General features: G+C 36.1%; 5 protein-coding genes across 6 annotated transcripts in view; 1 reads left to right on the top strand and 4 right to left on the bottom strand.

The window, feature by feature from the left end:
- LOC135945836 (organic cation transporter protein-like) overlaps window positions 1-480 on the top strand; it is a 2,776-nt gene extending 2,296 nt beyond the window's left edge. Inside the window, exons 9-10 of one of the 2 annotated variants that reach the window (XM_065493746.1) lie at window positions 1-53; window positions 119-480. The exon at window positions 1-53 is cut by the window's left edge and continues 102 nt beyond it. In XM_065493746.1, the coding sequence (XP_065349818.1) occupies window positions 1-53; window positions 119-197 (132 nt within the window). In that variant the 3' untranslated portion in view covers window positions 198-480. Of the gene's footprint in view, window positions 54-115 lie in introns of both variants that reach the window. The other variant, XM_065493745.1, reaches the window with a different exon arrangement.
- Window positions 481-42,443: 41,963 nt separating this feature from the next.
- On the bottom strand, window positions 42,444-46,228 carry LOC135946359 (macrophage mannose receptor 1-like). The gene is made up of 19 exons (XM_065494568.1): window positions 46,139-46,228; window positions 46,043-46,084; window positions 45,953-45,986; window positions 45,836-45,900; window positions 45,684-45,780; window positions 45,397-45,626; window positions 45,157-45,222; window positions 45,042-45,096; window positions 44,902-44,978; window positions 44,746-44,842; window positions 44,248-44,480; window positions 44,118-44,196; window positions 44,016-44,065; window positions 43,903-43,938; window positions 43,731-43,851; window positions 43,553-43,677; window positions 43,334-43,492; window positions 42,819-43,073; window positions 42,444-42,764 (listed from the first exon to the last, which is right to left on the bottom strand). Exons 1-17 carry the CDS (start codon window positions 46,226-46,228, stop codon window positions 43,391-43,393), a joined length of 1,599 nt encoding a protein of 532 aa, XP_065350640.1. The 3' UTR covers window positions 42,444-42,764; window positions 42,819-43,073; window positions 43,334-43,390.
- Window positions 46,229-53,825: 7,597 nt separating this feature from the next.
- LOC135946358 (uncharacterized) lies at window positions 53,826-60,894 on the bottom strand. The gene is made up of 21 exons (XM_065494567.1): window positions 60,565-60,894; window positions 57,621-57,855; window positions 57,440-57,571; window positions 57,323-57,387; window positions 57,171-57,267; window positions 56,867-57,111; window positions 56,677-56,742; window positions 56,565-56,619; window positions 56,428-56,504; window positions 56,272-56,368; window positions 55,781-56,013; window positions 55,685-55,723; window positions 55,543-55,605; window positions 55,432-55,467; window positions 55,256-55,376; window positions 55,082-55,206; window positions 54,959-55,021; window positions 54,856-54,892; window positions 54,526-54,617; window positions 54,368-54,467; window positions 53,826-54,313 (listed from the first exon to the last, which is right to left on the bottom strand). Exons 1-21 carry the CDS (start codon window positions 60,892-60,894, stop codon window positions 54,087-54,089), a joined length of 2,535 nt encoding a protein of 844 aa, XP_065350639.1. The 3' UTR covers window positions 53,826-54,086.
- Window positions 60,094-63,184, bottom strand: LOC135946649 (thiol S-methyltransferase TMT1B-like). The gene is made up of 5 exons (XM_065494951.1): window positions 62,926-63,184; window positions 62,740-62,873; window positions 62,433-62,683; window positions 62,293-62,375; window positions 60,094-61,066 (listed from the first exon to the last, which is right to left on the bottom strand). Exons 1-5 carry the CDS (start codon window positions 63,054-63,056, stop codon window positions 60,904-60,906), a joined length of 762 nt encoding a protein of 253 aa, XP_065351023.1. The 5' UTR covers window positions 63,057-63,184; the 3' UTR covers window positions 60,094-60,903.
- Window positions 63,185-66,984: 3,800 nt separating this feature from the next.
- LOC135946964 (integumentary mucin C.1-like) lies at window positions 66,985-68,376 on the bottom strand. The gene has a single exon (XM_065495468.1). It carries the CDS (start codon window positions 68,158-68,160, stop codon window positions 67,066-67,068), a length of 1,095 nt encoding a protein of 364 aa, XP_065351540.1. The 5' UTR covers window positions 68,161-68,376; the 3' UTR covers window positions 66,985-67,065.
- Window positions 68,377-72,089: the final 3,713 nt, after the last annotated feature.

The following is a 72,089-nucleotide window of genomic DNA, read 5'->3' as shown; positions in this document are numbered from 1 at the left end:
CTGCAAGAGCTCTTTAATAAAAAAGTATTCAACCCTCAGGAGGAGCCAAAAAGGTACGTCCTGAAAAATAAATAAATTTATATTTTTGATCTTATCTATGTCGGATTTATTTTAGCAGGGCTAGTGAAGAAGATATCGTGGTTTGCACGTATTTTAATTACCAATGCGAAGAATTCATCACAAGTATCTCTGCGTGATTTTTTCCCATAAAAATGCACAAAATACACACTTAATATTGATATTTAATTTTAAAATATCCATTCATAAAATTGCAATAATAATTGCAGAAAATTTAAATAGAGAAAACATTGCTGCCCAAGTTAATTTTGTTTTTCTAATATCTCAAACTATAGGAAATTAATTCTGTAGTTTTAAGAATTTGTTCATAATGAACCAGAAGGATCTGTATGGAGATGTTGATACATTCTCTGTTACCAAAAGGTGCTAATTGTGTGATATTAAATTTAATCTAAATGATGATTGATGCATTTTTAATTAAATCCCTTATGAAATCGTAAAAATATATTAAATATAAGGTTACCAATTGATTCGACGCGTTTTACAACGTTTGTTTTGAAGGAATTAAAAAAACTAATTAGTTTTTAGTTTCTTTTGCTACCGCATGGTTTTTACGAGAATATTTTAGTCAATAAAATGCGCGTGTTTCACAACAATTTTGTGAAAATTTCTTGAAAAAACGCAATTTCACCGAAAGACATACAAGCGTGCAATAAGCATCCTTATCGGAAAAAGTTTGGTTGTTGTTTGCAGTTTATACAGTTTATTTTTTTTTAAAAAAACAGCTAATTTTCTAATTTATATTATTTGTTTGGTTGACTTGAAAAAATCACATGAATCCTCATGGCCCTCGTGCCATGAACGTAATCAAAATAAGTGTTTTTGAAAGCAGTGCAAACACCCGACAATCAAGCTGATTGAAGCGGATTGTGTAAACTTCCCATAAAAGAAAAAAAACCTAAATAAGTTTTATGAGAGCTAACAAAAGGATCTCTTTGGATGACGATTTAGTTTTCGGCACCTTTCACAAGGTTTGCCAATTTTGCAATGCGCAAAAATGCACCACTGGTATTTGTGCGCAAAACCCAGCAGAAAAAGCAGCAGTTTTGGGGTTTTCTGCATTTTTCTGAATTTTTCTGAATTTAGCCCCAAATTAAACGGTCCTATTTTGCGCCAAATAATATGAAATTTTGATTTTCAACAAATACCTTTATTAATTTTCGGGTCATTTTAGCTCATGGCATTGAGTCGATTGTCCTCATAGCCAGGTGAAACTGTATAATCGTTGCCAAATAGGTAACAACCGAGGCAAACACCTGAAAATTAAAAAAAAAATTATTTTAAAATACTAGTTAAATGTTACGTACCAAAAGCAATGATCGATCTAGTCTGAAAGTAGCAAATATATTGAATCCAGTTTTCTGGTAGTGCAGGCTCTCGAAGTAAAATGCGGTTAGCTGTGAATTTCCACATCAAGACCGAAAAGCGAACATTTCTAATAGAAATTATACAGAATCTTTCAGCTCTTCACAATTCTCAGCGTCCATCTCCAAGTGGTAGAGTAAGTTTTTAGTTTGATCAACCTAGAAAAAAATTATTAATTGCGCAATACAAAAATGTGGACTTTTATTTAAACCTCATTCCTAACTTTTTGGCATTGCAGGCTGACGTACAACACATTGACGACCAAAACAGTTATCAAAGTAAAACAAATGCACGTCATGACAGCTTCTGATTCTTTGTAGAATGGATCCAAGTTGAAGATTACCATTAAAAAATAATAAAGGTCAACCAAGAGGTTGAAAACCAAGTACGGCACTAAAATTGCGGTTAAAGGCTGGAAAACGACGCTGGCTGTCTCCACTACGCCGCACACATCAGTGAATGAGTCTCTCAGCATATTGATTTCGTTGCCAACACCGCATTTTCGACTTTCTGATAACTTTTAAACTGGTTTGAGGCAGGTGAAAATTTAAATTAAATAATTACCTTATATATTTTAGAATTAAGACATCTTAGAATTGATGCTGAAATATGTGCGAACGCAACAATCAGCAGGTTGACTTGTACCAGCAACAAAATATTAAAATAGCTTAAAAATATGTCCACAACGTCCATGGGGTTTTCTCTAAGAAGTGCTGAATATATCCGAGTTTCCGCAATACTACTCGGAATTATTATTAAAAAGTTAAACAACGCCATCAGACGGTGGTTTCTCTCCAAACGTCTATTTTCCTCCTTGCAAGTGTCAAGGCGGACCATTAAATCGTCTAGTTTATTCACGATTGCTGAAAAATCCGGCCCTTTGGTTAGCACAAACTGCAGGTTTCCTACACTCCTTAAAATTCCTAAGAGAACGGATAGAACCATCACCACTTCCATTACTACGTTATAATAAAAAGTGAAATCATCGGTGAGATGCGTTCGAAGGCTGCAAACACTAAAAACCAAGTTAAACGTTTGCAAAATCACACAATACGCTAAATAAACTTTCGAGCCCAGTGGATAAACTCCAAATATTTTACACAGAAACGAATCGGTGCGCAAAATATTTGGGGAGGCCATGGCTATGAATTTGGGAGTCGTCATTAAGGAAGTGAACAAACGCAGCATTCCATTTCATCACCACAAAAATCGATCACAAAAACACTGCGTTACCTTAACCTTAATCAAATTGGTTCACTACTTCCGTGCACAAGCTGTGTTGGAAATGCAAATCAATAAATTGGGCAACAAGGAAATCGATTTTATGATTATTGAACTTTAAATTGGATTGATGTAGGGGCTTGAAATGGTAATAAATTAAAATTAGTTGATTGTTTGATGAGCTGTACTCAAAGCAATGCGAAAAAAACAGTACAAGCCAAATTTTGCCATTTGAAAAGGGATTTTTTCGGGGTTTCGCTTTATCGTTCGTAGGGCAAATATAAATTAATTGTAATTAATAGAAGAAAAATAATCAAATTCTTCCGTTTTTAAACGAGAAATGCATCTGATAAACGCATACTGCGATGGTTTAAATAATAGGTAGAACATAATTTTTTACCGAATACAAATTAATGAATGTGTCGTGAAAGAGTGAAGTGATATCCTACCCGCGCTGCAAGACTGTTTGGCGGCACAGTTTCCGTCTGTATGCAAGGCGTACGTCACTGAATTTCAATATGACAAATAGTGAGTAAAATATCGATTAAAGCCATTCCACGCATTCTCGCTTAATAAAAGGAATTATACAGACTTTTTTATTTTATTGATGTGTTTATTGAGGAAGTAAACAAAAATGAAAATACATTATTTAATATTTTAGGGTCTTCCTTATTGCTTGGCGTTGTTTTCGTGGCTACCGGAAGATCAAAATAAATAAACAGACTAAAGTCATCGAGATTTAGAAAGACTGCATAGCTTGGTAAAAAAGTGGAATTTATAAATAACAAAGGGGAGCATAACACACCGATGTTTTATAGCATATTTATTTAATCTAAAGATACAGATTACGTCAGTTTTTAACCAATTTGTTAGGTAAAAGGCACAGGATGTATGTGATTTAACTCGGAATGCATATTTCACCTCAGTTCCGAGTTGAAAAACACGTTAAAGAAACTTAACCGCATGAACATAAATAAGTAGATCGAGGCTTCACATTTTTACCTAATCATTACAGTGTTTTGCATTAGAGGTGTGATTTGTGACGCATCCACCTTGAACCCATTCGTTAATACCTCGGTCAATGCCATAATTACTGCATCGATCGACCATGGAGCACCATACACACTGCAGCAAAAAGATTTATTTAATTTAAATTGTTATCTATTTTTATAACAACCAAGCAAATTTTTGGCTTACATTAAAGTTGTCAGTCCTCATTTGAGCACATAACTCGCAGCTAGTGAACCAGTTGCAGGTAGGCTGCGGTGACATTACGATGACAGTTCCGGTTTTTATGTCAAAATCCTTGTTGATGCGATTACGCAGTGAAATCCAGCCGTATGGAAAAGTATGCCAGCCATCATCTACGTTTCTCACAATGAAAATATTATATCTCACTTTTTTTTATCAAACTTACAATCTACGGAGTCGCTTGTGCCGATAGTTACATCCTTGAAAAAAGCATATTGCAACAGGGTGAACAGGGACGTTGATATCTGTTTGTAGACGAACACGATCGTACTATTTTCATACAAAGTCACTTGCATGGATATATTTTGTTCTTCATTTCGATATAGGGGGTGAAGGTCCACGTTTCCCCATTGCACGACGAATGATTTTCCTGGGAAAATAAATTGCCATTCCATAATTATACTGAGTTTTTAATATTTAAATAGAATTTACTGGTGTCGTCGATATACTTGATGTAGCTTCCTTCTCTATGAAAAGACAACTTTGTTCCTAGTGGAGCTACGAAAGATTTGCATTCTTCGTCATGATTTAGTATTTTCTTCATTAAAATCCTTCCATCGACATCCACTGTTACATAGTCGGTGAAATACCCATAAAACGGAAAGTAAAAAGAAAGCTTCAAACTCTATAACAAAATATGAAAAGCAGAGGATCTAACAGTACAACATGAACTCAAATAAACTCATTCTTACTTTTAAATATCGACGTTTGGGTGCAAGCTGTTCATCGTATGAAGATTTGTTTTCTGTTTCGAAACTGGGTTTTTCAATAGAGTCCATGTTAACCCACAACGAATTTGCCAAGTTTACGTCACGTACTGCTCGAATGCGGAAATAGTTTTCATTTGATTCATACAAAATCTTTGGCGCTTCATCTTCGATATCTGCAAATGTAATTAATTAAGTCGAAAATCTTTTAAAGGAATCGTTGCAAAAGAGTACATAATATTTAAGGTATCTAATATACTCAACTATATAAAGAAGAGACCCTTTCACATAAACTGCACATCAACAAGAAGCTAATCACATTTAGAATATGCGCCATTGTCTTTGCTCGTCTGATCACTTCAAAGGCTGAATTCACACAGACGATTTGACGGCTTAAATTTTCGAAATTTTCCTTCTGAACCATCTCCCACCATGTAAGCATTGGACTTTGAAACCCGTAAGAAAAATCAACATTTGAGTAACTAGCAATAAGTGGATTAATATTTACTCTCACAACGCTCCAAGTGTAGACAAAGAAAATATTTTAAATATTACTGATTGGGAGCTCATGTTATTAAGAACTATGTTGTATTGTTGGTTTAGTACTTGCATTTTGTAAATCTCTCTTCCAATTTAATAAATGCATGCCTAAAAGGACCTTTGCTAAATGGTCTACACTCTTTAGTTTTTGGCCTGTAAAGTAACGTAAACCCACTGACATAATAAGCTTAATATATATTTATGGTTTTAATTGAAGAATTCCGCAATAATGTCTCCCGCTGGCTTCTCAACGCAACGAGAAAAAATGTACTGGGCACGTTTGGACTCTAATGCAACTTTCAAAGGGTTTATTTTTGCAGTTGAAAAAATGATTTTTTGGGGATTTTCTAGATCTCGTTTCTATTGTAAATAAAAAGCATAGAGAGTTATTAAAATTAGAAGAAAAATTATTCTATTAATTTATTTGTAAATGAATAATCCATCTGATAATCGTATAGTCTGATAATTTAATAGTTTATTGAGATGTAGAAGACAGCTAGATTGCACTGTATGCTAAAAGAGGGAATTTGTAAATTGCCAAGGAGAGCATAAACAAACAACGACGGTTTCAATTATCCAAAACATATAGCATATTTATTTAATCTAAAAGTACAGATTTCTACAGTTTTTTTGTTTTTTTTTTAAGTAGAAGGCTCTGCTTTTGTTATATTAATTCCTCATAAACTCATTAAAGATGCGATCTATCTCGGAATACGGATTTTAATAAAAAAAGTATTCAACCCTCAGGAGGAGCCAAAAAAGTACGTTCTGAAAAAAAATAATATTTTTGATCTTATCTGTCGGATTTATTTTAGCAGGGCTAGTGAAGAAGATATCGTGGTTTGCACGTATTTTAATTCCCACTGCGAAGAATTCATCACAAGTATCTCTGCTTGATTTTTCCCATAAAAATGCACAAAATACACACTTATTATCGACAATACCCATTCATAAAATTGCAATTTAATAATTGCAAAAAATTTAAATAGAGAAAACAGTGCTGCCCAAGTTAATTTTGTTTTTCTAATATCTCAAACTATAGGAAATTTATTCTGTAGTTTTAAGAATTTGTTCATAATGAACCAGAAGGAGATGTTGGTACATTCTCTGTTACCAAAAGGTGCTAATTGTGTGATATTAAATTTAATCTAAATGATGATTGATGCATTTTTGCTTAAATCCCCTATAAAAATCGTAAAAATATATTAAATATAAAGTTACCAATTGATTTGGCGCGTTTTACAACGTTTGCTTGAAGGAATTAAGAAAAACTGATTAGTTTTTAGTTTCTTTTGCTACCGCATGGTTTTTACGAGAATATTTTAGTAAAATATTCGCATTTTTCACAACAATTTTGTGAAAACTTCTTGTGAAAAAACGAAATTTGACCGAAAGACATACAAGCGCGCAGTGAACATCCTTATCGGAAAAAGTTTGGTTGTTGTTTGTAGTTTATACTTTAATTTTAAAATAACTGCCAATTTTCTGATTTATATTATTTATTTTGTTGCCTTGATAAAAATTCATACGAAGCATCATGGCCCTCATGCCATGAACTTAATCAAAATAAGTGTATTTGAATGCAGAGCAACACTCAACAATCAAGCTTATTGAAGCGGTTTGTGTAAAACTTCCCATAAAAGGAAAAAATCCTAAATAAGTTTTATGAGAGCTAACAAAAGGATCTCTTTGGATGACGTTTTAGTTTTCGACACCTTTCACAAGGTTCGCCAATTTTGCAATGCGCAAAAATGCACCACTGGTATTTGTGCGCAAAACCCAGCTGGAAAAGCAGCAGTTTTGGGGTTTTCTGCATTTAACTCCAAAACGGTCACATTTTGCACCAAATAATATGAAATTTTGATTTTCATTTCACCTCAGTTCCGAGTTGAAAAACACGTTAAATAAACTTAAATGCATGAACATAAATAAGTAGATCGAGGCTTCACATTTTTACCTAATCATTACAGTGTTTTGCATTAGATGTGTGATTTGTGACGCATCCACCTTGAACCCATTCGTTAATACCTCGGTCAATGCCATAATTACTGCATCGATCGAGCGGGGGGCACCATACACACTGCAGCAAAAAGAATTATTCAATTTAAATTGTTAACTATTTTTATAACAACCAAGCAAATTTTTGGCTTACATAAAAGTCGTCAGTCCTGATTTGAGCACATGACTCGCAGCTAATGAACCAGTTGCAGGTAGGCTGCGATGACATCACGATGACAGTTCCGGTTTTTATGTCAAAATTCTTGTTGATGCGCTTACGCAGTGAAATCACGCCGTATGGAAAAGTATGCAAGCCATCAACTACGTTTCTCACGATGAAAATATTGTTTCTCACTATTTTATCAAACTTACAATCTACGGAGTCGCTTGTGCCGATAGTTACATCCATGAAACGACTATCTTGCAACAGGGCGAACAGGGACGTTGACATCTGTTTGTAGACGAACACGATCGTACCATTATCGTACAAAGTCACTTGCATGTTCAAATTTTGTTCTTCATTACGATATAGGGGGTGAAGGTCCACGTTCCCCCATTGCACGACGAATGATTTTCCTTGGAAAATAAATTGCCATTCCATAATTATACTGAGTTTTTAACATTTAAACAGAATTTACCGGTGTCGGTGTATTTGATGTAGCTTCCCTCTCTATGAAAGGACAACTTTGTCATGAACGGAGCTACGAAAGATTCGCATTCTTCGTAATAACGTAGTATTTTCTTCATTAAAATCCTTCCATCGACATCCAATGTTACATAGTCGGTGAAATACCCATAAAATGGAAAGTAAAAAGAAAGCTGCACACTCTATAACAAAATTATGAAAAGCAGAGGATCTAACAGTACAACATAACTCAAATAAACTCATTCTTACTTCTAAATATCGACGTTTGGGTGCAAGCTGTTCATCGTATGCAGATTCGGTTTTTTCAAATGAGTCCATGTCAACCCACAACGAATTTGCCAAGTTTACGTCACGTACTGCACGGATGTGGAAATAGTTTTCGTTTGATTCATACAAAATCTTTGGCGGTTCATTTTTGGTATCTGCAAATGTAATTAATTAAGTCGAAAATCTTTTAAAGGATTCGTTGCAAAGAAGTACAAAATAATTAAGGTATCAAATGTACTCAACTGTAAAACGAAGAGACCCTTCCACATAAACTGCATATCACCAAGAAGCTAATCACATTTAGAATATGCGCCATTGTCTTTGCTCGTCTGATCACTTCAAAGGCTGAATTCTCACAGACGATTTGACGGCTTAAATTTTCCTTCTGAACTATCTCCCACCATATAAGCATTGGAATTTGAAACCTGTAAGAAAAATCAACATTTGAGTAACTAAAAATAAGTGGATTATTATTTACTCTCACAACGCTCCAAGTTTACACAAAGAAAATGTTTTAAATATTACTGATTGGGAGCTCATGGTGTTAAGAATTATGTTGTATTGTTGGTTTAGTACTTGCATTTTGTAAATCTCTCCTCCAATTTAATAAATTTATGCATAAGGACCGATAATGCTAAATGGTCTACTCTCTTTGGCCTGTAAAATACGTAACCCCACTGATATAATAAGCTAAACATTTATGATTTTAATTGAAGAATGCCGCAACAATGCCTCCCGCTGGCTTCTCAACGCAACGAGAAAAAATGTACTTGGCACATTTGGACTGTAATGCAACTTTCTAGGGTTTATTTTTGCGGTTGAAAAAAATGATTTTTATTGGGGATTTTCTTTATCTTAGTTCTATTGTAAATAAAAAGCATTAAGAGTTGTTAAAATTAGAAGAAAAATTATTCTATTCATATATTTATAAATAATTACATAATCTACACTCCTTAGTTTTTTGCTTTTAATTGTATTGAATGATTTTAATTGAAGAATTTCGCAATAATATCTCCTGCTGGCTTCTCTCCAAAATGAGAAAAAAATGCCCTAGTCAAATTTTTACCGAAATGCGAATCCCTAAGGTTTATTTTTGCATCTAAAAAATGGGTTTATCCTTATCACGTTCCTAGGGAAAATGGCAGTTTAGAATTGCTTCCTGGAGACCGCAGACCTACCGTTGGCTTGGCGATGGTCACCGTGGCACGGTTGCTTCTGATGACTGCTCCCTTTTTAAGCACTCTTGTATGACAAAATCGATCTCCATTCATTAATCTGCCACTTGAAAAATTATTTCAAGGCGTTCTACGGAGAGAGCATCATGCACTTTGACATTCCACGGATGTTTGGCTTCGATCGCTGCGTTTGGCGCTTTTGGCATTTTCATAACTACTGAATGGAGAGAGCTGCAAGAGCTCTTTAATAAAAAAGTATTCAACCCTCAGGAGGAGCCAAAAAAGTACGTTCTGAAAAAAAATAATATTTTTGATCTTATCTGTCGGATTTATTTTAGCAGGGCTAGTGAAGAAGATATCGTGGTTTGCACTATTTTAATTCCCACTGCGAAGAATTCATCACAAGTATCTCTGCGTGATCTTTCCCATAAAAATGCACAAAATACACACTTTATTATTGATATTCAATTTTAAAATACCCATTCATAAAATTGCAATAATAATTGCAGAAAATTTAAATAGAGAAAACAGTGCTGCCCAAGTTAATTTTGTTTTTTCTAATATCTCAAACTATAGGAAATTTATTCTGTAGTTTTCAGAATTTGTTCATAATGAACCAGAGGAATCTGTATCTCATTGGAGATGTTGGTACATTCTCTGTTACCAAAAGGTGCTAATTGTGTGATATTAAATTTAATCTAAATGATGATTGATGCATTTTTTTCTTGAACCCCTTATAAAATCGTAAAAAAGATTAAATAAAAGGTTTCAAATTGATTTGATGGGTTTTACAACGTACGTTGTGAAGGAATTAAAAAACTAATTAGCTTTTAGTTTCTTTTGCTACCGCATGATTTTCCGAGAGTATTTTAGTCAATAGAATGCGCGTGTTTCACAACAATTTTGTGAAAATTTCTTGAAAAAACGCAAACTAACCGAAAGACATACAAGCGCGCAGTGTGCTGTGCATCCTTACCGGAAAAAGTTTGATTGTTGTTTGTAGTTTATACTTTTATGACTTTTATTTTAAAATAACAGCCAGTTTTCTTATTTATAATTTTTGTTGCTTTGAAAAAAAAATCACGTGAAGCCTCATGGCCCTCGTGCCATGAACGTAATCAAAATAAGTGTATTTGAAAGCAGTGCAAACATCTGACAATCAAGCTGATTGAAGCGGATTGTGTAAACTTCCCATAAAAGGGAAAAAATCCTAAATAAGTTTTATGAGAGCTAACAAAAGGATCTCTTTGGATGACGTTTTAGTTTTCGACACCTTTCACAAGGTTCGCCAATTTTGCAATGCGCAAAAATGCACCACTGGTATTTGTGCGCAAAACCAAGCTGGAAAAAGCAGCTGTTTTGGGGTTTTCTGCATTTAACCCCAAAACGGTCACATTTCGCGCCAAATAATATGAAATTTTTATTTTCAATAAATAATTTTATTAATTTTCGGGTCATTTTAGCCCATGGCATTCAGTCGATTGTCCTCATAGCCAGGTGAAACTGTATAATCGTTGCCAAATAGGTAACAACCGAGGCAAACACCTGAAAATTTAAAAAATTAATTTTAAAATACTATTTAAATGTAACGCACATAAATAACAAAGGGGAGCATAACACACCGATGTTTTATAGCATATTTATTTAATCTCAAGATACAGATTACGTCAGTTTTTAACCAATTTGTTAGGTAGAAGGCACATCTGCTCTTGATACATTCTGATGATGGATGCGATTTATCTCGTAATGCGTATTTCATCTCAGTTCCGAGTTGAAAAACACGTTAAATAAACTTAAACGCATGAACATAAATAAGTAGATCAAGGCTTCATATTTTTTCATAATCATAACACTCGTTTACACTAGAGAAGTAATTAGCGACGCATCCACGGCGAAACCATTCGTTAATACCTCGGTCAATGCCATAATTACTGCATCGATTGACCATGGGGCACCATACACACTGCAGCAAAAAGATTTATTTAATTTAAATTGTTATCTATTTTTATAACAACCAAGCAAATTTTTGGCTTACATTAAAGTTGTCAGTCCTCATTTGAGCACATAACTCGCAGCTAGTGTACCAGTTGCAGGTAGGCTGCGATGACATCACGATGACAGTTCCGGTTTTTATGTCAAAATCCCTGTTGATGCGCTTACGCAGTGAAATCACGCCGTATGGAAAAGTATGCATGCCATCATCTACGTTTCTCACGATGAAAATATTGTTTCTCACTATTTCATCAAACTTACAATCTACGGAGTCACTTGTGCCGATAGTTACATCCATGAAAAGACTATCTTGCAACAGGGCGAAAAGGGACGTTGACATCTGTTTGTAGACGTAAACGATTGTACCATTATCGTACAAAGTCACTTGCATGTTCAAATTTTGTTCTTCATTACGATATAGGGGGTGAAGGTCCACGTTTCCCCATTGCACGACGAATGATTTTCCTTGGAAAATAAATTGCCATTCCATAATTATACTGAGTTTTTAACATTTAAACAGAATTTACCGGTGTCGATGTATTTGATGTAGCTTCCCTCTCTATGAAAGGACAGCTTTGTCTTGAACGGAGCTACGAAAGATTTGCATTCTTCGTAATAATCTAGTATGTTCTTCATTAAAATCCTTCCATCGACATCCAATGTTACATAGTCGGTGAAATACCCATAAAACGGAAAGTAAAAAGAAAGCTGCACACTCTATAACAAAATTATGAAAAGCAGAGGATCTAACAGTACAACATAACTCAAATAATAAACTCATTCTTACTTCTAAATATCGACGTTTGGGTGCAAGCTGTTCATCATATGCAGATTCGGTTTTCTCAAATGAGTCCATGTTAACCCACAACGAATTTGTCAAGTTTACGTCACGTACTGCACGGATGTGGAAATAGTTTTCATTTGAATCATACAAAATCTTTGGCGCTTCATTTTTGGTATCTGCAAATTTAATTAATTAAGTCGAAAACCTTTTGAAGGATGCGTTGTAAAAAAGTACAAAATAATTAAGGTATCAAATATACTCAACTGTAAAACGAAGAGACCCTTTCACATAAACTGCACATCAACAAGAAGCTAATCACATTTAGAATATGCGCCATTGTCTTTGCTCGTCTGATCACTTCAAAGGCTGAATTCACACAGACGATTTGACGGCTTAAATTTTCGAAATTTTCCTTCTGAACCATCTCCCACCATGTAAGCATTGGACTTTGAAACCCGTAAGAAAAATCAACATTTGAGTAACTAGCAATAAGTGGATTAATATTTACTCTCACAACGCTCCAAGTGTAGACAAAGAAAATATTTTAAATATTACTGATTGGGAGCTCATGGTGCTAAGAACTATGTTGTATTGTTGGTTTAGTACTTGCATTTTGTAAATCTCTCCTCCAATTTAATAAATGCATGCCTAAAGGACCGATAATGCAACCTTTGCTAAATAGTCTACACTCTTTAGTTTTTGGCCTGTAAGGTAACGTACACCCACTGACATAATAAGCTTAATATTTATGATTTGAATTGAAGAATGCCGCAATAATGTTTCCTGCTGGCTTCTTAACGCAACGAGAAAAAATGTGCTTCGCACATTTGGACTGTAATGCAACTCTGTAGGGTTTATTTTTGCAGTCGAAAAATTGATTTTTTTGGGATTTCCTTGATCTTGTTTCTATTGTAAATAAAAAGCATAGAGTTATTAAAATTAAAAAAAAAATTATTCTATTCATATATTTGTAAATGATTAATCCATCTGATAATTGTATAGTATTGATAATTTAATAGTTTATTGAGATGTAGAAGACAGATTGCACTGTCTGCTAAAAGAGGGAATTTATTAATTGCCAAGAAGAGCATACACACAAACAACGACGGTTTTCAATTATCCAAAACATATTGCATATTTATTTAACCTAAAAGTACAGATTGCTACAGTTTTTTATCCTTTTTTTAAGTATGTAGAAGGCTCTGCTTTTGTTATATTAATTCCTCATAAGCTCATTAAAGATGCGATTTATCTCGGAACACGGATTTTGACTCAATTCGTCCGCCTTTTGACATGCAAAACATTTTAATTAAACATGAACGAATGAACCTAAATAAACAAAAAAATCACATTTTTACCTAATCATAACAGTTGTTTGCGTTAGAGATGTGTTTTATTTCGCATCCACTGCTTAGCCATTCCTTAACACCTCGGTCAATGCCATAATTACTGCATCGATTGAGCTTGGGGCACCATACACACTGCAGCAAAAAGATTGATATTCACTTACTACTTACAAAGAATATGAATTGACCAGTTGTAAAAACCCTCAGAGTTCGAAGCTGCCAAAAGATGGTGCCACCGTATACTTTATTAATAAAATTGAGTTTAAGGCACTTCCGCTGCGATTTCAGACTCAATTCTGCTACTCTGCATTCTTCACTTAATATGCTTTCTTTTGACGAGCTGAAAACCAAAATCAGTCAAGCAATTCCCCGTAGAAACGTTGAAGAAGATTTTTTTATTTCGAAAAATATTTTTTTTTTACGATTCTAAGGCAACTGGCTAAGCCGATTTTGGTGTTCAGCACGTCAAAAGAAAGCAAATTAGGTGAAGAATGCACAGGACCAGAATTGATTTTGAAACCGCAGTGGAAGTGCATTGAAATTCACTTTATTACGAAATTATACGGTGACGCCATCTGTTGGGTTTTTACAACTGGTCAATTTAAAGCTATATTGTTCTTTATTTTTTAGCAACCGAGCAAAATTTTGGCTTACCATAAAGTCAGTCCTGAATTGCGCACATGAATGGCAGTCACTTAACCAGTTGCAAGTAAGGAGCGGTGACATTACGATGACAGTCCCGTTTTTTATGCCAAAATCCTTGTTAATGCGCTCATGCAGTGCAATCACGCCGTATGGAAAATCATCTTTGCCATTATCTACGATTCTCACGATGAAAATATTATTTCTCACTATTTTATTAAACTTACAATCTATGGAGTCACTTGTGCCGATAGTTACATTCTTGATAAGACCATCATGCAACAGGCCGAACAGGGATGTCAAAATCTGCTTGTAAACGAACTCGATTTTACCATTTTCGTACAAAGTCACTTGCATGGACACGTTTTGCTTTACATAATAAAATGGGGGATAAAGGTCCACGTTTCCCCATTGCACCACAAACGAGTTTCCTGGGAAAATAAATTGCCATTTCATTAATTACCGAGTTTTTAACATTTAATCAAAAATTTACCGGTGTCGATGTATTTGAGGTAGCTTTCTTCTTTTTGAAAGGACAACTTTGTCGCTAATGGAGCTACGAAAGATTTGCAACTGTCATCATATTCATTATATTCTAGTATATTCTTCATGCAAATTCTTCCATCGACATCCAATGTTATATAGTCGGTGAGATACCCATAAAATGGAAAGTAAAAAGAAAGCGGCACACTCTGTAACAAATTTATGACAAGCAGAGGAGCTGTATCAGTACAAAATTAACTCATATAAGCTTATTTTTACTTCTAAATATCGGCGTTTGGGCACGAGCTGTTTATTGTAGGGAGGTTGGAATTCTCTGTCGAAATGAGTTTTTTCAACTGAGTCCATGTTAACCCACAACGAATTTGCCAAGTTGACGTCACTTACTGCTTGGACATAAAAGTACAATTCGTTTGAAGCATGCAAAAGCTTCGGCGGTCCATTGTTAATATCTGCAAATTTAAATAATTAAGTAAATCAAAGTGAGTCAAAATCCATATGATAGATTCGTAATTTAAAAAAAAATACAAATAATTTTAGGTATCGATTTAGGGTATCTAAAATACTCAACTGTCTGCCGAAGAGCCAATTTCACATAAACTGCATATCACCAAGAAGCAAATCACAATTCCATCAGAGTATTTTAGAAAATGCGCCATTCTCTTTGCTCGTCTGACCACTTCAAAGGCTGAAGTCACACAAACGATCGTAAGATATAAATTTTGCTCCTGAACCACCAAATGAACATTGGACTCTATCAGAAAAAACATCATTTTGAGTAACTAAATTGATTAATATTTACTCTCACAACACTCTAAGTGTGCTCAAACAAATTATTTTGAATATTACTGAGCTCGTGATGATAAGAATATGTTGCATTGGTGGTTGAGTTCTTGCGTTTTGTTCATCTCTCCTCCAATTTAATCAATTAATGCCTTTTGCGAATATCTGCAACACAGCTTTGCCAAAATATGTACATGATTAGTGCCCTACGACCCATTAGAACTGGATGAGCGTCCTCTTGGCCTCACCGAGGTTCCTCGTAAACAATTTTGATAAGTCCCGGAGCCAATCTTAATTATTCAACGTTGAGAACCACAATAAGCCGAGAATGATCAGGACATGCCGCAGTAATATCACTTTAAATAATATTAAACGAGCTTTAAGACAGAAAAAAGCTGCTCCTTGGTGAGCTTCAAATTAATGGTGAAATATTAAGATTACTTTATTGTTCCTTTAATTATATTGCTGGTCAAGAAGAAATACAAAAAGCAGTGAATTGTGCTAAGAAATTAAGTTTTTGTTCGGTTTATTGTTCAGAGCGACTCTGATAGAGAGAAAAGGACCTTCGATCGCGAAATTGGCCATAAATTACGTTACTAAAGTTAGGTTAACGCGGACGAGACTGAAAATAAAATAACTCAATTCTTACTGTGACTGGCACAAGGCAAAAGAGGGACAACAAGTAAGCAGAGGCGCAGGAGAGATGCTGCTCGGCGCAGAGGCCAGGAAACCGTCTCCGGTCCCAGCCAGCGAAAGCCGCCTCGAAGGCTCGGGGGGTGGTGGTGTGACACCGCTTGGGGTGTCACACGCGTCAGCCAGTGATGGGAAAAATACAGTTTGGGGGCACCAAAGTTACTTTAAGTTTAACAGTGCTCGTGCTTGTTGTTAAAGAATAAAATAAAGAGAGACTAATTTTATACATAAAACGGTGTGCTTCTTGGGTAGCAGCCACGCGCTGCGCCTTAGATCTGCAGGCGCATGTTAGGGCAAATCAGGCAGAGTCATGCAGGTCCGATAATGCACCCTTGCTAAATGGTCTAGTCTCTTTAGCCTGTAAAGAAACGTGAACCCACTGACAAGATGAGCTAAATATTTTATGATTTTAATTGAAGAATGCCGCAACAATGCCTCCCGCTGGCTTCTCCAGGCACATTTGGACTGTAATGCAACTCTCTAGGGTTTATTTTTGCATTTTAAAAAAGGATTTTTGGGGGGGTTTCCTTACTAATTCCTAAGGTAAAAAAATAGCATAAAGAGTTATTAAAACCAGAAGGAAAATTATCCAATTCATATAAATTTTTGATGATATTATGCGATTTATCTCGGGATACGGATTTTATCTCATTTCGTCCACCTTAAAAATGCAAATATATTAATTTAAGTTAAACGCATGAATGTTAATAACAAAAAATAAGTAGATCGAGGCTTCACATTTTTATCTAATTATAACACTTGTTTGCATTAGAGATGTGATTGATGTCGCATCCACTGCTAATCCATTGCTTAACACCTCGGTCAATGCCATAATTACTGCATCGATTCAGCTTGGGGCACCATGCACACTGCAGCTAAAAGATTTATTCACTGACTTATTACTTAAAAAACTTTGAATTTGAAGATATTAATTAATTTTTATAATAACGGAGCAAATATTTGGCATACCTTAAGGTGAGTCTTGATTTGCGCACATGACTCGCAGTTAGTGAACCAGTTGCAGGTAGGGACCGGTGACATTACGATGACAGTCCCGTTTTTAATGTCAAAATCCTTGTTAATGTGATCATGCAGTGCAATCACGCCGTATGGAAAATTGTCACTGCCATTATCTACGATTCTCACGATAAAATATTATTTCTCAATTTTTTTTTTTTTTTCAAAACTTGCAATCCATGGAGTCACTTGTGCCGATAGTTACTTTCTTGATGTGATTATCCTTAATAAGAACGAACAGGGACAACAAAATCTGCTTGTAGACGAACTGAATTAAACCATTTTTGTGCAAAGTCACTTGCATGGACACATTTTGCTTTACATAATGAAATGGGGGGTAAAGGTCCACGTTCCCCCATTGCACTATAAACGATTTTCCTGGGAAAATAATTTGCCATTTTTTAATTACTGGGTTTTCAACATATAGACAAATATTTACCGGTGTCGATGTATTTGAGGTAGCTTTCTTCTTTATGAAAGGACATTTTGGTCGCTAATAGAGCTACGAAAGAATTGCAATCTTCGTTATAATCTAGTATCTCCTTTATGCAAATCCTTCCATCGACATCCAATGTTACATAGTCGTTGAGATATCCATAAAACGGAAAGTAAAAAGAAAGCTTCAAACTCTATAACACAATTATGATAAGCAGAGGATCTAGAATCTATCAATTAAATCATATAAAATTATTTTTACTTTTAAATATCGAAGTTTCGGCACGAGATCTTTATCGTAGGGAGGTTTGAATTCCCTATCGAAATGGGTTTTTTCAACTGAGTCCATGTTAACCCACAACGAATTTGCAAAGTTGGCGTCACACACTGCTTCGATAAAGAAGTAGTTTTCGTTTGATTCGTACACAATCTGTGGCTCTTCATTTTCGATATATGCAAATTTAATTAGATAAGTACAACGATGAAGTGAGTCGAAAATCTTTTAAAGGATTCGTGCAGTACAAAGAAAATATATTTAAGGAAAATATCTATTAGTTTTTATACTCAACTCTCTGATGAAGAGACGCTTTCACAGGAACTGCATATCACTAAGAAACTAATCACAATTCCAAGCAATTTTAGAATACGCGCCATTTTATTTGATCGTCTGACCACTTCAAAGGCTGAAGCCACACAGACGATTGGAAGATTTAAATTTTGCTGCTAAACTATCTTATACCAATTAAACATTGAAATTTGTCCTCTAACAGAAAAATTAATATGTAATAGTATTATTTACTCTCACAACACTCCAAGTATGCTCAAAGAAAATATTTTCAATATAAATATCACTGTTAATTGCTCATTTTAAATATGTAAATGCATAAATTGTTAAGATTAATGAACAATGGTAAGAAACGACAAGCAGGATCTACATAAACGCCAGAACAAAAATTTGATTCGTTCCGTAATTTAATAAATTAGCACTCTCAAACACTTTCAAAATTGCACCGCAAGAACTGCTTGCACAAGGAGGGGAATTTTGGTGCGTCACAGGCCTATTAACTTGGTGGTAGGTCGTTCCAAGGAAAAGGCTTCTGCCAAAAGCGGTTCTCGCCGGGGGCGGCTGGAAGCGGGGATGCGTCTTGTTGCCCTCGCAGGGCGCGTCCCTGAATGATTCTCGCTCTTGCACCGCAGGTCTGTCAAGCCTCTTTGGTACCTTTGAAAAGATCGGTGTTCCGCAGGTGCATGTTGAACGGCATTTTTTTTACACCGTGGGCGGGCGCACTCGGGCCCTGAATATCGGGTCCAGGCGCGCCCAAGCAATGAGATGAGTTAAAAAATCGGATAAAATCCTGTCCGGGTAGCAAAAATTACGTCAGATGAACGCACTAGTGCACACGCCAGCGGAGGTCGCGCGCAATGTGCACGATTTTGCACTTTCTTGAATTTAACTCCATGCCATTATTCGCACACCAAATAATGTCGATGTTGTTGTGTTCATCTTGAAATTCATCCGCGTCTTCTTATATATGGTGGCATCATCTGCGTATTGCACAAGGGTGCAATTTTCAGGGTATCGAGCAGGTCGCAGACGAACACGTTGAACAGCAAGGCGCCCAGGCCGCTGCCCTGAATCACGCCCGAATTAACTTCCGTTGGCTCGGAGCGCGCACCGCGGTATTGCACAAATGAGCTCATGGTGTTAAGAATATGTTGTATTGTCGCTCTGTTAATCTTTCCTCTAATTTGATAATTGTATGACTAAGGACCGATATTGCACTCTTGCTAAATGGTCTACTCTCTTTTGCCTGTAAAGAAAAGTGAACCTACTGACATGATGTGCTAAATATTTATGATTTTAATTGAAGAATGTCGCAATAATGTTTCCTGCTGGCTTCTCAACACAATGAGAAAAAATGTACTAGGCAAATTTTGACTGTAATGCAGCTCTCTAGGTATGAAAAAAGGATTTTACTTTATTATGTTATTCCTAAGGTAAATAAAAAGCATGAAGAGATATTAAAACAAGAAGAAAAATTACCCTATTCATACATTTGTTAAAGGACTAATCCGTTTGATAATCCTAAACTACGTATGAATATTTAATATTTTATTTCAAATCACGAGAGTTAATAAATCAGTGGTATACAGTCATGCTATAGACGCACTGAAAGACTGTTCGGCGGCACAGTTTCCGTCTCTATACAAGGCGTAAAAGTGACAGCAATTTTTTTCTATGCTCACTTTGGCTTTGTTCCCTCTGGACTTGTTTACCAGAAGTGACGCCCTTTGATTTTGAATTTTGATGCATTTATTGGTGAGAACAAACATCAATTTTAGTAGCTCTGCGCATTCTTGCAAAACGAAGGATAGGGATTTTTTGGACTCTAGAATTTCTGCTTTTATTGAGGAAGTTAACTGTTTATTGAATTTTTATAGCCATCTTTATTAATTGGCGTTGTTTTCGTGGCTACCGCGGGAGACCAAAAATCAGACTAAAATCATCGAGATGTAGAAAAAAGACATTAAATTGTCAAGGAGAGCATAATACAATACAGTGATGGTTTTCAATTATATAAAGCATAAAATATAGCATATTTATTTAAATTAAAAATACAGAGTACATAAGTTTTGAACTAATTTGGTAGGTAGAAGGCTCTAGCTGCTCTTGTTATATTAATTCCTCATAAGCTGATAAAAGATACAATTTATCTCGATACACGGATTTTAACTCATTTCGTCCACATTTTAATTAAACTTAAAGGCATCTACATAAAAAAATAAGTAGATCGTGGCTTCACGTTTTTACCAATTCAAAACACTTTTTTGCATCAGCGATAGCGATGGTATGGTTGTTGCAATCATTATTATACCATTCTCTATACTCTCGGTCAATGCCATAATTACTGCATCGATTCAGCTTGGGGCACCATGCACACTGCAGCAAAAATATTTTTATTCACTTATACTTCTTAAAATATTTGAATTTGAAGCTATATTATTAAACATTTTTATCACAACCGGGCAAATTTTTGGCTTACCATAAAGTCAGTCTTGCTTAGCGTACATGACGCGCAGTTAGTGTACATGTTGCAGGTAATCTCCGGTGACATTATGATGACAGTTCCATTTTTTATGTCAATATCCTCGCTAATGCGATCACGCAGTGCAACCACGCCGTATGGAAAATTTGGAAAAGTAAGATCTACGTGTCTCACAATAAAAATATTGTTTCTCTCTATTTTATCAAACTTACATTCTGAGGTATCACTTGTGCCGATAGTTAAATCCTTGATAACACCATCGTTCAGCAGGGCGAACAGGGACGTCAACATCTGTTTGTAGATAAACTCGATTGTACCATTTTGGTACAAAGTCACTTGCACGGTCACATTTTGTTCTACATAACCAGATGGGGGGTAGAGGTCCACGTTACCCCATTGCACGACAAGTGATTCTCCTGGGAAAATAAATTGCCATTTCATGTTTATACTGAGTTTTTAACATTTAAACAGAATTTACCGGTGTCGATGTATTTGAGGTAGCTTTCGTCTTTATGAAAGGACATTTTTGTCGCTAATGGAGCTACGTAAGAATGGCATGCTTCGCTGGAATTTATTTCCTTCTTCATGCAAATTCTTCCATCGATATCAAATGTTACATAGTTGGTCAGATACCCATAGAACGGAAAGTTAAAAGAAAGCTCCAAACTCTATAACAAAATTATGATAAGCAGAGGATCTAACAGTACACAATATTAACTCATTTTTACATTTAAATATCGACGATTGGGTGCGTGGTGTTCGTCATAGGCCGGCTTGAGTTCTCGGTCGAAATAGAGTTTTTCAATATACTCCATGTTCACCCACAAAGAATTTGCCAAGTTTGCGTCACGTACTGCATAGACAATGAAGTAGCTATCGTCCGAAATAAACAAAAGATTTGGCTCTTCATCTTGATAATCTGCAAATTTAATTAATTAAAGTACAATTTCAGTGATTCAAAAACTTTTTAAAAATAATAAAAGCAGCACAACAACAAAATATTTAAGAAAAACATCTATCAGTTTCTATACTCACCGGAACTGCATATCACCAAGAAGTTAATCACAATAATCCCAAACAATTTTAGAATATGGACCATTCTCTTTGCTCGTCTGATCACTTCAAAGGCTGAAGGCATAATACAAACGATCAGAAGATCCAAAAATTTATATTAACTTTCCGGACAAATAAACATTGGACATTGATGATTGAATCAGAAAAAAATCATCATTTGAGTAACTGAATGGATTAATATTTACACTCACAACACTTTAAGTGTGATCAGAGTGTTTATTTTAAATATTACTGAGCTCACTATGTTAAGAATTATGTTGTGTAATGAGGGTTTAGTTCAAGCGTTTCGTTTAATAAATGGATGCCTAATTAAATTAAACCGATATAATGCACCCTTGCTAAATGGTCTACACTCTTTAGTTTTTGGCTTTTAATTTAATTGATTGATTTTAATTGAAGAATTTCGCAATAATATCTCCTGCTGGCTTCTCTACAAAAGGAGAAAAAAATGCCCTAGTCAAATTCAAATCTCTAAGGTTTATTTTTGCATCTAAAAATGGGTTTATCCTTATCACGTTCCTAGGGCAAGTAAAAAGCATAAGAGATATTAGAACTAGAAGGAAAATTCATACATTTGTAAATGAATAATGCATCTGATAATCGTTATGCTATAATAATTTAATATTTTACTGATACTAATGTGTGTTATTATGACTATTTCACGTCATGAGAGTGATATGATATATGCTACACTGCAAGTCAGGGGTGAGAAAAGAAAACGTATCTCACTGCGCTATGCAAGGCGTATGTGATAGCAAGATTTAAAAGTGATATTTTATATATTTATATATCATTGTACTAATCTGTGCTCACTTTGGCATCGTTCCCTCTGGACTAGAGCGTTCATCGGAAGCGGGAATCCCGGATTTTCCCGTCTCTCCCGGTACTGCGTTGACCAGGAGCGGGACAGGAAAGTATTGGGAGTGGTGTAAAATCAAATGCAATCGGGACTGACAGGAGAGCTCTGAAATTGAAATTTTTGACATTTATTTCGTTTAATTTTTATTTTCATTTAAATTATTATATCTCGGTTTTTATGTGTAATGTTTCCTCGCTGCGAAGGATATAATTTTGGCGCGCTCAAGTTTTCCACATAGCGGTGGAGGGACAAATTTAGTCCGTGTTCGTATAGTTTATTTAAAATAAAATGAAAAAAATTCCTTCTTTATCGTATTATGTTCTGGCTTTTGAAATATTTGTTTAATGCGCTACATGCTACATAGCTATCTTGTAATTGAAGGAGCATTGAGTTGGAAATAAAAACATACGCAACAAGCTTGTAAAACAAGCTGCTCATAACCTATAATATACAGAAACTTGCCCAGGCGCACAATTTTTTTGTTTAAAAAATGTATTGACTTTAATCGCCTTTTTTATTAATGCTATTTTAAAAGACCGGGAGTGCACCAGTGAACTTGAAATCCAATTCTTGGGAGGCGGGTCAAAATCGGGATTAATGCGGGAGAAGAGAGGAACTGGAGCAGTTTAGCTCTCCCATTGAACGCTCTACTCTGGACTTCTTTACCCTTTCTAACATGCCTTGATTTTTAATTGTGATTATAAATTACTAAATTATTGGGAACAAACATCAATAAAAGTCATTCTGCGCACTCTCGCTATATCAGGATTTTTTGGACTGTAGAATTTCTGCTTTTATTGATGAAATGTGGTTATTGAGGAAGTTAACATGAATTAATTTTGGGCCTTTTCTTTTTGCGTTGTTTGTGTGGCTTCCGAGGGAGGCCAAAAACCTGACTAAAGTCATCGAGATGTAGAAGACAGACAAAAATTGGAATTGATAAATTGCCAAGAAGAGCGCAATACAGTACAGCGATGATTTAAAATTATGTATTTATTTAATCTACAAATACAGATCACGTCAGTTTGAAACGCATTTTTTTTTACAATGAGTAGAGAGGGCACTGCTCTTGTTATATATTCTTCAGAAGCCGATGATTTATCTCCGAATACGAATTTTACCTCAGTTTCGTCTATAAAATCAAAAACATTTTAATTAAATTTAAATGGATGAACATAAAAAACATAAAAAAAGAGACTACACATTTTTACCTTATTTACACACTTTTCTGCATATTCAAAACTAGAGATGTGATTGTTTATGCATCCACTGCTAACCCATTTTTGATATCCTCGGTCCATGCCATAATTAGTGCATCGATTAAGCTGGGGACACCATACACACTGAAGCAAAAGGATTTATATTCACTTATATACTTTTTAAATTAGTTTAAAATTTGAAGCTATAATGCTTTTTATTTTTATCGCAACCGTGCAAAAGTTTGGCATACCATGAAGTTAGTCCTGCTTAGCGCACATAACTCGCAGCTATTGAACCAGTTGCAGGTAGGCAGCGGTTTCATTACGATGACCGTTCCGTTTTTTATGTCAAAATCCTTGTTCATGCGCTCTTGCAGTGCAATCGCGCCGTATGGATGATCATGATTGGCATAGCCAACATCTACGTGAAAATATAGCATTCCGAATAATACTCTCGCAATTTTGTCAAAATTATAAAACCTCTTGAATCCTTTGTGCCGATAGTTACTCTCTTGATAAGCTCATCTTCAAACACGGCGAGCAGGGACGACAAAATCTGCTTGTAAACGAACTCGATTGTACCATTTTTGTACAAAGTCGCTTGCATGGACACATTTTGCTCTACATAACCAGATGGGGGGTAAAGGTCCACGTTCCCCCATTGCACTATAAATGATTTTCCTGGGAAAATAATTTGCCATTTTTTAATTACTGGGTTTTCAACATATATAGACATATATTTACCGGTGTCGATGTGTTTGATGTAGCTTTCGTCTTTACGAAAGGACAGCTTTGTTCCTAGTGGAGCTACGAAAGAATTGCATTCTTCATTATAGTGTGTTATCTTCTTCATGCAAATTCTTCCATCGATGTCTATTGATATAAATTCGGTGTGATACCCGTAAAAGAGAAAGTAAAAAGAAAGCCGCACACTCTAGAACGAAATTATGATAAGCCGAGGAGCTAAAATAACAGTACAAAATAATTAAACTCTTTTTTACTTTTAAATATCGATTTGTGGGTCTGCGCTGTTGATCGTAGGCAGATTGGAATAGTATGTTGAAATCGGCTTTTTCAACTGAGTCCATGTTAACCCACAACGATTTTGTAAGGTTGACGTCACGGACTGCATTGACATAGAAGTATGTTTCGTCCGAATCATACAAAGTCTTTGGAGCTTCATTTTCAATATCTGCAAATTTAGTTAATTAATTACACGTTAAGTAAGTCAATTTTTTATCTATCAGTTTTTGTACTCAACTGTCTGACGAAGGGACCTTTTCACAGGAACTGCATATCACCAAGATGCTAATCACAATTCCAAACAATTTTAGAATATGCGCCATTTTCTTTGCTAGTCTGACCACTTTCAAGGCTGAAGTCGCACGCACGATTGAAGGTTTTAAAGTTTTCTCCTGAACAATCCCCCACCAAATAAATACTAGACTTTGACCTCTTACAAAAAAATCCAGGTGTTAGTAATATGTATTTACACTCACAGCACTCCAAGTGTGCTCAAAAAACTATTTCTAATTTTTATGAACTCATGTTTTTAAGAATTATATTTTTATTTGATTTTTTTCTTGTGTTTTGTTAATTGAATAACTCTATGCCATACAGACCGATTATGCTGTGGCCTGTAAAGTAACGTGAACCCATTGACACAATGAGCTAAATATTTATGATTTTAACCGCAACAACGTCTCCTGCTTTCTTTTCAACAATATGAGAAAGCACAGAGCTAGGCAAATTCTGAATGTAACGCCTCTCTCTAGGGTTTATTTTTGCATTTCAAAAAGGATTTCCCAGGGATTTTCATTATCACACGTTCGAAGGTTAAGTAAAAAGCAGAAAGAGATATTAAACAAGAAGAAAAATGATCCTATTCATACATTTTATTGGTAATATCGTGGTATTATGACTATTTCACACCGTGAGAGTTAATAAGTGGTGCTAAAGCTGCACTGAAAGACTGCTCGGCGGCATAGTTTCCGTACTTATGCGAGGCGTAGATTACAGCAATTTTTATTGTAGTTCTACTATTCTATGCTCACTTTGACTTTATTGTTCCCTATACGGACTTATTTACCTGAAGTGACGCCCTTTCTCAAACATGCTTTGATTTTGAATTGTGATCCATTTAAGATTATAAATTAGTGAGAACACACATCAATTAAAGTCATCCTGCGCATTCTTGCTAAAACAAAGGAATCAGGATATTTTTTAACTCTAGAATTTTTGCTTTTATTGATGAAATATGTTGACCAAAAACAAGACTAAATGGTCATCGAGATTTAGAAGACGGACAGCACTGCCTGGTACAAATGTGGAATTTATAAATTGCAAAAGACAGCACGAACACACAACGATGGTATTCAATTAAATAAAACATATAGCATATTTATTTAACCAAACATTACAGATTTTTAACACTTTTGTTTGGAAGAAGGCTCTGCTTTTGTAAATTCCTCATAAGCTGGTGAAGAATGTGATTTATCTCGGAGCAGTTCGTGCGGCTTTAAAAATGAAAACATTTTAACTTAACGCATGAACATAAATAAGTGGAGGCTATAGACATTTTTGCCTCATTTTAACGTGCACATTGAACTCTACCAGAACTCTCGCAGCACTCCAAGTGTGCTCAAAGAAAATATTTTAAAATTAACTGAGCTCATGATGTTGAAAATGTATTGAGTTGATGGTTTACTTCTTGCGTTTCCTATAAGGTCTAATCTCTTTGACTTTTAACTGTTTTGGCCTTATTAACGTGAGCCCACTGACAAGATGATCTAAATATTTATAATTTGAATTGAAGAATGCTGCGATAATGTCTCCTGCTGGCTTCTCAACACAATGAAAAAACATGTACTGGGCAAATTTTGACTGTAAAGCAAAAAACAATTTCAGGGGGTTTCTTAATCAAGTTACTCCGATGGTTTTCAATTAATAAGACAAAAAGCATATTTATTTAATTTAAAAATCCAGATGACGTCAGTTTTGAACCCATTTCGTTGTGGTAGCGACTATTGACTCTAATTACGCTTGGTAGCGAGCGCAGAATGACTGGTAATTACAATACCTCCGCAATTTTTACCTCTAACTGCACAGAAATCGATTTTACAGGAGCAACAAAAAACCGGTTTATTAATATCCTCTTTAAGTTGGACAAATAATATTTGGTATTATGAATCTACATTATCATCCGGTTATTTTCATGTGTCTTACCGATTATCTATTGGCCCGTTTCTGTTGCCTATTCTCACTCAAACATGGCAACATCTGTGGCAGCTTTATTTTTTAATTCGTTACCGCGTAATAATGTAGACTTCCACGCACGAATTTTAGTTGTAATGAACAATAATGTCGTGGAATATTATTTGAGGGATAAAGGACCTACTGTGATGGTGAATTATCAAGCCCTCAGGTTCGATAAGTGACGACGCATTTGCCAAAATTTCGTTCATTAAAAGACTTACCAAAACAGCTCTTCTTGAGTCACAAAAAAAAATACCTGAACACTTAACTGAGTCCACACTATATGTATTTATGCTCAGAAAAAAATATTTCAGTTTTCAAAACATTCCAAGGAAGTATTTTTTCGATTTTATATATTATATGTTCCTAATTAGTGCGTTAAAATTATTTTCCATTCTTTCATATTTTTCTAATTGTTTCATTCAAAAATTTTCAATTATGGAGGGCTCAGTATGATCGACAAAATGGCTTTCCAAAATTTGCGGGTTTTACGGGCCTTCAAATGTCAAAATATGGGAATTTTGAGCACTTCATAACTTTGCTCAGGGTGGTTCTAGAACAAAAATTTAAAAACCTGTAAGCTTGTCTCAACAAGGCAAACAACTTTTACATTGACCTCAAAGTGGTAGGTCAAAGGTCAAGGTCATAAAAATTAATTTTTTGAATTTAAACTCAAATTTGAAAATGAATATATTGAAATTTTTTATTTTTTTCATAGCCATTTTGTAGAGCACAAAAAATGAAGCTAAAAACGTTAAAATTTGGAATGGCAATTTGCCTCATTTTTTAATAAAAAATGAAAACTTCGAAAAATCTTGTTTTTCGAGGTTGCTAAAAATCGTTGATCGACTAAATCTCGACTTGTAATCATCCGATTTTGAAAAACCGCATACCGTTAGACTCGTCTTGACATTCCCAAGTGCACTAAAGGGGTATGGGACCCACCAACCCCCTACCCCCTTTTAATCCCCTCAATAACGGGAAATTTAGCATTTTTGTCCGTTTCAACACCTTAGCACGACGTTGACGAGTAATTGTCTTCTTCAAACCAATTCAGTTACTTAGTTACATCAAAGACGAGTCAAACGAAACTTATTTTTTGTAAATAGAACCACCACAACCTGAGATTCAGGTGCACAAAGTTTTTTTTTATCGAGATGGATGCAATAAAATGCTTGATGAGCACCAAATCTCGAATTCTGCAATAAAAATCTCGTCGCAATTATAAAATAAACAGCACACCACTCAACATGCCCTGACATCCCTTTCGGGATTAAAGGGTGCTATCCCATTCAACCCCTAATACACACCCCATCCCAAGCGCGTTTATTTTTGTATCCATTTTTGTTCGGAAAATTGTAATTTAACCACTTCCGAGACACGGACAACAGAAATGGAGACCCCAAATATCCATATTTGGCTTCTAGCTTCCCAGAACCATCAACCCATTTAGTGCAGAATTCGAGATTTCGTGCTCATCAAGCATTCTATTGCATCCGCCTCGATTAAAAAAACTTTGTACACCCGAATCTCAGGTTGTGGTGGTCCTATTTACAAAAAATAAGTTCCATTTGACTCGTCTTTGAGTGAACTAAGTATCTGAATTGGTTTGAAGAAGACAATTACTCGTCAACGTCGTGCTAAGGTGTTGAAACGGACGAAAAATTCTAAATTTCACGTTATTAAGGGGGTTAAAAAAGGGGTTGGGGTTGGTAGATTCCATACCCCTTTAGTGCACTTGGGGACGTCGAGACGAGTCTAACGGTATGTGGTTTTTCAAAATCGGATGATTAGAAGTCGAGATTTAGTTGATCATCGTTTTTTTCCAACCTCGAAAAACCTTGTTTTTCGAAGTTTTCATTTTTTTATTAAAAAATGAGGCAAAGTGCCATTCCAAATTTTAACATTCCAAACTTAATTTTTTGTGTTCTACATAATGGCTACGAAAAAAATAAAAAATTTCAATATATTCATTTTCAAATTTGAGTTTAAATAAAAAAAAATCAAATTTTATGTCCTTGACCTTTGACCTACCACTTTGAGGTCAACATAAAAGTTGTTTGCCTTGTTGAGTCGAGTTATACGGTTTTTTAATTTTCGTTCTATGACTACCCTGAGCAAAGTTATGAAGTAGTCAAAATTCCCAGATTTTTTTACATTTGAACGCCCGCAAAACCCGCAAAAATTGGAAAGTCAGAGTTTTCTCAACTGTTTTGTAGTTCAATTAGGGCAAAGTTCACGCAACAAAATTTTCATTAAAATCCATCGACAACAATTTGCTGTGTTCAAGAGATTTTGGCTCAATAATTATATATTTTGCAACTCAGCACAGAGTGTGCATGAACGTCGGGAACGAAATAGATTATTTTTTATCTAATTGTAAACAAAAGTAATGATTCTGGATGAAGTATTGCCTTTTTAGTCCAAGAAATTAATTGGTCGTGAAATTTCTCTATACTACTACACTATAGGGCAGATTGGGTAGAAATAATTGCAAGGATTACACTAGATGGCATAAAAATCTTGCTTCCCATCATCAAAACGATGTAAAATTTTGCTATGTTGTGTATAATGGATCAAAAATTCAAAATTCGCGCGAAAATGTCTTTGGTAGCGAAGTGCAATTAGAGGTAAAAATTGCGGAGGTATTGTAATTACCAGTCATTCTGCGCTCGCTACCAAGCGTAATTAGAGTCAATAGTCGCTACCACAGCGATTTGCTTCGTAGATGAATGGTCTGCTTTTGTTAAATTCCTCAGAAGCTGATTGTGAGATGAAGGATGCGATTTGTCACAGAACACCAATTTCAACTCAGTTCGTCCGGCTTTAAAAATGAAAACGTTTTAATTAACGCAAATAACATAAAAAAGTAGATTGTAGCTAGACATTTTTACCTTATTACACTTTTCCGCATAATCAGAACTAGAGATGTGATTGTTTACGCAACCACTGCTAAGCCATGCGTTATAATTTCGGTCATTGCCATAATTAGTGCATCTTTTGAGTTGGGGGCACCATACACACTGCAGCAAAAATATTTATATTCACTTATACTTATTAAAATATTTTAATTGGAAGCTCTATTGTTTTTTTAAACAACCTTGCACAAGTTTGGCACGTACCTTAAAGTAAATCTTGCTTAGCGTACATAACTCGCAGCTAGTGAACCAGTTGCAGGTAGGGAGCGATGTCATTACGATGACGGTTCCGCTGGTTACGTCAAAATCGTTGTTTAATCGCTCTTGCAGTGCAATCACACCGTATGGATACTCATCATAGCCAATAACTACGTTTCTCACGATGAAAATATTATTTCTCACAATTTTGTCGAACTTACATCCTTGGGAGTCCATTGTGCCGATATTAACATCCTTGATAAACTCATCATCAACCAGGGCGAACAGGGACGACAAAATCTGCTTGTAAACGAACTCGATTGTTCCATTTTCGTACAAAGTCACTTGCATGGTCACATTTTGTTCTTCGAAATATAATAGGGGGTAAAGGTCCACGTTTCCCCATTGAACTACAAATGATGTTCCTGGGAACATATTTTGCCGCTGAAATTATACTGCGTTTTTAACATAGAGACAAAAATTTACCGGTGTCGTTGTATTTGATGTAGCTTTCGTCTTTATGAAATGACATTTTTGTGGCTAATGGAGCTACGAAAGAATGGCATTCTTCATTACGATATAATATCTTCTTCATGCAAATTCGTCCATCGATATCCAATGTTATACTGTCGGTGAGATACCCATAAAACGGAAAGTGAAAAGAAAGCTGCACACTCTATCACAAAATTATGATAAGCAGAGGATCTAACAGTTCAAAATTAACTAATATAGGTTCATTTATACTTTTAAATATCTAAGTGTGGGCGCGAGCTGTTCATCGTAGGCAGGTTGCCATTCTCTGTCAAAGTCGGTTTTTTCAATAGAGTCCATGTTAACCCACAATGATTTTGCCAATTTGGCGTCACGTACTGCGTGGACATGGAAGTATTTTTCGTTTGAATCAAACAAAATCTTTGGAGCTTCATCTGCAATACCTGCAAATTTAATTAATTAATTACACGTCAAGTTACCTTTCATCTATCATTTTATATACGCAACTGTCTGATGAAGAGACTTTTTCACAGGAACTGCTTATCACCAAAAAGCTAATCACAATCACAAAAAATTTTAGGATATGCGCCATTTTCTTTGCTCGTCTGACCACTTTAAAGGCTGAATTCACACAAATGATTGGAATAAGATTTAAATTTAGCTCCTGAACTATCCCACCACATAAAAATTGGACATTGAACTCTACCAGAACTCTCACAACATTCGAAGTGTGCTCAAAGAAAATATTTTACTGACCTCATGATTTTGAAAATGTATGAATTGATGGCTTAGTTCCCCGCGTTTTTGTTAATCTTCAATTTAACACTTGCGTGGCGCCTAAGGACCGATAAATCTGAATCTATAAATTGCCATGGAGAGCATAATATAAATATACACAGATGGTTTTCAATTATATAAAGCATATAGCACATTTATTTAACCTAAAAATACAGATCACGTCAGTTTTTAACCCATTTGTTAGGCAGAGGGCTCTGCTATTGTTGTATTCTCCAGTTCGTCCACCTTTAAAAATTAAAACGTTTTAATTAAACTTAAACGCATGAACATAAATAACAAAATAATAAGTAGATCGTGGATTAACATTTTTACCTTATTACACTTTTCTGTATAATCAGAACTGGAGACGTGATCGTATACGCATCCACTGCTAATCCATTCCTTAACACCTCGGTCAATGCCATTATTAGTGCATCGATTAAGCTGGGGGCACCATACACACTGCAGCAAAAATATTTATGTTCACTCATAAATATTTTAAATTTGAAGCTGTAAATTGTTTTTTTAACAACCGTGAAAAAGTTTGGCATACCTTAAAGTTAGTCTTGCTTATCGCACATAACTCGCAGCTAGTGAACCAGTTGCACGTAGGCAGCGATTTCATTACGATGACTGTTCCATTTTTTACGTCAAAATCCTTCTTTAAAATGCGCTCTTGCAGTGCAATCACGCCGTATGGATGCTCATCATTGCCGATATCTACGTTCCGCACGACGAAAATAGTATTTCCGAAAAATACTCCAATTTTTGTCAAACTTACATCCTTTGGAGTCCCTTGTACCGATAGTTCCGGTAATATCATCATCAAAGAGGGCGAAAAGGGATGACAGAATCTGCTTATAAACGAACACGATCGTACCATTTTCGTACAAAGTCGCTTGCATGGTCACATTTTGTTCTTCGAAATAAAATGGGGGGTACAAATCCACGTTCCCCCATTGCACTACAAACGAGTTTCCTGGGAAAATAAATTTCCACTCCAATTACTGCGTTTTGAACAAAATAGAAAAATATTTACCGGTGTCGTTATATTTGATGTAGCTTTCGTCTTTACGAAAGGACAGCTTTGTTCCTAGTGGAGCTACGAAAGAATTGCATTTTTCATTATAATATGTTATCTTCTTCATGCAAATTCTTCCATCGATATCCAATGTTATATTGTCGGTGAGATATCCGTAAAACGGAAAGTAAAACGAAAGCTGCACACTCTATAACGAAATTATGATAAGCAGAGGAGCTAACAGTACAAAATTAATTCATTTTTACTTTTAAATATCGAAGTGTGGGTGCGAGCTGTTCATCGTAAGGAGGTTGCCATACTCTGTCGAAACTGGTTTTTTCAATAGAGTCCATGTTAACCCACAGCGATTTTGCAAAGTTGACGTCTCGTACTGCACGGACATGGAAGTAATTTTCGTCCGAATCAAACAAAACCTTTGGCGCTTCATCTTCAACAACTGCAAATTTAATTAATTAATAACACGTTAAGTGAGTCAACCTTTTATCTATCAGTTTTTGTACTCAACTGTCTGACGAAGGGACTTTTTCACAGGAACTGCATATCACCAAGATGCTAATCACAATTCCAAACAATTTTAGAATATGCGCCATTTTCTTTGCTCGCCTGACCACTTTAAAGGCTGAAGTCGCGCAAACGATTGGAAGATTTGAATGTTTCTCCTAAACTATCCCACCAAATAAAAATTGGACTTTGACCTCTGCCAGAAAAATCAATATGTTTAGTATTATTTACACTCGCAACACTCCAAGTGTGCTCAAAGAAATCATTTTTAATTTTACCGAGCTAATGTTGTAAAGAATTATATTTTATATAATTTTTTTAGCTCTTGCGTTTTGTTACTCTCCCCTCCAATTGCAAATATTTATGCCATACAGGATTCTACTCTCCTGATTGCCAGGAAAAACTGTTCTTAACTGTTGACCTGCCAAGTTCTACTAACAAAATGAGCTTAATTTTATGGTTTGAACATATTCTCCTGCTGGCATCCTACTTAACAAATCCAGTTTCAAGCACATGAATGATACTAAATTAAGAAATTCTCGAAAAGTAGGTAGATATTTATTTTATTTCACCAAAAACAAAAAAAAGGATTAAAATACATTGTTAAAGTTAATTGAGAGAATGCTGCAAGTTGGTGTAACAAATACAAATTTTCGCTCACTGCGAAAATCAAGCCTATTTTAACACGGAATGTCCATTTTCAGATTACACAATTATCCAATTTAATCTAAAAATACAGAAAACGAAAGTTTTTAACCCATTTGTTTGGTAGGGTCTGCTCTTGTTAAACTCCTCATAATCTGATGAAAGGATGTGGTTTACCTCGCACCAAGGGTTTTAACTAAAATCGTACGGTCTTCAAAATGAAAACATTTTAATTAACGCGTGAACATAAATAAAAGAAGGTGGATCGTGGCTTGACATTTTTACCTTATTACACTTTTCTGCAAACATCAGAACTAGAGACGTAATTTTGTACACAACCACTGCTAAACCATGTGTAATAATATCCGTCATTGCCATAATTACTGCATCGTTTGATCTGGGGGCACCATGCACACTGCAGCAAAAATATTTATATTCATTTATACTTTTTAAAATATTTGAATCTATATTTTTTTGTTACAACCGTACAAATGTTTGGCATACCTTAAAGTAAATCTGGGTTTCCGTACATAACTCGCAGCTATTGAACCAGTTGCAGGTAGGGAGCGGTAAAAATTTGATGACTGTTCCGTTTTTTATGTCAAAATCGTTGTTTAATCGCTCTTGCAGTGCAATCACGCCGTATATATGATCATCATCATTGCCAATATCTACGTTGCTCACGATGAAAATATTATTTCTCACAATTTTGTCAAACTTACATCCTTTGGAGTCCCTTGTGCCGATATTAACAAGCGTCTTAAAATATTCTTCATGAAAGAGGACGAACAGTGACGTCAAAATCTGCTTGTAAACGAATTCAATTGTTCCATTTTGGTACAAAGTCACTTGCATGGTCACGTTTTGTTCTTCTAAATAAAATGGGGGGTAAAGGTCCACGTTCCCCCATTGCACTACAAGCGACCTTCCTGGGAAAATAAATTGACGCTAAAATAACTGCGTTTTAACATTTAAACTAAATTTACCAGTGTCAATGTATTTGATGTAGCTTTCGTCTTTACGGAAGGACAGCTTCATTCCTAATGGAGCTACGAAAGATTGGCATTCTTCATTCAGAAATATTATCTTCTTCATGCAAATTCTTCCATCGATATCAAATGTTACATAGTTGGTCAGAAACCCATAAAATGGAAAGTTAAAAGAAAGCTCCAAACTCTATAACAAAATTAGGATCTATAACTGTACAAAATTAACTCAAATTAACTCTTTCTTACTTCTAAATATCGAAGTGTGGGCTCGTTCATATCATCGTAGGCAGGTTGCCATTTTCTGCCGAGATCGAGTTTTTCAATATATTCCATGTTAACCCACAGCGATTCAGCAAGGTTGACATCACGGATTGCACTGACATGGAAGTATCTTTCGTCCGAATCATACAAAATCTTTGGAGCTTCATCTTCAACAACTGCAAATTTAATTAATTAATAACACGTTAAGTGAGTCAACCTTTTATCTATCAGTTTCTATACGCAACTGTCTGATGAAGAGTCGTTTTCACAGGAACTGCTCATCACCAAGAAGCTAATCACAATCACAAAATATTTTAGAATATGCGCCATTTTCTTTGCTCGTCTGATCCCTTCAAAGGCTGAATTCACACAAACGATTGGATGATTTTAATTTTCCTTCTGAACTATCCCACCATATAAAAATTGGACTCTGACCTCTAACAGAACTCTCGCCATGTGTGTTCAAAGACAATATTTTTAAAATTTTACTGAAATAAATATAGATGCTGAAAATGTATTGAATTACTGATGGTTCAGTTCTCCGCGTTTTGTTAACCTCTCCTCCAATTGAATAAATATACGCCTAATATAGAAACAACTAAATAATGGTCTACTCTCCTGGTAAACCTATACTTAAGCATGATAAGATAAATTTTATAGATTAAATAAAGTTTTCTGCTGGCATCCCGCTTAACAAAGCACACATGAATGGTATTTAATCAAAGAAATTTCGAAAAGTAGGTATTATAGATATTTATTTATATTATTTCTACAAAAAAACAATAGAGTATAAATCCATTAATAAAGTTAGTAGAGAGAATGTTGTAAAGGCTGGTGTAACAAATTAAATTTTTCACTCAAATAATCAATTAACTGCGAACTTTCAGATTACATAATTAATCCAATTTATACTTTACAAATTTTCATCTAAAAACAGTACGGAACTGCACAGTTTTAGAAATTCTAAAAGCCCAAATTTTTTTACGGATGAAAAATAACAGCTCGCTACTTATTTTACATGCACTTAAAAAAATACTTTTCAGCATTTCATTGATGAGTTTTCGTGATTCTATCCGATGTTGTAGATACTGTCGGAGCACTCTGTCTTCCACCAACATTTAAAGTCCCTGCTTGACACGTAATTGAAGCAACGGTTGAGCCTGGGGCACCACAAACACTGGAGAGAAAAGAGAAAAAAAACATGTTCGTCTGTGAGTTAAAATATTTACATTTCAGACGTGATTAAAAACTCATGTATGTATTAATGAACCAAAAAAATTGAATGAAATAAAAATAAAAGGTGTCAAAAACTTTGAAAATAAAAAATTCAAAGTAGTTTTTGCTATTAAGCTGAAATTCCAATTTTTTTTTATAAATTTCACTTCCTGGCCGCACAAGCAAACGAAAAATTTCCTCTTCAAACTCGGGAATTTTTCCTTAATTTGTTCAGTAATCAATTATAATGAATGGCTAAAATTGAAATATTAACAACATTTAATCCAGCGGGGTACAGATTCGTGCAACGCGCAGATATGGCGTCCGGTGGAGTATGGCGCGAAAAAAAGGTCGCGTGAAAATGCGCGAAAAGAAGTAAGTTTTGGTCAATATTGTGACGCATAATTTGGATTACTCTTAACTAATTGTGTCTTTTGGATCGTAAAAACAAACTCTTGACACTCGAGCGGCAACCCAAAGAGAGCTTTTTGTTTCCCACATTCAGACGCCATCTTGGATCTGCGCAGTGCGAACCAATTTCATCGCAAATGTGAACCCCGCTGATTTTATAAAAAAGCTAAACCTTTTGCATTAATAAGGTCATTGAATACTAATTTATAAGAATTATTGTTCTAATTTATAAAATTCTTAAATTTAGTTTTTTATTGTCAATTATGCAATGTTTTAAAATTTGCAATTTTTTTGATATCAACATTGATTTTGGCTTACCTTAATTAGTTTTCTGCTCTTCTCGCAAGACTTGCTATTAGTGAACATGTTACAAATGGGAAGTGGCTTCATCGTTATCACGGTTCCGGTTTCTATTTCGAAATCCGAGCTCAGTCGATTCTTCAACTCAATTACGCCGTAAGGCTTTACATCAACATTATTACCTGAAATTTCAGGCCGTAGCGTTATTTTGTAAAATACAACGAAAAATTGTGTCACTTACGCCCAGCCTCTAGTTTGAACGAGTCACTCATGCCGATGGTTAAATCAGTGATAAAATTAGAATTATATAGGTCGTACATGGACGTCATCATCTGCTTGTAAACCAACTGGACTGTACCGTTTTCGTACAAAGTCACTTGAAAGCTCGCGTTTAGTTCGAGCACGTAAAATGGCGGGTACAAGTCCACGTTGCCCCATTGCACTGTTAACGATTTGCCTATAATTGAACAAAAAGAATAAGGAGATTTCGATGAGCAAACAAAAGCTATAATATATACCAGTGTCGTAATATTTAATGTAGCTTTTGTCTCTGGGGAAGAACAATTTTGTCCCCAGCGGCGCAATATAGGAAACACAATCATCATCTGGAAATCCCATCTTTCCCATGCAAATTTTGCCGTCGATGTCTACTTTCATACTTCTTATGATGGTCCCATAATACGGGAAGTCAAATGAAAGAGTTGGCAACTGAAACATATTGAATTAAAATTGCTAAAACTACAACAAATACTGCGCGGATTAATGTAATTCGTTATATTTATAATGTCAAACGTGGCCAAAAACTTTATGCTCTCTATAAATAAATGTCAAATATTAAATGTTGTTGATAGGAGACACACAAAATTCTGCATAAAAACTGTCCGCCTTATCTGTGCCATTTATAGTAACCAAAATGTACGATGTTAACCTTTTTGGCAGGACAAGAGCGCATCAAATGAAACTGCTGGCCCAATTTTGTAAGTGTTGAAAGGCCCGAAAACTGTTTTAAAGTTCAAAGTGGAACAACCTTCCGCCCAATGTCTATCACAACGGAAACTAAAGTGGTGTCAAGGAGTTTTTAAAAGAACAGTTTTTCAAGAAATACTAAACCACCTCTCTTTTAAACAATTTTGTACAAACTGATGTTATATTTTGTCTGGACATGGGGCAAAGTAGCCCTGCAGAACCATATTAATAAATATTACTTTGAAACTAAATTAAGCTAAATTAAATCACACAATTTTTTCTCCACATGTGAGAAGTTTCAAGGTTAAAAATTATAGTTTCCATAATTACCATGGCATATCGGTTTGTCGGTTCAAACCTATTGTCGTAGGCTGGTTTGGTAATATTGCTAAAATATATTGTTCCACCTGCATCCGTGTTAACCCACAATGAGTTGGCCAAGTGGTCGTCTTTTACCGCGTAGAACCGGAAGTAACCTAGGTTTGAACCAAAGATAGCCTTTGGAGCTCCATTTTCAGTGGCTGTTTAACACAAAGAGATAATTATCGTTTTAGTCAAATTAATGTATTAGATTTAAAAGGGAGTGAAACGTGAGTTGAAAACGATGTAAAACAAAATATGGATTTTAAGAATTATGACGGTTTTTCCGGGAAATACGTTCAAATAGTAAATTTCTACTCAACAGTAATCAGCATCCTCGCAGAAACTGAGAGGAACCACTGGAGCCACCAAGAGAGCTACCAAAATAAAAAACAGATTTTGAAATTGTGTCATCTCTGCGTGCGTTGATCTATGCTGCAGCCTTGAGACTCACTCCGAAACTGACCTAATGAATAAGCTTCGGACCCTAAAGTAGTCAAAAAATATGAGTCAATATTTTTTATTTACTTTTCTCTCGCCTCAAAATGGTTTGTTAAAAATTAATTTATTTGTATACTGATGTCAAACTTTCCATCTCGTTGAGTTTTCCTCTGATTATAGACTTACATTTTGAAATAATTCATATTTACATAGGATAAAAACTACTGCGTATATAGCTCATCAATTTGTTTCGAAAGGGACACCGTGGTGATACGCACTAACAAAAATAATTTTCCATTATATGAGCTCGAGGCAATCAAAACTTTCAGGGCAGCTGTAAAAACTTAGTAAAAAAATATTAAATTAAAATTTTTTCCTTAAGCTTGGACAAATTTATCTACTGCTATAAAAATAATTAAAAATAAGGAATGGAATAAATAATATTAAAAAGAAAATCTCTCAAAAGTCAATGTTGCAGCAAATTAAAAATGATAATGATGAGAATTCCTGCCGTTTTTTATTCATTCAGAAATAGTTTTTGAACTACTTTCTCACTTAAAATTAGAGATAAGCAAATCTATAAAGGTGTTGACACGTCTTTCACTTCCAATTTGACCCCAAAGTTATATCTATTTCGCACGCTGTTGAAGAGCTCGCAGTTCTTTTCCCCCCGTGAAACTTTTCTTTTCTCAGTGTGCGTGCACTTAAACATTATTGCCTTTGCCTTTTGTCACTCTTCTAAGAAAATTTGAAAGACCAACAAAAAAGATTTTGATTTGAAGACATAGAATTTAATGAGAGAATTAAAAACACGTAGAATCGATAATAGTAAGAGGTTATTTGTTTAATAAAAATGCGAAAATTGCATGTTATTTGTCATTATGGTCATAATGAGTACAGAAATATTTATTATTTATTATGTTTGAATTCAATAGTTTACCATACATATGTAAAATTTTTAAAGAAAAATTAATCTTACATTTATAGATACTATATAATACATTTTATAGAGTAATTAGCCTGAATTATGATTTAAAAGGTCAAAAGGACCTTACACGAAAACTCAAGTGTTCAATATATCAATCTGATGTTTCAATCTCATTCTCGTCACACACGCTTCTATTTGCAAAAGCAAAGGTAAGTCCGCAGATGTTTCCAGTTCCACGAACTTGTAAAATATTTTCAAAATCTTGCCCATCACACGCAGGCTGGAAAAAAGTTTGTTTTTCTTGTGTGTTCCCCAGGTTGGTCACTATAATCCTGTACTTTTGACCTTTTTTCAGGAGGCAAGGATACCTCAGTATGAAACGTTTCGACTCACCCATCCTCCACTTGAAGTAAGATATTAATTCAGTTTGTTTTAATTTGCCTTCATATCTCATCACTGCAACCGAAAAGGACAACAGCTTAGTTTCCCGATTACGTTGTAGGCCTTGCAGATTGTACAGTCTGACCGACATGAGGCACAAATCCAATTTCAGAGGTTGAATATTCAAAGTTTGCTCGGCACCATAAATCTTATTCTCCAAATCGTCCTCAGATTTCAAAAACATCATTTGATGAGTGAAGGGAATAAAGTATCCCCTCCACTGTGACAAATAATCCAAATTCAAACCACCGTCTGGGGAATGTTCTTCTCCTAGTGTTAACATGTGGAGCAGCAAACCTAGATTGATGTTTCGTGGGGGATTTTTTTTCACAAGCGTCATCTTCTCTGTGAAACTCAATGATGAGGTCTCTTCGTCAAAGAGTTGGTGAACATCGTACACTGAGAAAAATTCGAATTGAATCAGAGGCAGCAACTCGTCCTTACAACGTTGTTGAAATATGATAAACTCGTTATTGCCGTATTCCTTTTCTTCAACAGCTTTGCTTATGTTATTTCTCCACGCATTGATGCAGTCAAAAACGTCCTTCTCTTTAAACACATTTAGTCGAGGTTGTTCGAGGATTTTCTTCACAGTGTCGAAACACATTTTCTTGGACTCTGCTAAATAATTTAGAACCTCCGTTCCTCGTCTGGAAATTTCCTCAAGTAGTTCCTATGAAAAAAATGGTTAAATAATGAGCTTAAATTATAATAAAAAATACATACTTTTTCTCGATCCTCTTTCCCTGTCCAGAGCTTGTTTGTCAGGAACGAGGAGTGATAATTGATTAGGCTGCGGCCATCCAAATTAGCAAAATCCGCCTTCAGACACAGTGTTTCGGCAGCTTTTTTCAGTTCCGGCGATTGATATTTCCAGGCAAAGTCTAAAAATTCAATCGCTCTAAATTCATCCAGATGAAAATTCTTCTCTTTTGATGTCTCCGAAAGAAACCTTAATTTTAAGACGGTTAATTTAGTCAAAAATGGAATGAAAAATTTACCTCATTGCTGCATCAAATGCTTGAGGAGAACCTTCTATACGAATCGGCACAGATTCTTTGGCGCGATACTTTTCTATCACATGACACAGGGTTGGACAAGCTTTTTTCAATATATTCTGAGGATAAACACGCACCTCCTAAAGTTTCAAATGAAAATGATTTAGTTTTTTAGGGAAAAAAATAATATTAATAATTAATACAGTTTTATTGCCGCAGCCAACTTGAACTTTGCATAGTTGGTGATGAGTACCCGGCATGATCATATTGGCAGCCATTGTACGTCTCAATTATTCTATAATGATAATTAAACAATGTTAAATCCTACAATTATGCAATGTAAAATTACAGTAATGAAAATTACCTTAAAAATGATTTGATTTTCGTCTAATATTAGCTACCTTGCTTGCGCCTTGGTCTAGCTCTAGAGTGGGAATGTGGATAAATCTCGACCAGGCCAACCTGGTATTCAGAGGTGGAAGAAAATTCATGGAATATCTCGAGCAAAGGAATTTCTTACTTTTCTGGAATGCTTCCGAATTTCTCTGAAGTGGAGATGCACCTTGATGCTATGACGCTCGTTGGAAATGCGCAAACAAAAAATCCACATTCATGGAATTGTGGCACTGATTTGTAATATTTTGAATCGTAAAAATTAATTCCTTGTTTTGCTGCTTATTCGATTGACTTAAAGATAAAAGTTTTTATAACCAATAGCTACGCATTAATAATAATTCATCCAATTCAGAAATAAAGCTGAAATTATTGTTTCTTTACTCAAATGAAATCTAATGGGGATTTCCAAGGCTTTATGATTTTTAATAGAATAGTCTCACAACCAAAATTGAGTTAATTTTTACCAAAATGTTAAAGTAATCAGAAAACCAAGCTTCGAACCCTAAAGTAGTGAAAAAATGAGTCAATTTTTTATTATTTTCTATTCTCGTCCCGAGATGGTGTGTTGAAAATTAATTTATTTGTATACTGATGTCAAACTTTCCGTCTCGTAGAATTTTCCTCTGATTAGAAGTACATTTGGAAATAATTCATATTTATGTGTATAGGATAAAAACTACTGCGTAGCTCATCAATTGGTTTCGAAAGGGACCGTGGTGTGATGCGCACTAACAAAATTAATTTTCCATTATATATGAGTTCGAGGCTTTGAATTCTTTCAGAGTAGCAGTAAAAACTTAGTATGCTTGAGTTTTTTGTTAAAAATATTAAATTTCTGTAAATTTCCGATACAAATTTAATTTCTCCTCTTACGCTTGGAAAGATTCCTCTGCTGCTCTAAAAATGATTATTTTTTGTCGGGAATGAATTAAATAATCTCTCAATGGTCGTTTTTTGCAGCAAATCAAATTATAAAAATGCGAATTTCTCTCGTATTTTATTCCTATCATTCTCAGAAATGCTTTTAGTCACTTGGACTACTTTTTCATGCAGAAATAAGAAAATCTTTAAAGGTTTTGACACGTCTTTCACTTCCAATTTGACTCTTTCTCGCATATTTATTGAGTAAATCACAAAAAATTTAACATCTTATTATTACATAAATTTAACAAAATATACATTGGTCAAAATAATTATGAAAATTTGAAAACAAGAATGTTGTAAAATGTTACGATGTAAAAAATATTTCCAGCTATTACTGAAGGAGTGAATATTTAATTAACATAACATTAAAAACCTTTAGCACACACACAGCGTTAATATTTTACAGTTTATCCTCACAAAAACCTCATCCTTGGTTTAAAGCCAGAATAATATTGAAATTTAATAATCTTCGCAAATAACATGTGCATTAAAGCTAGAGTTTAAACCAAACGATGATATTTTCTTAGATTGGTAATTCATAATAAAAGCAGGAATTGCGGGATCTAGGGTAGAAGTGTTGAAAGCGAGGTCACTCAATGAAGAATTCGAGAAACACCACCGCGGCTGTCCGTCCCGCCAAGCAACGGGAATCCAGAAGTTCCAGTTCTTGTACGACGATGCATATACTATACCACAACATATTCACGGTTCACTCATATCAGAATTAGAGAGAATGGTACCTGAGCTGTTAAAAATGCACTCCATCTTCTGCAGTGTGTCCAGAGTGGCCGATCGGAGGCCAAACTTGCAGCACATACTGTTTCCATTGGTATAGGAGAACTAAAAAATTAGCCACCCGTTATTTTGGCAAGTGCGCGATACATACATTGATTATATATTTACAATGTAAATCGAGAATATCAGGTACTTTTTGCCGCAAACGTAATCAATAGTGAAGTTTGTCGAGGACGATACTGTGATATCAAACCACTGACCTGAAATATGAAAAAGTCAGTAAAATTCGCTTTTAAAATTTGTATTAAAATATTTGCAACTTCCTCATTCATAAACAATTAGGAACAAGCTACATTTGATTTAAACTTCAAAAAAGATTATTTAAGTTGACAAATTAATTTCAGCCGTTGATAAATAGCTAAAATGTACAATACTTGAATATCCCACAAGTCCAATTAAAAAATAGTGATTTTAAATACTCCCAGAAATTAAAATTGTTAATGTTCGAAATGCCCCTCACTTGTTGTCGTTTCGTCGAACGTCGCTCTTAAAGACGTCTGCAATAATAGATAAATTATTAATTGCTTCCATATTTCACATCCTTAAAAGATCCCACGTCTATAAAGCAAGGAAAATCTTGGACACAAAAAGCAGGCTGCGGGCGCAGCAGAGCAATTTCCTGAAAGAAATATCAAAGGATGAATGATCTGTCGAATAAATAATAGGAATCGCGAGAGACTTGTGCTGACTCCGACTGAGAAATGGACCTCTCCATTTCATCAACTACGCTCATGAGCACGTCAGGCGCCTTTTCATTCGCACACTTAATCAATTGCGCCGCCTTGTCGCACTCATCCATTCCACCTTTGTAAGTTAAAATGTATAGTAAAACTAATAATGAAGCTACAAAAGCTAACCAGTGGAGTTAACGCACTCATCTTCTATCATCATGTTTTTCTTGAATTCCTCCAAATTACCAGCTGCCAACTTTTCCAATATTGCCAGAAATTCACTTTCAACAAACTTTCCGTCGATCATCTATACAATTTACTCTCAAGATTGGGATGGCCCAAAAGAATAATAATTTACCAAATCACTATTTTCGCCAATGCACTTGATGAAGCACTTAAACAAAAAATTAGTTAGCACAAATTCGGTTTTCGTCACTATTTTCAAGCTTTTAAATAATATATATGGCATACTTTCATCCTCAAATCATAGTTTGTGTTGTTCAGCATATTATCAATTTCGCCTCGAATAGGATGAAATTAATTACAGAAGTAAAATAAAATTAATTTACACACTCATGCTGACATTGTAAATAGCAGCACACTCGTCTCTCACAGCTTTGCCTCCTGAGGCGGATTTGGTCGTGTCCCGGGCCTGTAAACTCAGCGTCTCAAATTCAGTCGTTTCAAGATTTTGTGTCCAAACCTCGCAGATGTACCGCAGCTTTGAATCGCCGTTAAAATCAGCCATCAATGCACTTGACCCATTGATGTACACAGCCAAGTGATTCTCCGCTCCGCCTGCGTTGTTCGGCTGTCCCCGCTGCCAATTGTTGGTATCTTTTCGAACCAAACGATTCACAGCGCAGAAGCCGAAAGTTGACTCGCAGCCGCTGTCAGTGCCTGAAGTCCAAAAGTGGCCCGGATTTGTATATTTTTCTGCGATAAGAAACAATATAGTTAATAAAATTTAAAATTTAAATAAAAATTATCATCAATTTATCGCTCCAGCAGGTAGACAGATAAATTCATTTATCAGTTTTGTATTAATAACTGGATTCAGTGCCCGATTGGCAACAGGCAAAGCCAAAATGGGCCGCAGAGGCCAGCCCTACAAAGAAAAGGGCTGCGAAAATCAGAGGTGCCCCGCAATAATATCAATTAAGCATTGTGTGGTCCATAAATTGATTAATTTAATAGAGACCTTTCACTCCAGCCAAAACTGCGTCAAATTTGTAATCAAACTGGAGGCTGAGTAGATTCATTCCTAAATCGCAGCACGCTTTCATCGCCCCTAGGAACTGAACGAGATATATTTTTTTAAAATTAGTTAGCGCATAATTTTAATTTATATAGAGACTGTTTGCGTCTTGTTCGGGTAGCTATAAAAGTAAAAACGGTTGTTTTTCTTGTACCAGGAACCAAACATATCTGGATCTGTAACAGTTTTGGAGCCCATGTGTAGCCGTTGATAATTAATAATTGTACATTTATTTTTACATGCTAAATAGAAGGAAGTCTTGCCCTCTTTGGTCGAATTTGTATAAAGAGACATCTGTTTTTGGGATCAAAATTCATGCAGAATTCAGTTGAAATATTAAATAATTGTTATTACATTTCTTTTGCACGTGATATTGGGACAAACTGGTGACGTGCATGGTGGTGGAGGCGTAGTTGGACCCTGTAAAATTAATAAATAATATAGATTAGAAAAAATTAATCCCTAATCAAATTTTAATAACTCTTAAGAGATCATGATCGTTACTTGAAAATCTAGAATATTGCTTCCATATTACTTTCCGTTGTAAAATGGCAAAAATTTAAAGATATCTAACCTAATTTAAATAATATTTACTTGGCAGGAGAAAACATTGATGTTGGTGCATTTTTTGTCGGTCAAATAGACAGTAGTGTTTTCTGTTTTTATGTTCATATGAACACAGTTTTCTGATCCGTTTAAATTATCGGGCTGGCCAGGCGCCCAAAAACGCACAGAACCATTATTGTTGTGGCACCACGAAAAGTTTTTGCCTTGTGTCCTTAGGCCAGAGGTCCAGTAGTTTGACCCGTACTTCCAATTTATTGCTTTTAACAAAATTATATTAAACCTTTTTATAAATAAATTTGGGGCGCTCGGCAAACCCAATTTTTTGAAGCACTGATATTTGGCGTCGTTTCCTATTTCAATCGGCTGCATTCCAATTGAAGCGCATTTGATGGTGTTTTCCCTCCACGTCACCTGCACAAATTAAATTTTCATATATATTATTAAAAATATAAGAGCGAACGCTCACCAAAGATTTGCCGAACACAAAAAGTTGGTTGCAAGAGGTGACCCAAAAACCAAACTTGTCCGGATCTACGGAATACAATTTTTCGTAAGTATTAATATAAAATTCAAGAAATTAAACCTTTCAATCGTCCATTGATTTCAAAAAGTCCCTTCTGAAAGGTCTCATATTGAAAAAAATAAAATGATCCAATGACATACTGTATTTTACATCTGGTGGGAATGAAGATTCGCATTTTCCTACGATGAGATCCTATTTACCGTCATAATTTAAAAAGCCGGTAATAAAAAATTATCATATTAGTACCGCTAAAGATGGGGGTGGAGTTGTGGTTGAAGGTGGAGTTTTTGCCGAGGTGATTGCTCTTGTTGAAGACGATAATTTTGTTGTGATCATTGTTGACGTTGTAAATATTTCTGTCAAAACTGGAGTTGGTAACTTTGTTCTCTGATCTGTTGATGATGATGGTGTTGTAATTGGAGTGGGGTCCATTGTTGCTGGGTTTGAGGTTGAATCCATTGTTGAGAAACGTGTCGGTTCAGTTGAATGGGCGAAGATTGGTGATGTAGCAATATCTTTACTGGTTGAAGCAAATAATTTATCTCTGCTTTGGATTCCAGCTCATTTGAACTGTTTTTAAATTCCTTATTATAAGGATTGAAATATGTATAAGCGTTAAAAAAGTCTCATTGTCTGTGCAAGCTATACCATACAAATATTCGTGCAATATTTGAACAATAAAATTTTGATAAACATATTTATATTTCCTTTTTTGATTGTTATTTACTAATTTGGCGTCCTCCTCTTAACTTTATTTGAAACATATTGGTGATCTTACAATTCTGTAGTTGCATCTGTATCAGAATAAGTTGCTGATTGTAGCTCTTCATTATTTATACTGGTGATGGTAATCTCTGTTTCCTTTGTTGAGCTCTGATTTTTAAATAATTAGGTTTAAAAGTTTACCCTTTCGATAAATTTTACTCTCACATCTTTGGGTGTGAATGCCGAATTTTTTAGCAACGATGTTTTGAACCCCTCGGTTACGTTTTGCTTTAATCTTGCTCCTGGGTTGATGCACGATTTTTTTCCACAGCATTTTAATATTATTCCTCTACGGTTGCCCTTACTTTCTATAATTCAAGGTAGACAGTAGTGTTATAGTTTTAAAAATTTCAATGCATATATTTTGGAGCATACAAAATTGCTTAAAGTCATTCGTATTAATCTGTGTTAGCAGATTTTTTTGTTGAATCAAACTTAAAAAATTACCTCTAAGGCCAGATTTTTTGTTTCTTGCTTTTGGAGACTTTGCTGCGCTGTTCAGGCCGACGAACTACGAAAATTAAAAATAATTTGTATCACTATAATATATAGCGATATTTGTTTTTTATTTTGAGGGATTTCACTTTACATTAATATCCAAGCCTAAAATTATTCAAGAGCCATTTTGGTTTCAAGTCCAGAATATTAGAAGGCATTTTTCAAAAGCATAACATGGCTCCTTTTGGCATAAAGCGAGAAGAATGGTGTCTTATATACGAAAATCGGATAATCAATCTATAGATAAAGTCAGCTCATCTACCGGTTTATGCATGAATTATCATTTATCATCAAAATAAGAACGACATTATTTAGTAATTTTATCTTTAATAATATATTTACACGCTAAGACATGACTAGATAGAGCAATAATTTTTTTGTAACAATAAGCACGCACAGTTTTATGAGATAAACAATAAATTGAATATTACCAGGATGTTTAGAAAGAAAAAGATCTTCAATATCTGCATATTCAGAAGTGTGTTGTTAGACAAATGATCAAAGTTTTTAAACGATTGTTGTTGGAGTTCCAGCTTTTAGTTGTTTCCTTTTTCACGTCATTTAAAGCAAAAAAATCTGAACATTAAAAACAAGGATGCTGGTGTGTTGTTTAGTGTTAGTCATGGTTCCATCGTTAAATTTTGGTCCTCGTGCGTCACAAAAACAACAGGTGCTCTATTTTTTGGAATGATTTTTGGTTTTTCCAGGAAATGATCGATGTGACGTTTGCTTTCGTAGGTGTTTTCCTGTTCCATCAACAGCTGGGCGACAGCTTCGGCTTCATTTGTGCGTCCTAACTTGGCCAAACACCAGGCTTCACTATCCTGCACACACTTGGCCATGAACAAATTACCCTGGTACGCGTGCCTCAATTCTTGGTACGCGAGCGAGGCAGCGCTGTAATCGCCCTTAAAATACAGGTAGTCGGCGTACTGCTTGTACAATTTCGAATCCTCCTTGAACTTTGCGTCGCCATCACAGTCTTTAGGAGAGAAATAAAGAGGCGTGAATTGAGGGGCTGCCCTTTCAACTTGCTGCTTGTCGCATTCGAAAAGCTCGTTCCCAAAATTGAAAAAATCCTCCATGGCTCAGAATCAGGGCTTGGTTGCTGTTCCCACGACGTACGGCTGCAGACGGCCTACTAACGAGTTTCTCGGCTTTTTCCTCTTCACGCTCAAGTTTTGGAAGCCAGCCTTCTCGATGGCTTCAACGATATCCTTGTTCGACCAAAAATAGAGTTGCCAATATCCTGGAAAAAATGGACGATCGACTGGTTTTATTTTATTTTGATCGCCATATGTAGGAAAATACATTTAGCAAGACTGAAAAATTTAAAGATAAGAACGGACTCCATCCTCAACGCTTAAAAATATTATTTGATCAAACCCGGCGTTTCCGTTGGAGGAAAAACCGGCGAAGTTTACATCTAGTAGGAATGAAGATTCGCATTTTCTTACAATGAGATCCAATTTTCCTTCAAAATTGAAATAATGTAAAAGAAAAAACTTGAAATTTAAAATGACAATTATTATTTTGTACTGCTAAAGATGGGGCTGGCGTTGTGGTTGAAAGGTGTGGTTGTTTCTCTTGCTGGTTCAGCAGAATAGGTGAAGGTTGGTGATAGCAATATAGAACTACTTATAGATGAAGAAAATAATTTCTCTTTTGAGGATTCTAGTTCATTAGAACTTTTGTTCAATTTAATTTTTTCCCCTTTAAACATAGAAAAATTTCTCTGCTGGTCTAAAAATAATTCAATTCTTTTCGTTAATTTAAAAGGAATGATATAAATAATATTAAATGGAATAAATCCCTCTAAAGTCATGTTTAGCAGCAAATCAAATGATGAATATGCAAATTTCTCTTGCATTGTATTTTTTCCTATCATTCAGAAATAGTTTTTGGTCACTTAGACTACTTTCCCATAAAATAAGAAAATCAATAAAGGTGTTCAGACGTCTTTCACTTCCAATTTGACCCTCTAAAGCTATGATTATTTTGCTCGCATGAAAGCGCACGATGTTGAAGAGCGCTCAGTTTCCCCCATGAAACTTTTATTTTCTCAGTGAGCGTGCACTTAAACATTATTGCCTTTTGTCATTCTTCTTCAAGACGATGGAAGAGGCTTTTGCGTCTGTGCTCAGACTTAACAGAATACTCGGTATCTGCTGCTTGAACCCAAAAAGTGGAAAAATTCTCATTTTTCTGCATCATTGTTATTCATTTTGTACTTTTTTTACTTGCTTTCATCTTATTGGCGGCGTCATTTGGGTATTTTAAAAAATTCCAAAATTTTGTTGATGATTTTAAAATTGGTAAATTACAGGAATTTGTGGTTGAGCTGAGGGACCATCACGAACCAAACATTGTTGCCTTTTTCATGTTTATACCCGAGCAGTTCGTCGGTTTTGCATTGGTCACCACGTACGCCTTGCTAAAATTCAGGCACTCGCAGGACGTGGACGTTTGGATGTCGGTTTTGGGAAACCATGTAAAGTCATTTAAGAGCAGAAACATTTTACAAGAAGCGAAGAAAATGCGACGAATAGGTTTATTTTTAATTGCGATGAGTTTCGGGGCGTTGTTAGTTTTTCAAACGATTCAATACCACCCAGAAGTGAATGGATTGACCTGGCCATACATTGCTGTTCAGGCACATTGTCTTCTGCATTCCATGTTCGCCGCCACCTTGCAAGCGGCCTTTGCAGACATCAATTCGGACCTTTTGGTAAATTGTCATTTTTTTAGATGGCATTATCTCGCAGAAATGATTTATTTTTAAATTACGCACGTACCCAATATAGAGTAAAAATAATTAAGGGTAAAATTTCTTCTAGAACTGCAACAGCCTGTCTGATGAAACCAAGACACGGATCTTGTTCAAACACCGGCTGAACCACTCTTTACTGCGTTCAATTATTTCCAACATAAACAGCTCATTGAGTACAAAAATGCTTACGGTTTCCACGGCCTTTTGGATTTGTGACTCATGCATATCCCTTTACGGGGTTTTGACCTCAATATTATCATTTTTTGGTGCGTTGAATATGGAAGAGGACGTCTTTTACATGTTTGCAAATTTGATCTGGCTTTTATTGACCAACGCATTTGTTTTCTGCCTGGTTTCTTCCTATGGATCAGTTTCTCATGAAGTAAAAATTTAACCGATATCAATATTTTCTCTAAATAAGCTTTTTTTCAGTGCCAGAAGACAAAGTCTGTTATTTTAAGTCTGGAGATGAAAAGTGCAGCTCCAATTGAGGAGGTATTTTCCGAGGAACGCTGATTTTTGAATTAATTAGTTTTAGGCGCTTTTGTTCAGTCAAGAGCTAATGCACAGTGCAGACGCAGACGATTCGAAATTTATGATTGCGGGGGTTTTTGCAATCAGCAGAGTTAGCCTTTTCACGGTTTGAATATGATGAATTGAAAATAAAAAATTAAATTAATTAATTTTTTATAAACTTTCAGGCTTGGTCTTTTATTGTTGCTTACAGCTCAATAATTGTGCAACTTCACGTTTTAGTCAGTGAATTAACTCATAAGGACGATAAGGAATAAAACTTCACTGGAAAAAATTAAATTGAATAACAGCTAATAAATTTGTAAAACAAAGCTCTGCGTAGCAATATTATATTATTATTTAAACCTTTTCTTGAATTTATCAATTGTTATTCATTTGATTGTGTGCCAAAAAGTTTTATTTGCCAAACATTTTAAACCCAAAAGAGTTCCTTCAGAATTTTGTTGAGTAAACAATAATATAGAACGTTGCATGTTGGAATTAAATTGCAATTGGGTCAATCTGTTATTACGTATATTATTATTGTTTTCCAAAATACTTGATCTTGCACACAGCACTACATAATTTTATTGCATTTGAAACGTAGAATTTCTCAATCATGCCACTGTCACAAATGTTCGTGAGCAGAGGGGGCCAGATTCATGCGACGCTCAAAAAGAAGCAAGTTTTTGTCAATATTGTGACATAATTTGCATTACTTGTACTAATTGTGTCTTTTGGATCGTAAAAACAAACTCTTGACACTCGTGCGGGAATCCAAAGAGAGCTTTTTGCTTCCCACATTCAGACGCCATCTTGGATCTGCGCAGTGTGAACCAATTTTATCGAACATCCGGACCCCACTGTTCGTGAGCTACTTGGGAGCAATCAAGTATGAGCACGGCTCGTCAGCACGAAAGCTATCAAGAGGAATGTTGTGGAGCGTGATTGTAATTTTGTTAATTCCTCACATTATCTGTGAAGATGATGAAAATGGTAAGATTTTCAAATTAGAACATAATGGTATAAATTCGAGAACAAATATATAGGAGGCAGACGTGCACAGAAGAACGAATTGTTAGAAAATAATGGGTATTTCTCCGTCAAAGTGATTGAAGACGAAGATTTGATTAACTCTTTATGGGTCAACATGGACTCGGTAGAAAAACTTCCCTTCAGCAAAGCGTCACGTAACCCCTACCTCGAATTCTTTCGGCCAAAAGACTCTGTCCAACAATGGCATCGATCACAAGTAAATGATGTATAAAACAAAATTCCCAGTTTACTATTTAGGTGTAAGCATAAAATAACCAATGCCTCTGATTGTGTAGGCATTCTTAGGAGTGTATTTTGTAACCTTTGCTCGGCACATCCAGTGGACTATGAACTAACATGGGGCCCGAGTGGCCGCAGAGGAGCTTAAGCTCCTATCATGGCCATCTTTTCGCCTCCTGGCACAGAGGCGTCTTTTATTGAAACGGCTTAAGCCGCTGGAAAGGTGCGAAAATCAGCAAGTGAGATATATGATCATTTTTAAGTCTTAAAAGTAATCACCTTTTGCGGCTATAAGTTATTTATAAAGCTACTCGAAATGCTTCAATAGCTTTCAGTGGGGTAGTTGTGACGTATACCACTAGTTTTCGCACTTTTCTTGTGGCCTTAGGGACAAATAAATGTCTGGCTAGTAAATAAAAAGATCTATCAGTTGCTGAGGGAAGGTAAAAAGATGGCAATGCATCGAGCCCTGTGGTTAACAGAAGTTAAAAAATAAATTTTATGTTGCAGAGTGTCAAGCTACCTTTTAACTTTTCGTTTTATGGATACATTGCGAATGAAGTGTCGGTGAGTGAAGACGGACACATTTGCGTGGAGAAGCGAAAGCCCTGCATTAATTACGTAGCACCTTTACTAAAAAAATTGTTCTTCAGTGAAAATAGCTACCTCAAATGCGTAAGCAACGGTATTTTTTTGGGTGTGTCTAAAATACACAAAATTAGCTAAGATTTTGCTTTCAGAAACAACTTTCTTCGTCCAATGGGGAAATGTAAATTTGTCTCCTTCGTCATTTTACGGATATGGACGGAATATAAGCCTCCAGGTGACTTTGCACAAGAATGGATCAATCGTGTTCGTTTACAAGCAGATTTTGTCCATGAGGACTCATAAAGATTTGCCGCCTAATTTTTCAGAATTGAAAATCGGCATCGCCAACTCTTTTCGGACCAGTAATGATTTCTATACGCCTATAAATCAATGCAGAATTTGCAAGTTTTTTTATTACAGGTCCCGATAGGCGTTATCCATACGGCGAAATTGAGATCGGTGATTTTTTTATAAGGGGTAATAGATCTGCAAACACTGCTGCAATCGAGCTAAAACCGCTCCCTACATGCAACTCGTTCACAGACTGCGCTACTTGCACGACAGGCCAGGCGAGTTCACTTTAAATTTCTAAATAAGCAAAGTAATATTATGGATCTATCGAATTTTAATTGTTATTAATGTTTTTCTTTATAGTGTGTTTGGTGTCCAAAGATCAATCGGTGCTCCAACAGCGGTTTCGACCGTGGCTTTCTGGAGTGGGAAAAAAGTGGCTGCAGCATGATCAATGATCCAAATCTTCGGGAATGTCCATCCAACAATTAAATTGTCTTGGACATATTAAATGTCGCAATGTTATTATGTGATAACGTTTCAATGTAATTGTAATCTTTTTACATTGGCGATGTTAAATATTAAACTTGTTTACAAAACGGAATTTTCATGTTAGAAATATTTTTAACTCTGATAACTAATTTATTGTCCCTCGCTCATCACACAAACAACCGACACTCTATGTTTCGCAATGATTTTCAAGTTTTTCCTTTCCCACGGTAAGCCAGAAACAGGGGGTGGTCACTCTTATGGCCCGAACGCGTCCCTGCTAAGATAGTGACCACCCCGCTGGCCTGGCCAGAGACGGCGAAATAGGCGAGGCACCTTGTAATGTGTCCCTTCCTCGCCTGTGACGTCAGCCATGGAGCCAATGAGCTAAACGTGTCAAATCCTTTGTTATTGGTCGGATGGGTGTTGGAACTTCCATGAATTTGGTAGCATTCAAAATCTATAGCTTTTGGTTTAGGGGTGTTTACCCTCCACCCCTAATTTGCTATACTCCCTCAAAAAAAGTGAAGCATCTTTTAGGGGTGGAGGGAAAACAGGAAAACACCCTTTCAGCTGCTCAGGGCAGGTCGAGACGAGTCTAATGGTGGGTGGTTTTTGCAGTTCTAATTGTTGGAACTCGAGATTTAGAGATGCAAAAATTACGACATTTGAAAAATTCCTATTTTCACTGCGCGCAGTCACTTATGTTGAGAAAATTTAAGGCCAAATTAATTTTTTGAGCACACCACTGGAAAGCTTGTTTATTTTTTAAGGTAATCATATGCATAAAATGTGGGGTTACAAATCAAATTCCTCCGTATAACACGAAAATAACAAACTTTGACTAATATTTCTCATATGAAAATAAGAAAATCTATAATGGTGCGTTGACATGTCTTTCTGACCCCTTTAAAGTAATGTTTATTTCACACGCTTTTGAACTTTAGAGTTTGCGTCCCTACAAAACCACATCCTTAGTTTATAAAGTTAGAAAAACATTGAAATTTAATAATCTTCGCACAAAACATGTGCATAATTGCCAGAGCTCAGATCAAATGACGATATTTTCTTTAAATTGTAATTCATAATAAAACCCGGAATCGAGGGATCTAGAGTAGAAGTGTCGAAAGCGAGGTCATTCAAAGGAGAATTTGAGAAACACCACCGCGGCTGTCCGTCACGCCAAGCAACGGGAATCCAGAAGTTGCAGATCTTGTGCGACGATCCATATACTATACCACAACATATTCACAGTTCGCTCATATCAGAATTAGAGAATGGTATACCTGAGCTGTTAAAAACGCACTCTATCTTCTGCAGTGTGTCCAGAGTGGCCAGCCGGAGGCCGAACTTGCAGCACAGACTGTTTCCGGCGTTGTAGTTGTACTAAATATTAGCCAGCCCGTCATTTAGTCAAGTGCGTGATACATAATCGATTTTATACATTGTAGATCGTAAATAACAGGTATTTTTTGCCGCAAACGCAATCAATAGTGAAGTTTGTCGCGGACGATACTGGGATATCAAACTCCTGACCTGAAATATAAAAATTCGCTTTTAAAATAGTATTTAAATAATATTTAAACATAAATTATGAAATATTTATACGCCAATGAAGGCAGAGGCATATGAATGTTGTTATGAATTATATAGCTATTGCTCCTTATTTATGTACAATACGGAATAAACTACATATAATTCCAATTAAAAAAAATAGTGAAATTATAAATACTACCAGAAATTAAAATTGTTAATGTTTAAAATGGGCTCTCACTTGTTGTCGTTTCGTCGTACTTCGCTCTTAAGAACGACTGCAATAGTAGAAGTTAATTATTAATTGCTTTCATATGGAACACTTTAAAATAAAGATATCTCACGTCTACAAAGCAAGGATAATCTTGGACACAAAAAGTAGGCTGCGGGCGCAGCGGAGCAATGTTCTGAAAGAAATATCAAAGGATGAATAATCTGTCTAATAATTAATAAAGGACTCGAGTGACCTGGGATGACTCCGATTGAGAAATAGACCTCTCCATTTCATTAACTACGCTCATGAGTACGTCGGGCGCCTTTTCATTTGTACACTTGATCATTTGCGCCGCCTTGTCGCACTCATCCATTCCACCTGTTTTAGTTAAAGAATTAAATCTAAAATTAAAGCTACAAAAGCTAACCAGAGGAATTAGAGCACTCGTCTACTATCATCAAGTTTTTCTTGAGATCCTCCAAATTACCAACTGCCAACTTTTCCAAAATGGCCAGAACTTCACTTTCAATAAACTTTCCGTCGATCATCTATACAATTTACTTTCAAGATCGGGATGGCCCAAAAGAATAAAACAAATTATACCAAACCGCTATTTTCGCCAATGCACTTGATGAAGCACTTAACAAAAAATTAGTTAGCACAAAATTCGGGTTTCGTCACTATTTTCAAGCTTTTAAATAATATATAGCATACTTTCATCCTCAAATCATAGTTTGTGTTGTTCAGCATATTATCAATTTCACCTCGAATAGGATGAAATTAAATTTAGAAGTAAAATAAAATTAATTTACACACTCATGCTGACATTGTATATAGCAGCACACTCGTCTCTCACAGATTTGCCTGCTGAGTCGGAATTGGACGTGTCCCGGGACTGTATAAACGCAGCTCGCGTCTCAAATCCAGTTGTTTAAAGATTTTGTGCTCAAACCTCGCAGATGTATCGGAGCTTTACATCGCCGTTAAAATCAGCCATCAATGCACTTGACCCATTGATGAACACAACCAAGTGATTCTCCGCTCCGCCTGCGTTGTTCGGCTGTCCCGGCTGCCAATTGTTGGTATCTTTCCGAAGCAAACGTTTCACAGCGCAGAAGCCGAAAGTTGACTCGCAACCGCTGTCTGTGCCCGAAGTCCAAAAGTTGCCCGGATTTGCATATCTTTCTGTGGTAATAAACAATTTATAGTTAGTAATCTGCTAAAAATATCATCAATTTATCGCTTCAGGTAGGCACATATTTATAAAGTTCTATTTAGCTAAATTCACTGCCCGATTGGCCTTCGTGCGCAATCGGCAAAGCCCCAGTTGCCGTGGCCAAAATGGGCAGCAGGGGCCAGCCCCAAAATTTAAAGGGCTGCCAAAATCATTCATGGTTTTTTAGCGGTCAGCATTGGACGTTTTATTACTTTATTTTCTTAAACCTTTTATTCCAGCAATAACTGCGTCAAATTTGTAATCAAACTGGAGGCTGAGTAGATTCATTCCTAAATCGCAGCAGGCTTTCATCGCCCCTAGGAACTGAACGAGATATTTTTTTAAAAAAAATTAGTCAGCGGATAATTCTAATTTATAGAGACTGTTTGCGACTGGTTCGAGTAGCTATAAAAGTAAAAACGGCTGTTTTTCTTGTACCAGGAGCCGAACATATCTGGATCTGTAAGAGTTTTGGAGCGAGAATATAGCCGCTAAAAATTAATTATTACGCCTTTTTTACTTGTCAAATAGTAGGAAGTCTTGCCCTCTTTGGTCGAATTTGTATAAAGTGACATCTGTTTTTGGGATCAAAATTCAGCTATCATTTGAAATATTCAATTATTTGTAATTACATTTCTTTTGCACGTGATATTGGGACAAACTGGTGACGAGCATGGTGGCGGAGGCGTTGTCGGACCCTGCAAATTTAACAAATTATAAAGTATTCCATTGCGAATTTAATTGTAAAAAGGCAAATATTGACAGATTTGATACGGATCGTCTGTATTCATATCATAACAACATAATTTAAATAATATTTACTTGGCAGGAAAAAACATTGATGTTGGTGCATTTTTTGTCGGTTAAATAAACAGTAGTATTTTCTTTTTTGATGTTCAAGTGAACACAGTTTTCCGATCCGCTCAGATTATCGGGCTGGCCTGGCGCCCAAAGATCCACAGAACCGGTCATCTCAGAAGATCCATTTTTGGTGCACCACGAAAATTTACTGCCTTGTGTCCTTAGGCCAGAGGTCCAGTAGTTTGACCCGTACTTCCAATTGATTGCTTTTAATAAAATTAAATTAAAATCCGCCTTTTAAATAAATTTGGGGGTCTCTGCAAACCCAATTCCTTGAAGCACTGATATTTGGCGTCGTTTCCTATTTCAATCGGCTGCATTCCAATTGAAGCGCATTTGATGTTGTTTTCCCTCCACGTCACCTGCACGCATTAAATTTCCATATATATTATTAAAAATATAGGAGCGCAGGCTCACCAAAGATTTGCCGAACACAAAAAGTTGATTGCATGAGGTGACCCAAAAACCGAATTTGTCCGGATCTACAGAATACGATTTTTCGTAAATATTAAAATAAAATTCAAGAAATTAAACCTTTCAATCGTCCATTGGTTTCAAAAAGTCCCTTCTGAAAGGACTCAGAATAGGGTAAGCAATAAAAGGAAATAATTGTATATATTTTACATCTAGTGAGAATGAAGATTCGCATTTTTCTACGATGAGATCCTATTTTGCGTTTAAATTGATATTTAAAAAATAAATTATTAGATTGTACTGTTGAAGTTGTGGTTAAAGGTGGAGTTGTTGTTGAGGTTGTTGCTCTTGTTGTCGTAGTTGAAGACGATATTTTTGTCGTAATCAATGTTGTTGAGGTTGTTGAGATTGCCGTTAATTTGGTAGACCAGGTTGATGATGTTGTAAATATTTCTGTCAGAACTGGAGTTGTCAGCGTTGTTCTCTGATCTGTTGATGATGATGTTGTGATTGTAGTTGGGTCCATTGTTGCTGGTCTTGAGGTTGAATCCATTGTTGAGAAACGTGTCGGTTCAGTTGAATGGGCGAAGTTTGGTGATGTAGCAATATCACTACTGGTTGAAGACACTAATTTCTCTCTGCTTTGGGATTCCAGCTCATTTGAACTGTTTTTAAATGCCGAGCTGAATAAAAGGATTGAAATAAGCGTTAAAATCTCGTTGCATGTTCACGTTACATCATAATTATAAAGATATATTCATGCAATTTTTAAGAACAACAATTAAAATAATGTGATATATTTCCCCTTTTGACAATTTACTAACTTGACCTCTCGTCCTTCTCTCAAATTTATTTGAAACATATTGGTGATCTTACAATGCTGTAGTTGCATCTGTATCAGAATAAGTTGCTGATTGCAGCTCTTCAATAATTTTGCTGCTGATGGTAATATTTGTTTGATGTGTTGAGCTCTGATATTAAAAAAAATTAGGAATAAAGTTAGTTCATCCTTTCGACATATTTTACTCTTTCATATTTGGGTGTGAATGCGGAATTTTTAAGCAACGATGTTTCAAGCAACAAGGTTACGTTTTGCTTTAATCTTGCTCCTGGTTTGGTGCACGATTTTTTTCCACAGCATTTTAATATTATCCCTCTGCGGGCGCTCTTACTTTCTATATTTCAAGGTAGATATAGTTTTAAAAATTTCAATACATATATTTCAGAGTAAAAATTGCACATAGTCATCACATCTGTATTATTCAGCAGATTTTTTTCCATTCAATATATCAAACTTAAGAAATTACCTCTAAGGCCAGAGTTTTTGTTTGTCGCTTTTGGAGACTTTGCTGCACTGTTCAGGTCGACAAACTACGAAAATTCAAAACAATTTGTATCACTATGGCGATAAAAATATCCTCTTGATTTTGAGGGACGATTATTATTAATATATCCAAGCCAGAAATTATTCAAGAGTCATTTTGGTTTCAATTTCCGAATATTAGAAAAGGCAATTTTCAAAAGCGAAAAGAACAAAGCATTTTACGAAAATCAGATGCAGGTTAATCTATAAATAAGTTAAAGCAATGGTAAGCTCATCCAGTGGTATATATACATTTCCGGGTTTCAATGAACTATCATCCAAATCAGAACGATGTATTTAGCCATTTTATCTTTAATAATATATTTACATGCAAAGACATGACTAGATAGAGCTATATAATTATTTTTAACAATCGCCATGAACAATTTTATGAGAAAAACACATTAAAATTGAATATTACCAGGATGTTTAGAAAGAAGAAGATCGTCAATATCTGCATATTCAGAAGAGTTTTGGTTGGCAAATGATAAGGTTTTAAACGATTGTTGTAAAGCAACTAACGCTGGAATTCCAGCTGCTATATAGTTGTTTCCCTTTTCACATCATTAAAATCGAAAAATCGGAATATTAAAATCTATAGGAATGCAGCTGGTGTTGTTAGTCATGTTTTCATCATTAAGTTTTGTCTTTTGCGCATCACACAAACAACCCGCGCTCTATTTTTCGGAATGAACTTATTAGTTTTTCCAGGAAATATTCGATGCCACGTTTGATTTTGCAGGTGTTTTCATGTATTCGACCATAAAAGCTGGTCGACAGCTACGAAAAGAACAAATCATCAGTTTTCAAGACTGTTAATTGCGATTTTTGTAGGCATGCAGTTTGGCTTTTTATCACATTCCATACAAGGTTATTAAAACTGCACTGATGATGAGAGCACCTTTATGCCCAATTTAAATGATACACTTTGGTTTGCTAAGTGGATAAAATATTTATTGGTGAACATCAGAAATTTCTAACCACCCCGCATCTCAAATCCAGTCGTTTAAAGATTTTTTCGTCTAAACCTCGCAGCCGTTAAAATCAGCCAAGTGGTTTTATTTTTGTTAAAATTCAGCCACTCATCCGATCATCGACCACGACCCCTCATCAGACAGGTGTTGGAATCTGAACTTTTTCAGGGTATCCTGACCTGACAAACAACGAAAATTAAATATAAATTGTGTCCCTATAATATGGCGATAAATTTATTTAGATTTTTAGAGACGATATTTTGCATTAATATATCCAAGATAAAAAATAATTCAAAAGCCATATTGATATCAAGTTCCGAATATTAGAAGGCTCCTTTTAGCAGGAAGTCTTTTTCGAAAATCCGATCTAAGACCATAACCAACTCATCTGGCGGTTTATACATTTCTAGGTTTCAATGATTTATCATCAAAATCAATACTAGATCAAGCTATTTATTCTTTAATTATATATCTAAACACAAAGACATGACTAGAGCAGTTGTTTTGATTATTTTGTAACAATCAGCATGCACAATTTTATGAGATAAACACATTAGAAATTGAATATTACCAGGATGTTTAGAAAGAAGATCTTCAATATCTGCATATTCAGAGGTGTGTTGTTAGGCAAATGATCAAAGTTTTTAAACGATTGTTGTAAAACAACTAACGCTGGAAGTCCAGCGGCTTGTTATTTCCTTTTTCACATCATTAAAATCGAAATATTTGAAAAAAAAAATACAAAATCGAGGAATGCAGCTGGTGTTTTTAGTCATGTTTCCATCATTAAATTTTGTCCCTTGCGCGTCACTAAAAAAACCGGTACTCTATTTTTTGGAATGACTTTTTAGTTTTTCCAGGAAATATTCGATGCCACGTTTGCTTTCATAGGTGTTTGCCTGTTCTACCAACAGCTGGGCGACAGCTTCGGCTTCATCTGCGCGTCCTAACTTGGCCAAACACCAGGCTTCACTTTCCTGAACACACTTGGCCATAAACAAATTGCCTTGGTACGCGTGCCTCAATTCTTGGTACGCGAGCAAGGCAGCGCTGTACTCGCCCTTAAAATACAGGTAGTCGGCGTACTGCTTGTACAATTTCGGATCCTCTTTGAACTTTGCGTCGCCATCACAGTCTTTAGGAGAGAAATAGAGAGGTGTGAATTGCGGGGCTGCCTTTTCAACTTGCTGCTTGTCGCATTCGAAAAGCTCGTTCCCAAAATTGAAAAAATCCTCCATGGTTCGTAATCAGGGCTTGGTTGCTGTTCCCACGACGTACGGCTGCAGACGGCCTACTAACGAGTTTCTCGGCTTTTTCCTCTTCACGCTCAAGTTTTGGAAGCCAGCCTTCTCAATGGCTTCAACGATATCCTTGTTCGATCTGCAGCCAAAAAATAGAGTTGCCGATATCCTGGAAAAAAATGGACAATCGACTGGTTTTAATTTGATCACCACGCTAGAAAATACATCTATGAAGACTGAAAAATTGAAAAATAAAAACGAACTTCATCCTCATCGATTAAAAATAACATTTGACCGAACCCAGCGTTCCCTATATATATCGACGTATGGCAACGCGGAACAGTGTGTCAAGCAGTCGAAATTGAAATCCGGCCTTTAGGCAAATTTAAAAAAATCTTCACTTCAGCGGGCCTAAAAGACGCAGAATTTTGCGGCGAGCGGCGAGTCTAACAAACTTTTTTTACTGTACGACCAATAGGAGCCGAGTTATTAAGTTTTAAATTTGAAATACACAAAATATGACATTTCAAATTTTGGTTTTCGGGGCCCTGTCGGGGCCTTATGGGCCGGACGGCACCAATGTTGGTACCAATCGATGCACCTCGATGAGGCGCGTCCGCCCGTGTGTGATATTTCAAAATCGGACAACTTTTCGAATTTTCATGTTTTTTTTTTGCTAAATTTCCAAGAGAGTCAAAATTTTTGATACTACCCCCGGTCCAGGGCAAAAAATTGCTCTTCAATCAAAGCGTAATTTATCTGGGATCATTTTAACAACAAATAAGAGCCGGTCCAAACAAAATCCTAGGAAGAGATGGATTTTTAACTTTGAAAAACGCGATTTTTGCACTTTCTATGTAAGTTTAACATAGGAAATCGAATATTTGCGAAGTTGTCTGAACGCAGCAAGATTGAAGGGTATTACCAACCACATCGCACGCGCAGGACCTCTGCCGGTCTTGAAACCAATTTTCAGATTTTTCGCGCCCATAGAAAAATTAAAACTAATTTTTTTCTTTTTTCTCTCTGCTTCACGTGTGTGGGCGAAAGTTATTTTTGTTCAAAATTTGGCCACTCGTCCTATTATCGGCCACGACACATCATCGGAGAGGTCTCAGACGAGGCGTTGACCTGCGGTACCCTAACGACTTTTCTCAGGGTACTCCGCGACCTGAGACAGCTCCTAGGCCGGTTTTTAATACTTTCGAGCACATTTAGCGATACTTCGCAACGATTTTTCATCCTTGTCTGTCACTAATCTTCCTTAGGTCGCGCATGTTTTTTTGCGGTTTTGCCGGCGTTGTTGACAGTTGCCCAAAGGGCCCAAGGGGTGCAAACCACTTGCTCTATATTTAATTTAAAAATGACTAAACAGTCAACTTGTTTGTCTTTTACCTGTTGAGAGACAAGAAGTTCTGGACGAGTCTCCACAAGCTCACATCAGACAAAACGTGTTCCTCGAAAACCAATTTACCGTTCTGAGTTAAAAAAATTAGTCATCTTCCTCATTAAATTGTACCAATAATTATTCTCACGTGTTTTAGAACCCGGAAGATCTCCTTCAGTGCCTTGGACTCGTTTAAGGAACACAAGGTGCGAGAGCTGACGACCACATCCACGCTGCAACTCGGCACCTGCGAGATTTTTTCTGCCGAGCCGCAAATGAACTGCTTCAACGATAAGTGAGAGTATTTCTCTAGGTTTTTCCTGAGGTATTGCTCGCAGTAGGGGTTGATGTCCAGCATCAGCAGCTCGCTGTTGGCTGGAAACGCAGCGAGATTGGCACCTGAAACAAATTAGAGGGTTAAAAATGCAATATTAGGCAGATGATTTTATTTTTACCTCCAGCGCATCCAATTTCCAAAATTAATAAATCACTGTCAGCTCTCCTGACGAGCTCGCAAAAGATTCTAGACAGCTCAGGGTTGAAATGAGCCTTGCTTCTCGACTTTCTAGCAACTTCCCACGCGCAGAATCTATTAAACCATCAAATAATGTAACTTTCTAAGCTTTATATTAAATTCATACCGTAGCCAAGAGTTGGGAGCGATTTGTTTCACAAGCGCCACGGTGCAGAAGAGAGCGATGAGAGACCCAAAGGTCGGAAGCAAAACCAAAAATACGAAACCAGACGCGCTCGTAAAATCACCTAAGGTCATAGAAAAGATTCTTTGACGTCCTTCCCGCCTTTCAAAATGCAAGAAAACACATTTCGAAGCCGAATTCACGCAATAAACGCGTAAACCGCACAGCTCTTGTTTTGTTTACATTCACATGATCATCTGGCGGATGGAGGAGTGGGAGTAGGGATAGAAAGTGGCCACGCCCACCAGCCAGGCAGCGCGGGCTCGCATCATGGTCCAGAACTACTCACTCTCTTTCATTATTTTGTTATGAGAAGGGTTTGCTGATGAGTTTAGCACACAAAACAATAATTGTGCTCGGCTATCAACGTGTAAATAAGTTTTACCAGCGGATTGGAAAAATGTCCTTTTAAAAGAGATTAAAATGATTGCTACTGTGTGATCTTTAAATGATTTTGGGAATTTATTGAGTTAAAATATATATTACAACAAAACGACCTTCTTTTTGTAGTTCTGAAAGCCTAGGTGCTGATATTTACATTTAAAAATTTGAAATGAGAATGATAATTTAGTTTTTATTAAACCCAAAACTCTATATAGGAATTTATTTTAAGAGCTATGAGTACGTCTCATATAATTTATATTCGATACATTCATTATTTTGTAGGTGCTTTAAAATCTGCTTTATGATTGAATAGAAATAATTAAAGGGAAAAACATTTTTCAAACGTTCATCAGCTGATTTTTATTTTTGTTTGAAAGCCCCACAAGAAGTTTGAAAATCTATATTCAATCAACACAATAAGGAGCTACAGTGGTCAAGATTTGAGAAGTTGGAAAATTAATATTCGATTCAGTTTTTACGGATGTGTTGTTTGCTGCGCGCTTGTTGAAATTGCAGTTAGTTGAATGCAAGAAGTGCTGTTGGCGACTCCATTCCGCTAGGGTACTCAACAATGCTAAAATTTGCATCAAATCCGACGGTCGACGTTGAGGAAGTCGTGGTGTCTTTGAGCGCCATGGCAAACGGGAGTGATAATTTTCCGAAGACCAGCATAGGCTTCTGGAATATTGCTTTTACTGACGTTTTCGAAGTTGTTGTGGGCCTTGCGGTACTGCTTGTGGTTCTCTGGGTTGTTGTGGTTGTTAGTGTTGAGGTTGTCAAAGGTTGAACAGTAGTTGGTGAAGTCGAAGTAGTTAATGTCATGGTTGGTGTTGTTGTCGTCGTGGTTGTTGTGGTTGGTGTTGTGGTTGTTGTCGTGGTTGGTGTTGTTGTCGTCGTGGATGTTGTGGTTGGTGTTGTTGTTGTCGTGGTTGGTGTTGTTGTCGTCGTGGTTGTTGTTGTCGTGGTTGGTGTTGTTGTCGTCGTGGTTGGTGTTGTTGTCGTCGTGGTTGTTGTTGTCGTGGTTGGTGTTGTGGTTGTTGTGGTTGGTGTTGTCGTGGTTGGTGTTGTGGTTGTTGTGGTTGGTGTTGTGGTTGTTGTCATGGTTGGTGTTGTTGTCGTCGTGGTTGTTGTTGGTGTTGTGGTTGTTGTTCTGGTTGGTGTTGTTGTCGTCGTGGTTGTTGTTGTCGTGGTTGGTGTTGTGGTTGTTGTGGTTGGTGTTGTGGTTGTTGTCATGGTTGGTGTTGTTGTCGTCGTGGTTGTTGTTGGTGTTGTGGTTGTTGTTCTGGTTGGTGTTGTTGTCGTCGTGGGTGATGTGGTTGTTGTGGGTATTGTTGTGGTTGTCGCAGTTGGACGTGTTGTGGTTGTCAAAGATTGAACAGTAGCTGTTGGTGAAATCGACGTAGTTGATGTCGTGGTTGTTAGAATAGTTGTCGTGGTTGAAATTGTAGGGGATGGATTGGTTTCTGTATTCGAAGGGATTGGAGTTGTTGTTAAAGTTGACGTTAAAAGTGCATGAAACTGGTCTGCAGCATCAAAAAATGTTGCAGAGATTGACAAAGGTGTGATATCCTGTGGGGCAACTTTCAGCGGTTCTTCTTCTCTGAAATTAAGGGTTGACGCTGACTGTCCAACCTCAGACTGAGGAGTAAATTGGGAATTGTAATCTTCAGTATCGGAAAATGTCGGTTCTTTATTGAAAAGTGTTTGCTGAATAGTCAGGATTGGGCCAACTTCCTCTCCACTGGGGGTGCTGGGAATCGTGCTAGTGGACTCGGAGGGGGTTGTTGTTTGTGCTAAGGTTGTCTTTAATGTACCTTGATTGAGATATTTGAGGTCATTCAATAGCTTGGACACGTCTATTGTCGTCGTTTTAGTGGTTTGCTTGATTGTAATCGGCTTGGCTGAGCTTTTAAAATTGGTTTTATCATTTACATAGATTTTCGCGCTTGTGGTTTTGTCCACTGCCACATTTTTCTTGGATGCAGTTGTGTTTAGCTGAACTCGTTTCTGGGTCAGGGTAGTGGCAGCTCTTTTGGTGGTTTTTAAACCATTATGCTTTGGATTTGCCATTTTCTTGTTTGCAGGTTTTGATTTGGCGGGGGATTTTACCCCTTTCGACTTGACGTTATTTTTTGTTTTTAAGGCTGCAGTCGTCCTCTTAACGGGTTTCTTAGTCATCTTGCCTTCGCCCGATTTGAATTCAATAGCTATCAAAGCTATTAGCAAAATGAGCCAAACCTGCAAAGTACGTGCTATAAAGTATGAGGCTGCGTTTGATGTTGATTTTCATCACCTGTAAGCTGCGCATGTCTCGCTTTCCTCGATGCTACTTTACATCAGTCGAGTGTCGGAAGCAAAACGAGGGCTTATATCTCTCTGTCTGTTGATAGCAGAACGAGAGGAAATTAAATTTTCCATCAGTAAAAAATAGGCTTTATGGTTCCCACGAACGACCTTCGATGAATAATAATTAACATAGAGTACATGGGAAAACGGGCATTCGTTCTCAACTGCAATTGTAGTTTTGCAATCCTGTGAATATGATCTAGACGGAAATTAAATATTTGAAATGGAACTAGAAATTTTACTACAATATTCGCAGAATGCTTTCAAAGAAGAGCTTGCAGGGGTTTATTCATTATTTGATTGCGAATAAATATTAATTTAATTGCAGTGTACGATGATAATCAAAATGAATTTTAGTGCGCAACCAGCAGCCACTCTTTGCGGAAGTTTCGATTGCATACCTACCGATAAACTTTGATTCGTCTTAAAGACCGTCTTTTACGAAATTTCTGAGCAAACCAATCGATTCTTGAGGGTCGTATTAGGTAAAGTGGAGATTTTGTGATATGCGACGTTAACACAAAATCACTCACGTGGAGTAAAAATGTTGAAATATAATAATTATAAATTTTGTACTTAACGTCCTGGCAAACTCCATTTTTCCACCATGTAAGCATTATTAAATCGAGGGCCGGAGAATTGCCTAGACTGCAACCTAATCAGTTTGGATAAATAATATCACTAAAATCTGCAGCGCGGCAGCACAACACGCAAGCTTGACTCCCTGCTCCTCAACAAAACACAAGAGAAAAATAGGACCTGCTCCTAATATTCGGCCATTTAGCAACGCAGAGTGTATAAATATAAAAGGAATAGTTTACTGCTTAAGGATATAAATTTACTTCCTGAATTTTTGTCGTTTCAGCTGGCAAAATTTACGTATTTGTTAGATTTTGAGATACTATTTTCAAACGTTTCTGAGCTCAAAATGATTGCTGTGTGACTTTTAAATAGTTTTGGAAATTGAGTTAAAAAACAATATAAAACGTTCTTTTTGTAGTTCTGGAAGCATAGGTGCCGATAGAATTTTGAAATGAGAAATCATTTAATTTTAATTAAACCCAAAACTCTATATGAATTTATTTTAAGAGTTATGAGTACGTGTCATGTAATTTGTATGCAACATTTTCATTATTTTGTAGGTGCTTTAAACTCTGTTTTATAATTAAAGGGAAAAACATTTTTCGAATGTTCATCAGCTGATTTTTTATTTTTGAAAATCCCACAAGAAATTTGAAAATCTATATTCAATCAACACTACAGCTACAGTGTTCAAGATTTGAGAACTTGAAAAATTCATATTCGATTCAGTTTTTACGGATGTGTTGTTTGCCACACTAGTTAAAATTACAGTTAGTTGTATGCAAGAAGAGCTGTTGGCGACTCTGTTCCATTAGGGAACTCAACAATGCCAATATTTGCATCAAATCCAACGGTCGACGTCGAGGAAGTCGTGGTATCGTTGACCGCCATGGCAATTGGGAGTGCTATTTTTGCGAAGACCAGCATAGGCGCCTGGAATGATGCTTTTACGGTCGTTTTCGGCCTTATGGAACAGATTGTGGTTCTTTGGATTGTTGTTGGTGTTGTGGTTGTCAAAGGTTTAGTAGTAGTTGGTGAAGTTGAAGTAGTTAATGTCGTGGTTGTCGTGGTTTGTGTTGTTGTTGTCGTCGTGGTTGGACGTGTTGTGGTTGTCAAAGGTTGAACAGTAGTTATTGGTGAAGTCAAAGTAGTTGTTGGAATTGATGTCGTGGTTGAAGTGACATGGGATGAATTGGTCTCCGTGGTTGAAGGGATTGGAGTTGTTGTTGAAGTTGTCGTTAAAAGTGCTGTAAACTGGTCTGCAGCATCAAAAAATGTAGCAGAGATTGACAAAGGTGCGATTCCCTGTTCGGCAACTTTCAACGGCACTGACTGTCCAACCTCAGATTTAGGAATCAATTGAGAATAGTAATCTTCAGTATCGGAAAATGTAGGTTCTTTGAAAAGTGTTTGCTGAATAGTCAGGATTGGGCCAACTTCCACTCCACTGGGGGTGCTTGGACTCATGCTGGTGGACTCGGAAGTGGTTGTTGTTTGTGCTGAGGTTGTCTTTGATTCAACTTGATTGAACGATTTGAGGTCATTCAAAAGCTTAGCCACGTCTATTGTCGTCGTTTTAGTGGTTTGCTTGATGGTAATCGGCTTGGCTGAGCTTTTAAAATCGGTTTTCACGCTTGTGGTTTTTTCCACCGCCACATTTTTCTTGGAAGCAGTCGTGTGTAGCTGAACTCGTTTCTGGGTCTGGGTAGTGGCAGCTCTTTTGGTGGTTTTTAAACCATTATGCTTTGGATTTGCCACTTTCTTGTTTGCAGGTTTTTGTTTGGCGGGGGATTTTACCCCTTTCGACTTGGCATTATTTTTGGTTTTTAAGGCTGCAGTCGTCTTTTTAACGGGTTTCTTAGTCATCTTGCCTTCGCCCGATTCGAACTCAATAGCTATCAAAGCTATTAGCAAAATGAGCCAAACCTGCAAAGTACGTGCTAAAGTATGAGGCTGCGTTTGATGTTGATTTTCATCACCTGTAAGCTGCGCATGTCTCGCTTTGCTCGATGCTACTTTACATCAGTCGTGTGTCGGAAGCAAAACGAGAGCTTTTATCTCTCCCACGTCTGTTGATTGTTCAGGAGATAGCAGAACGAGAGGAAATTAAATTTTCCAGCATTGAAAAAAAAGGTTTCCCACGAATGGCCTTCGACGAATAATAATTAACATGGGAAAGCGCGCATTCGTTCTCAATTGCAATTTATTATATACGATTGTAGTTTTGCAATCCTGATCTAGACGGAAATTAAATATTTCACCTGGAACTAGAAATTTTATTTCATTATTCGCAGTACGCTTCCAAAGAGGAGCATGCAGGGTTTGATTGGGATAATATTTTTGTTAAATTGCAGTGAACAAATCAATTGAGTGCGCAGCCAGCAACCCGCGCCACTCTCTGGATGTGACGGTTGCATACTTACCGATGAAATTTGATTCATCTTACAACGCAGTAAATATCATTGCATAATTGCTTGAAACATCCTCATTGTTTTGTCACCAGAAAATATTCAAAAATTGGTTAAAAATAGGAATTTTGTATACTGTTTAATTGTGGATTTCATTTGAGTGCAAATAACTCATTTTTTTAGTAAAGTTAATTCATCCAGATTGATTTTCAAAGGAAGCGACTTTCCTTCTTTTAATGTTAAGCGATTATTTCACCAGAGGTCGAATAATTTTGCACAATTACTCAACTTTTACGTATTCCAATAAACGGTGAACAAGAAAAGTCACTTGACCAGCAGAAGCAGAAGCAGCCTTTTTATATTTCCACGAACTTAAAGCTTAATGGCCGAGAGAGATACAGACTTGTGCACTCTCGGCTTAAAACGCTCTCTCGTCGCCCAAATCTAAATCAAGTCCAATTAAATGTGAAAAACGAGCGCATTGAGAACGGAGACAAAACCTGAATGAGATGAAATCAGGCGCGCGCCGAGCAATAATTCCTGCATCGACTCATCTGATTGAAAAGTAATTAATTAACAAACCGGACGGGTAGGCAGCCGGCGGTGCGAGTGGCGTCGCGCAGGCTGCATATCCGAGAGGCAGTAGTGGAAAACGTTTCTTGGCTTGTGTGCCACTCTCTCTATCTCTCTCCCACTGTGTGTTACACAATGACGCCTGACTCACAGTTATATAGCATTGAAAAGAAAAGTGGTGGTATATTGCATTGAATTAAAGAGGCATGAAACAAATCATTCAATTATATAATACTTCGGCTGAATGGAAATAGAGACGAAAGAAATATTATTTGTTAAAATTGGACGAAAAATATTTCAGCTGGAAAATTTGGCTGAAAAACTCGATTTAAATTATGCAGTGTGGGATCAATAATAACAATTCAGATTTAAAAAGGGTTTTGCCTTATAAATTTCAGTGAAAATTTTTGTAAGTCATTGGATAGATCGCCATGAGAGTGGATTAAATATTCCACAAACGCATGATCAACTCCTTCAAGCCACATTAAAACACAAATCTGGATTTTGATTGAGTTTTTTTGCTGTTTTTACTATATTGCAAATTGAAGAACTAAACTTCATGAGTATTTTCCAGGAAATTTAGCTACCATTTATTATTTAAATTAATTTGATTGAATTTTTTATGTTAACATTCTAACTTTCTTATAATTCCTAACACGAGCAGAAATAATTACATTTCAACAGAAGTTAAAACCAATAATTTTATTTTATATACATAGATCAATTTTGTATGGTATCTCTCTATGGATTGTTACAGACAATTTTAATTTCTTAGAAAGGCAAAATTCCAATTAATCAATTAATTTTAAGAGGATTAAAAGCCTGGAAAATGCTTGTTGCCAATGCATGAATTCATCCCTTAGGATTCAATTGAAGCCAAAATTGACCTAAAAAGTAGCAGTGTAAATTTTCGATAAAAGTGGCTGCAAAGCTTTTCAAATGTCTCCTTACTTGCAATCTGATTTTATTTCAAAACAAAGAGTTTCCCTAAAAGGTTCCATACGCTGTTGGCCATATTCTCGACGAGAGAAATCGAAATCTGCCAAGAAGATGCGGTCAAGCGCTGGAAACTTTGGAGAAAATTAACAAAATTTGAATTTTTACTCTAATTGATTATTGCAAATTGTAGAATGCATTGTTCATTGCATCTGTAGCGGTACAACAACGCGGTCCTGCTTTTTGTTGGAAGCCAACAATAATTTTCAACTGTCACCCTGTAGATCGATAGATTTGAAGCCCAGAAATGTTTTAAATTAAATAAAAGTATATTTTTGGCCCTGAAAACAGATTTTTTATTGCACTGGTGATAAAAAGAGCTATGCGCCATTCAAATTATACAAAGTGCGTATTTCATGGCTTAGGCAGAAAGATAGCGTCCTAAACCTGATAAATAGGTCAGTCCGTTCTGGCATTTTTTCACAAGGTTGATGGACACGAAACCGACTTGCTGCGAACAAGGAAGAAAGAAAATGAGAAATCCCCAATTGTGTGGAATGAAAGTGTCGTTTGGAGAGCCGATTAACTGTTGAAAGAGAGTCGGCAGCGGCATTAGCGGCATTGTGCTTCCTCATTGGCGCGGTGTCGGTGTCGAGTGGAAAGCGCAGAAGGCCACCCACTACGCCGGCAAATTGAAATCACTATCAGAGCCAATTTTCTCCGTGTTACTGCCGGAAAATTAGCCATTTTTACGCGAGCTTTATTACACTACACGCGCGCACAACCTTGCGCGATTTTATCGCCGAAAACGGCGTGTCGGGCCGAACGTACGCGGCCACCGGCGACCGCTGCTTGAAATATTAGCTCTCAGATAAGTCCAATCGCATCCGAGTCGCCACTGCAACGGCCAATTATCGATTTATACGCCCTTCCAAACGAATCTGACGCAAAAATCTGTCCGTGAAAATTGTCTTGGATGGAAAAATAAGAAAATTGTGGTCTTAACAGATGGGGAAACTTTATTAAATCTAAAAATTAGCCAAGCATCGATGACTGAGTGAGAGTTCAAGTAAAAAACACTAAATTGAAAGTTCTGGAAATGTACAGTACACCTCAGCAGTACTCCAACACGGATTCTGAAGGAGAAAAAACGGATGGAATTTTGATTAAGAAGGTTTTCATGCGGCTGAAAAATCGTGGCGATGGGGGTTTTAAATAATAAATCTGTTAGGTAACAAATCAGAACAATAAAAAATGAGTTTTTTCCAAAGCTAGAAATATTCCGGTTAATTTGGGATATTTTCTTCTCCCGACAGAAAATATTTATGGAAGATGACCTTAATTTCGGCATGACCTTAATCTCCGGGGGCCGGATTCACGCAACGCGCAGATATGGCGTCTGGTAGAGTATGGCGGGAAAGTGACAAACGTAAAATTAAATTGGCATGGAAAATTTATAATGAAAATACCGTCAGCACAATGGATATTTTTGTTGTTATTTCTTTACTAACAGCTGATTAGCCCCGGTAATTGGCGAATCGACCATTAGATAGCACATCAGACTAATTGAAATGTAACAAAATATGCGGGAATAAATTTATTAGCTTGGCACGCCTCTTTTTTGACGCTTCTGATTGGCCGCTGGACTGTCTCCTGATTGGCCTCCATTATTTCTTTCACTATCATGACAATATATACGAAACTAATTTTTTAAATAAAAAGAAGTGTTCTTCAAAATTCCATTTCCTTGGCGAGTGTAAAATAATTAAAATATCATTTTTTATCATATGGCAATAAATTCTCGGTTGGAATTTAAATTATCCCTCAAAGACAACTTATGAATGAGCAGATGTGGTGTGAAAAAGAAATAAATCAGGT

Source organism: Cloeon dipterum, chromosome X (assembly GCF_949628265.1).
Source record: "Cloeon dipterum chromosome X, ieCloDipt1.1, whole genome shotgun sequence".
NCBI classification, from domain to species: domain Eukaryota; kingdom Metazoa; phylum Arthropoda; class Insecta; order Ephemeroptera; family Baetidae; genus Cloeon; species Cloeon dipterum.
This window is presented reverse-complemented; position numbering and strand designations above follow the sequence as displayed.

Excerpts from the sequence above, each read along its gene's own strand:
- LOC135946359 (XM_065494568.1), bottom strand. The coding sequence starts at position 46,228 with ATGATCACAACAAAATTATCGTCTTCAACAAGAGCAATCACCTCGGCA. Across the intron at positions 45,987-46,042 it reads AATCTTCATTCCCACCAGAT|AAGGGACTTTTTGAAATCAA; the intron begins GTAAAATACAGT and ends GAGACCTTTCAG. Across the intron at positions 45,097-45,156 it reads ATATCACGTGCAAAAGAAAT|ATGTCTCTTTATACAAATTC; the intron begins GTAATAACAATT and ends TCCCAAAAACAG.
- LOC135946964 (XM_065495468.1), bottom strand. The coding sequence starts at position 68,160 with ATGACTAAGAAACCCGTTAAAAAGACGACTGCAGCCTTAAAAACCAAA.
- LOC135946358 (XM_065494567.1), bottom strand. The coding sequence starts at position 60,894 with ATGGAGGATTTTTTCAATTTTGGGAACGAGCTTTTCGAATGCGACAAG. Across the intron at positions 56,369-56,427 it reads ACTCGAACCAGTCGCAAACA|TTCCTAGGGGCGATGAAAGC; the intron begins GTCTCTATAAAT and ends TATCTCGTTCAG. Across the intron at positions 55,207-55,255 it reads CGAGTGCTCTAATTCCTCTG|GTGGAATGGATGAGTGCGAC; the intron begins GTTAGCTTTTGT and ends TAACTAAAACAG.
- LOC135946649 (XM_065494951.1), bottom strand. The coding sequence starts at position 63,056 with ATGACCTTAGGTGATTTTACGAGCGCGTCTGGTTTCGTATTTTTGGTT. Across the intron at positions 62,874-62,925 it reads GCTCCCAACTCTTGGCTACG|ATTCTGCGCGTGGGAAGTTG; the intron begins GTATGAATTTAA and ends ATGGTTTAATAG. Across the intron at positions 61,067-62,292 it reads AACTTCTTGTCTCTCAACAG|GATATCGGCAACTCTATTTT; the intron begins GTAAAAGACAAA and ends ATTTTTTTCCAG.